Source organism: Tinamus guttatus, unplaced genomic scaffold, assembly GCF_059628265.1.
Source record: "Tinamus guttatus ecotype Peru unplaced genomic scaffold, ASM5962826v1 Tinamus_guttatus_pri_ptg000007l, whole genome shotgun sequence".
NCBI lineage: Eukaryota > Metazoa > Chordata > Aves > Tinamiformes > Tinamidae > Tinamus > Tinamus guttatus.
Window position 1 is genome coordinate 1,477,050 of NW_028288541.1, and position 69,018 is coordinate 1,546,067.

The 69,018-nt window shown below is 56.5% G+C and overlaps 1 protein-coding gene across 2 annotated transcripts; it reads left to right on the forward strand.

The window, feature by feature from the left end:
- The first annotated feature begins 1,715 nt into the window (after positions 1 to 1,715).
- PPARGC1B (PPARG coactivator 1 beta) lies at positions 1,716 to 56,438 on the forward strand. 2 transcript variants are annotated; one of them, XM_088521521.1, is made up of 12 exons: positions 1,716 to 1,834; positions 41,286 to 41,459; positions 43,715 to 43,927; positions 45,824 to 45,940; positions 47,330 to 48,485; positions 48,945 to 48,981; positions 49,451 to 49,515; positions 50,345 to 51,128; positions 52,095 to 52,170; positions 53,149 to 53,270; positions 53,734 to 53,885; positions 55,809 to 56,438. In XM_088521521.1, exons 1-12 carry the CDS (start codon positions 1,751 to 1,753, stop codon positions 55,910 to 55,912), a joined length of 3,084 nt encoding a protein of 1,027 aa, XP_088377647.1. In that variant the 5' UTR covers positions 1,716 to 1,750; the 3' UTR covers positions 55,913 to 56,438. The 2 variants fall into 2 exon arrangements, with proteins under 2 accessions (XP_088377647.1, XP_088377640.1); XM_088521514.1 differs by having other exon boundaries at positions 50,345 to 51,122.
- Positions 56,439 to 69,018: the final 12,580 nt, after the last annotated feature.

Consider the following 69,018-nt stretch of genomic DNA (forward strand, 5'->3'; position numbering starts at 1 on the left):
AGAAGGGAAAGAGAGATGGGGTTCACTTGCACTCACTCAGAAGAGAAGAGGTGTTTCTGAATTATAAGGCCATGTATGGCTTGATTAAAAAAAAAATGCAAGTAATCCACGTGAATGTTTATTTCCTACCAGAGTACAACTTACATACAGGAAATCACCAGATACTTGAAAAAGAATCTCTACATCTGTGCAACAAATTCCTCCTGAAGGACTGTCTTTATTGTGAGGTCTTCTGTGTTTCCCCCGATGGGGCACATGTCCCTCCTGTTTACAGCTGGCTTCCTCTCTTTCTGCAGCATTCACTGTGTATATCAGTTGCAAGGAACGACTGGGGGAAACACACTCCAGATCACTGGGCAATAGAGTCAACTGGGAATTGGAAGCTTGGCCTACAAGTAATTGCACGTGCCCCAGAGCAAGGCAATTTCCTTCCCTGGGCCCTTCCTGTCTTTGAAATGCAGACAAGGAGTCCTGCCACTTTGTGCCATGCTTGTTATGGGTAATAGATGCGAATGCTAGAAGTAGAATTTCTGGGCCCAGACCTCCCACTGAAGGAAAGCACTTTGTGTAACTGTTATACGACTTCATAGCAGCAATTACTAATGAAGTGCTATGGCAATGAGGAAGAGCTGGTGGCAGCCTCTCTCATGCTGCCTCTGCATCCTAGCAGCCAAGCTGCCCCTGCCCCCCTCAGCCGTATGATATAACATACACTGTCTGCTGACATCTTCTTTTGCTTGCCAGGCTCAACACTTTGTGAAAATCCAACAGAACAGTGCTGAGAGCACATCCTGAACCAAAGGGAGGTGAAGGGTGTGCAAAGAGGGGCTGCAAACAGCCAATCCTTCAAAATAAAACTGAGACAAGAAGGTAGATCAGCAGCAAGTGCTTACTGCTGGGGGGTTACAACAAGCAGTAGCTCCTGTTCAGCCCTGAGAGCACATGAGAAAGCTCCATCTCCATCTGGATCACTGCATATCACCTGGCTTCATCAGTCATGAATGCACCTAGGTATCCTAAAGGCTCACCTGAGCCAGGGGCTGGGATATGAAGTCTGGACCCATTAGTTGCAGGCGTTGCCACTTGCTTGATTGTGTATCAGCTCCTTCGGCCTGCATTGCCAAGCCCTGCGCTCTCCTGTGTAATTGCTTGAGGTAAGTAAATAGAACATTCATGAGATTTGGGTCCAGTCATTAATTATTTCTGAAAGGGCTTTTAGTGTGTGTTTCAAAACCTGAGACAGAAAATGAAGCATGTGACATCAGGATGCTTGCTGCAACAGGCAGAGCAGCACTCCCATGGAAAGGAAGGAAATCTGAAGACCTTTTGCTCCTCTTTACTTTTCACTTTCAGTCACCTGACCTTGTTCCTGTGTATATCCAAGGCTGCTCTTACAGCTATAAAGATCGGTTCAATGTACCCGACTCGGCCAATCCGGTGGCTGTCAGGATTTATATGTCAATAAGGCGCAATCCAGAGATTGCGGGCAGGCTCACGGCGCCCCGGCTTTGGGGCCGCTCTCGCCGCCGCTCGCGCCCGCCGCCGCGGGGGTGCGGAGCGCTGCCCCGGGGGCCGCCGCGCGGGAAGGCGCGAGCAGGCGCCACGGGCTCGGCTCGGCGGGCGGGGCGGCCCCGCCGCGCGCCCCTCCTCGGCGCGGTGCCGCGGGCGGGCGCTGCTGCCGGCTCCGCCCCGCCGGCCGCCCGGCTCCTCGCCGCGCCTGCTGCACGCTCGGTGCCGCCGGAGGTGGAAGATGGCGGAGCCGGCGCCGGACTGCAGCGCGCTGCTCGACGAGGATCTCTCCTCGTTCGTCTTCAACTACCTCGCTGACAGCCAGGTAGGGCGGCCGGCGGCGCGGCCGGCTGCGCCGCGCAGCCCGTGCCCGTGCGCGGCGACGCAGCCTGCAGCCCCCCGCGCGGGCGGGCGGGCGGCGGTCCGGGCCCTCCGCGGCGCGTAGCCGGGCCGGCGCCGCGCGGGGCACTGCGCCCGGGCCGCTGCAGCGGCAGCCCCGCCGGCCCCGCCGTGCCCGCACAGCCCCGCGCCGCTTTCAGCACCACTCGCACGTGGACTCCCGGTAACGCGGCGGGCACCGTCCCGGCCGGCCGGGCTCGTCCCGCTGCGCGGCTCGTCCCGCAGCGCTGCAGCGGCCCCGGCGCCGGGCACGGCGCGGCTGGGGGCAGCGGCGGCTCCGCGGGGGGCTGCGCGGTGGGGGCAGAGAGGAGCCGGGCTGCGGGATGAGTCATGGCGAGCGTCAGTTGCGCGCACACGGGCTGGCATCGGGGGGATGGAGCGGCGGGAGCGACAGGGGTCTGCATGCTGCGAATAAGCAACTCCAAAATCTGGATCGGCCCCTTTCTGCACGGAGCTGGATATTAAAATCAGATTAAGGTTCCTTGGCAGCTCCCGCACAATCACGAGAGCGAGCCGTGCTCGCTATAGGGCTTGCATGCTTTTCCATTTTGGGGGCTGGAAGAGAGGCACTATACAATAAGCCAGGCAGTGGCAAGAACCGTGACTGATCTGGGCTACAACCGTGCATTTTGCAGTCGGATTGATGAGCCTGGTGCAAGTGGGAAGAGTTTTCTGTAGTTATACATCATCCCTCCAGCCCTTCACTTTCATAACTGCAGATTACAAAAGAGCTTTGATTGTGAAGCTAACACGTTCCCCCCAGCCCTGACTCTCTCACCGGTTTAGCTTTGGGATTGCGAACAGCAGGAGCGTGTGTGTGGAGGGAGCACGGGGGACTAATCCTGCTGTTTGGGTTCAAAACAAGTAAGATCTCAAGACCTGGTAAATCAGATTTGCCCCTGGTGTGTGTGCCAGACAGAACCAGGCAGATCTTGCCACCAGCTAGATTGGTGTAGTCCCAGTGCCTCTCCTTGCACACACCGGCTCTGAGCGCTCCAGCTTGGCATGGGACACGGTCAGTTTGCCGGGGGCAGAGAAGGGGGAGGCGGCAACTTTGGTTGTTAACTAAGAGCTGCTGACAGGTTGATTACAGGAGAAGGATCAGGGAAGGTGAGAAGTGGTGAGAAGATTTTGTAAGCAGTTTGTGTTTTCTGATGTGGAAAGATTTATTATTATTGTTATTATTACTGGGGGGGATTGTTGGCTAGAGAATAGGAGGCTGCTTTTGTGGGATGTCATCCTGACAGAGTATTTCACGAAAGCTTCGCGTCCCACCAGCCTTATTACTCTCTGGGCAGGTGAAAGTTCCTGGCTCTGTGTCCCAGGGATAACATGTATGTTCCCTGGATGTTTGGCACGAAATGAAAAGCTTGTGGGATTGCAGCACACATCTGAAGAGTTGTTTCATATTGCTTCTTTCTGTTGGAATCTGATGCTTCAGTTTAGAATCCTTTTCCAAAAGGGAGCTGTTAGGAAGGAAAAAAAAAATCCTGAAAACCTTCATCCTTCCCTGGTGCAAAACCACCATGTTGTAAACATCCCCTGCAAAATTTGGGACTAGGAAATGGCCTATGATGAAATAAAACCTTTTTTGTGGCATCTCTTGAAGTAAGATTTGCAAGGTTTGTCCCCTCTCCTCCTCTCCCGTACATGCGGTAGATTAGAGGGAATGCTGCATGCACATGCACAGGGTTAGTGCTAGTCTGACGTCTGCTGGGTGTATAATGTTAAGAGCAGCACACGGATCTTTGCAGACTGCTGCAGGTTTCCTCAGAAGTGCTGTGCAGCCCATGTTTGTTTTATGGCACGGAGCTTGCGCTGGATAATTGCATTTCCTCTCTGCCTCCACGTGCACGGAAGGGTTAAGGGCTGGTGTAAGAAGAAAAGAAAAAGAGAGGAGGGAAGAAAAAAAAGATCCTCCAGCTATGATTTGCATGCCTTTGCTTAAGAAATGATTGAAGTTGTAAGTGTGCTGTGCTTGTACCTTAACCTCTGATGAAACTGCAGTGAAGGCTCCAGTCCTGGCTGCTGTCACATGCTTTCTTTATAACTATAAACGGGAGGCGGGTCCCAAGCCTGTGCTGACGTTTCTCCCCATTACTACCGTACTAGCCTCTGCTTACAACTGGGTTACTGACTTCTCAATGAAGCCTGAAAGCTGCTTCTGCAAAGTCCCCAGCGCTCCGACACAGGATCAGATTATCTTGAGAGGCTACAATGTCAGGAGGCCATGAGATCATGAATATTATCCATTTCCTTTGCGGAAATCTTGAAGAACTTGGTTCTTCTCCACTGTCTTTCCTCTTCTCTCCCTGTGCTCCTCCCCTCTCTTTCCTTTGCAGCAGATTTATGGAAAGGCACAGTTAGGGGCACGCGGGTGCCGGTGATCCCATCCCCTGTCAGAGTCCTCTGGAAGGCTCCCTGGGAGGTGCAGAGGGAAGGTTTAGTGTGGGCATTCGTGCAGGTCTCTTGACTATTTGGGACTGTGCTGAGGATGCCTGCTATCCTCTATTTACATATTGAGGACAGTCATGATTCACGTGGTATCTGCATTGCTACAGAAGAAAATCAGTATTTTTTCACTTGAAATGCGCCTTCCTCCTGCCACCTCCTTTTTATCAGAAGCAGGGGTTTACTTTACAGCAAGTCAAACCATGTGATTTCTGGGCCTGCTTATTCCATTTTGTGCCACTCTGCAGCTCAAAGGGGGGAGCTGACTGTACCTGGCTTGTGGCAGCCATAGAGGTGCTCGTGCAAGCATCGCGGCTGGGCATCCCTGGAAGCGTGAGGAGCAGCTTGACGCTTCTGGTTTCAATTTGTGTAAACCCCCCAAACAAAGTGCAGGGGGAGAAGGAAAACGAGGCCGCTTCTCAGGGAGATGCTTAAGATCACATGCACTGAAATACAATATCGCTTCTTTCACTTCTCAGCCTCCTGCTTGCAGCTGACCCACTGATGAGCGCAGAGAGCCACCGGAGCCCGTGGCTGAAACGTCGTGTGCTGGGTCAATTGTTACCCTTGGGAATTAGGTAGATGCCCAGACCTAATTCTGGCTCCTCCTCATTGAGCAAATGATATTTTACGTTGTTGCGTGCTCCTCTCCCAGGAACACTCCTGTGGTGGGGCCGGGCTCCTGAGGCAGCCTGAGGGCCGGTGCCAAGTGTGTCTTTGCCAGCCCAGCGTGTTGCTGAGGTTGCTGCACTCCGTGCCCAGGCCTGGGGGAACGCAGTCCCGCAGGAAGGCAACACTCGCCTCGAAGCGTGGCGGGCGGTGGTGGCTGCGCCGTGAGGCGGCGGGCGGGCGCTCTGCTGCGGTAGCTGTTACATGGGGTCCGTTTGGGCCGTGGCAGCGGGTGCGACAGATTGAGAGCGCGGGTGCCACAGAGGCCGCCTGCTGCCGCGGGAGATAGCGGCTGTGAGGAGCCCAGGGAGGGAGCATGTGGGGGAAGCAGGGCTGGCCCCAAGCGCAGGCTTCCCGGGGCCACGCTCTGGAGCAGTCTGTGTCCCTGCAGTTCCTGCTGTGGGAGGGCCCTGGTGGCTCTGCCGCCATGGGGCTCTTCTCGGCTGTGCCCACACATCCCTTCCCCACTTGGCGCCGCTGCGGAAAGGCATTTCTCCAACAGGTGAATAATTAAGGTCTTAACCTGCTGCCTCCAGCAAAGGGAGCTTTGTGAAGGGAGATGGATTTCTCTCCCACATTAACCTTTCCAATGTCAAAAGCCTCTTTGTGGCTGGAAACTCGGCTTGCTCCAGCACTTAACGTGCTCTCCTATGTCCCATGAAAAACGCCACAGGGCCTGAGGAAGCCTGTGTGGTTCCCAGCCGCTTGCTCCCCAGAGGAGAGGGTGCTAGCACACAAGAGCTGCCGGCTCCCTCCGCTTGGCTCATGGACATCAGTAGGCTCAGGAGCAGGGGCAGCTGCCGTCCCCTGCAAGGGGCTGTCCCTGGAGATGAAGCTCTGTCAGGGCTGCCGCATGTGGAGCTCCTGGCTGTCCTGCTGGGACAGCCAGGCCACATGAGCCCACTGTCAGGGCTGCCGCATGTGGAGCTCCTGGCTGTCCTGCTGGGACAGCCAGGCCACATGAGCCCACTGTCCCTGGCACCTCGGGACCCCGCAGAGCCAGGGGACCCTGGTGGGTAAACGCATTTTTCAGAGGAATCCTCTTCAGGCTCCGCTGCCGTGGCTTAGACTCGCTCCATGGCAACCCCGCGCAGCTTATATTTCTCGTGATTGTTTGGCAGCGTGAAGTGGCTGGGGGGGAGCTCTAAGCCCCATGCTGCTGCCGGGCCAGCCCTGGAGCTGGTGGCTGGTGGTGTGGGTGCCGGCCGGGCAGCACCTCGTCCTCGCGCTGCGTGTGAGCGCTCGCGCTGTGCTGCCTGCCCAGGGAGAGCCCTCCCTGCAAACCAGGGCTGGCAACCTGGGCAGCTCCCATCTTGTGGGCGTCAGGGGAATATGCTTTAAACTGCCTCTACTTGTAGCAAGCAGTCAAAGACTAAAGGTTAAAGTTAATGGTGCAGATGGTCAGGTGAGGCAAACTGACCTACTTTTGAGGACAGCAGTCCCGCTGTGCCAGAGGCACCAGGGAACGGGCTGCCCAGTGTGCTTTCCCCTCCTTATCACTGGGCGGTTTTACTCTTCAGCACTTTTTTCTTTCTTTTTTTTTTTTCCTCTGAGCTCTGGCCATGAGACTACACTCTTTATTTATTTATTTTACAATGGGAACTTCCAAGAAATGCCAAGGACTTTGCACAGATCTGGCTCTGCTCATAGTCTCACCAGCCACATCCCTGCTTTTGCTCCGTTTCCCTTCACCTCTGCAGGCAGAAGGCGCTGGGTTTGAACTGTTCAGTAATCTTACATTAAACCAGTTTGCTTTTGAATTAAGGGAAGGAAAAATAGAAGGTGGGAATCCTTCCATATGCCTATGGCTTGGGAGGACAGGGAGAAATCTATGGAGGAGCGGCTTCTCTCATCAGTGCCCTGAATGTTGGCCGGCATGCAGGCGGAGGGGCCTGGAGAAGGAGCCCTAGCCCTCGGGGTTTGCCGGATGGCCCCGTCTAGTAGCCAGGCCAACCTTTGATCCTGGGCGGCCCTGCAGGGCTTAGGGAAGCCGTTTTGCTTATCTCGCTTCCCCTGTGTCCCGAGACAAAGTGGCGGGTGCTGGATGGTGGCACCTCCCCAGCACAGGGCTGTGCCGGCGGGGGGAGGCCCGCGACGGTGGTTCTGCTGTGGCGGGAGAGGCCCCCGTGAGCTGTGAAGGCTGGGGTGCCCCTTCCCGCTTGGCTGGGGCAGAGCCGCGCGCTCTGCTCCACACGTGCTTTCCCGCTCAGGCGGTTCAGGCTGCACGCGGTGCCCCCAGCTCCCGCGGTGAGCGCAGCTGAGGCCACCGTATCTCTGCCCGCACGCGTTTTCTGAATTCTTCAGCCGTGCTGCTTCTATGCTGTGGATTTGCCGCCCGCGGCGCTGCTGAGCCATGCCGGGCAGGAAAGCCCCCTCTGCTGAGGTGGCCTCGTTGGCCGGACACCTCAGTTCCTGCTGCCATTTGCAGGGGGGCTGCCGCTGCTGCAGCTTCCCCGGCCATTGTGTGGCGGCCGGAGGAGCCGCAGGGGGTGGGAGCGCGCGTCATCCACTTGCAGCCCCCCAAATCTGCTCTCCTGCCTTGTCCCCGCGGAGCCCTTGTTTCCGAATTTTCGTGCACATCAAGAGCAAGGAAATCCTGTGGTGGGGGAAGCTGGAGGGCAGGGGCAGAGCGTCACTGAGCCCGTCTGCCTGCGGCGAGCGGTGCGGCTGAGGGGGAGGCTGTGCGCTGCAGGCGGACGGAAGCCCAGCTGCCTCGAGGCGCATTTCTTTTACTCGCTTGTAGGCCCTGCAAGGGCTCCTGGCTGCGCTCTGCAGAGGGGAGCTGTGTCGGGAACAAGCCAAATCGGGTGGCAGAAGTCAGGATGGCCTCAGACCCAGCACGCGTTTCGGGGCCATTTTTTGCTGTGTTATCAATCGAGGTGCCTCGCAGGAGTGAGTTGCGTTGTTCTTTTCCCACTAAAGCGCAAAGGGAACTGTAAAGTGTGGCAGGAAAGCGGGACACCGCTGCAGTCTGTGTGTGCACACGAGACGAGCTGCTCTGGGCTTAGTCCCCGGGCTGCTGGGCTGGGCTCACACAAACAGCAGTCAGCATCCATGCTGAGCGATGGTTGTGTACACATGTGGATAACACTAATGAGACGAGGGTTTAAAGCTCCTGCTTGCAACTCCCGTCAGCGGCCGGCACACAGGAAGGTTCCAGCTCGCCCTCCTCCCAAAGGCAGCCCTTCTCTGGGCGCCGTGGGCAGACCTGGGAAGCGGCGCTGGCAGCAACGCTGCTCCACGTGGCCGTCTGGTTTCCAGCGCGCTGCCCATGCGCGGGAAGGAGGCGCTGTCCCCAAGCCCGCGCGGGGGACGTTTCGCCGTACGGGGTGATTTAAGACTCTGCATTCAGGGCCCAGCTCTGCTCGCTCCCATTCAGCGCTTGCCTGGGGCAAACCAGGACACGGAAGAGCACGGCGGGGGTGGTGCAGTGATTTGTACCAGGCCAGCTGACGGTGCCCTTTCCTGCCACGCAGAGGTTGCTCACCTGGCACCAGCGCGCCTGGCCTGAACTTTGTTCCAGCTCAAGTCCCTTGCCCCTGATTTCCTGCAACTCGCTCAGCCTCAGTGCAAATGTTTGTGACTTTCATGGTCCTTTGATTTAAGCTAATAAAACTTTGTATTACTATCGGCTGCCTTTAAACTGCATCTCCTGAGCCACTTCCCCCGCCGCTCTCTCCTTAGGCCTGCAGCCCTGTCTCAAGCTGCACGTTTTTCAGAGACCTGCTCCAGCATCCTAATGGCAGGACGGTTTTTAAACCTTCTGTTGAAAAATGTAAACCACAGAGCTCTGCTGAGCTGGAGGTTTAAACCCACTAGCATCATGTCTCCTTGCGAGCGGGCTTATGTGCAGATAGCCATGGCCTAACTGTGCTAATAGTGAAAAGAGAAAAATCGCAAATGCATTTCTTGAAAAGGAAGCTTCTGCGTCCCTGAAGGTCCTACCAGCAGATGGGCACGTGCTGTTTTTGTGTGCTGTAACCCATTTCTCAGGTAGCAGAGCTCAGACCTATGAAAATTGTGTTGTTTTATCAGTTGAAAATGTTGGATGTTTTCAAAGCTTTCTTTTTGTTTGTTTGTTTTTGAGTCATGTCCTTTTAGGAAGGACTATGTATGTCTATTTATATGTGTTCTGAAAATGAAAGCACTTGGTACATGGCCCCAGAAACTCCAGCTATGAGTGTCAGCTGTAGAGAAGTTGCTTTTCTAATGGCTGACAACCAGCTCCAGCAGGCCCTGCTGCTCTGGCCCAGGTGGGCGCCTTGTGCCCAGGTGCTCTGGAGCAGGGACAGCTCTGTGCCCCATGGATTTAGGAGGAGAAGCTTTGGGCGTAGAGGAGACGCTCATGTGTACGTTGCTTCTCCTTGGTTGGCCCAGAGGTTTCCAGAAACTAGACGCAAGAGGAAGGAAGTTTGTAGCCGAGCTGTGAGGGGTGTTGTGGGGGAGCCACTCGGGCAGTGCAGACACAGAGGCCTCAATTCATTCACTGCTTCATCTTTAGCAGTGCCCTGAATGCCTCTGCAGCTCCGTGTATTCCTCCTCTTCTTGCTTTTGGCCTGTCTGGGTTTATAAATTTGCAAGTTTTGTGACTCTTCTTTGCCTGGTTGGTGTCTGTGTGGGGCCTGGGCAGCAGTTCCCGCTGGTTGTCCCTGCAGGGCGGCCTTCCTGCCCACGTGGCATTCATGCACGTGTGAACCGAGCTCCGAGGCGCGGGGCTGCCCGGGGATGGGGCGCTAGGGGCTTGGACTAGCTCATCTCCAGAGGTCCCTTCCAAGCTCAGCCATTCTGTGATCCACCTCAGCCGCGGTGCCCAGAGGGACTGGGAGTTCCCTCTGCCGGTTCCCCCTTGATTTGCACTCGCTGGGCCACGTGGGCCCCGGGCGCAGACGAAGGTCGAAGCGTGAAGGTCGGCTTGCCAAGGCGCCCTCGCTGCTGTGTGTGACGGCAGAGCGCAGACACCCACCCGGTCGGGAGGCAGAACAGAGTTCAAAGCGAATTGAAGCAGCTAGTCCAGGGACCATCCCCATTTCTGTTACTCCTTCATGACAGTCCAAGGACCTGAAAACACAGCTTTTAAGTGTCTCTCTATTTACATAACCCAAACTAACTCTTTTTGGAAAGAACCACTCTGTCTCATTTATATACCTAAATATAGCCGCTGTTCTTGAGAGAGGATTAGCATGGGAGTGCACTGGAGGATATGGGACCTTTGTGGAGGGGTGTTAATGGAGTTTAAACCTCTTTCAGTCAAGCCCTTTGGAGTTATTCCCTTGCTGTGACCAGGGTTTGCTTGCAGCTATCCTGGGGCAGCTGCTTCCTGCTGTGAACAGGGTGTGCAGGGAACAGGGACTGTGCTGGAAGGTGAACTGCAGATGTATATATATATATATGTATATGTATATTTTATGTCTCAATGTCTTTTGAGGAAAGGGCCCACCTATGGCCAGGCATGCTGTTTGTAAATGTGCTATTCCCCCTTGGAGTGGTATTCCAAAACACATCAAGCAGAGCTTAGCTGTAGGACAAGATCTCCTGGTCCTGTCCAGCGGGCTCTGGTGATGCTGTGACATCTTGTGAGGGTATTTCAGGCTGCTGGGGTAGAACTGCTGAGTGTGACATGGGATTAGGCAGGAGAGAAGAAAGGGCAAGGAAAAGCAAAGGTCCTTCTTTGCTTGGGTACATGGGAACATGCATCAAAGTCCACTGAACACATTTAATGAAAAATGTGTGATTTCTCTCATCTTGGCATTTTAAGGGGCACCTTTTTAAAAGTGCAGTTTCCCTCCGTCATGGATGTCCTACAGCATCTTGGACTGCAAGAGCAGACCATAGCTCTCCTTGAACCCTGGATTTACCACCAGAAGGTGGTGCTTGAAGTGCCGAGTTCTCCCACTTGCAGCTATGAGGCTCTTCGAACGCCTCTTGTAGCCAGGCCAGTTCCCTGCCCCACTAGCCCTGCTCCTGTCCCAGCTCCGCATGCCTGGGAGCATCCTGCATGCTTGACAAGGCCATACGTGGTGTCAGGATCTGGGCACTTAGCAAAACTTATGGACCAGCTGCTTTATATGAGCCATTGTTGCCATCTGGGTGAGTACAAGCAGAGACTTGGAGCTGGATTTGGCATGAGCAGTCTGATCGTCTTGCTAGCTTGCCTCGTGTCTCATGTTACCTGGGGATCCAGAAGGACTTGTGGATTGCACCAAAATATTGATGGAAATGTGATTTCTCGGAGAAGCACAGAGTTGCCCTCTCTGCTCTGACCCATGGTATGGGAGCCAGGGCTGCTCCATTGGCTCCTTCAGAAGAAGAGAGGAGCTGCCAATTGTGTCGCTGTGTGCCGGTCTCCAGGAACTCGGGACATGAGGCACGTGGTGTGCCGCTTAAGTCTCTGCAGCAGCTATTTATAAGCGTACAGAGAGGGGCACCTTCGCATGCCCCCTCCCCTCTGCCGCACTTTGAGGTGCTGACACTGAAGCCTTGGCCTCGTGGCCCGGTGCTGTCGCTCAGCCGAGCTGCTCCAAGCGCTAACTGATCCGTCTTGTGGTGCTGCCTCTGGTGGAGGCATGCAGGGGATGAGGCTGCTCTGCGTTTTCTGCAGGAAGGTGGAGGGTCCCTCCACTGCTCGCCTGTTTCCCTGCATGGAGGACCTCCTGCTGCCCCATCCTCTCCTTGGTGTGCCCCGGCCCAAGGCTTGTGCTGGGGCTGGAGCCGGAGCCGAGCAGCCTCACACTTCCAGGGCACGTTGTGCACGCTGGCTTTGCGCAGCACCCTTCTGTAACCTTGCAACCGCCCCTGCCGAGGTGTCCCCTGGGCTTTCCAGGTGTGGGCAGGGGCCTGGGCAGGTTTGGCTGTGTCCCATGGCACCTCACAGCTCCTCAGTAGGCTGAGGTGGCCTAGATCTGGGGAGAGGACCCTACCCCTTGGGTGATGCTCTCCTCAGGTCCGTATCATGAACCCCATGGAGGTTTGGCCATAGCACCATGGAGAAGGTAGAAGTTGCACATTGTGGGAGGTAGCAGCAAGGTGGGGATCCAGCCTGAGAGTTAGAGGCCCCCCTGGACCCCGATGCTGCGCAGGCAGATGGCTGAAGCCATCGCGCTCTGCTCCAGGGAATCCAGGTGTACATCAGGGACAGTCGCCCATCCCGAGGGCGGTGTTAGCTTCCCTCTAGATCATGTCCCAACCCAAGTGCGTGCACGGCAGTGCTCCGGTGGCAGCCCAAGCCGGGGCAGAGCAGGCAGCTGCCAGGGCTGCGCTGGGTGCCAGAGCCCACCTGCCCGCCCGTCTGTCTGCCCGGGCATGCACGCAGAGCCAGCTCCGGCTGCGGCGCCTGGGCCGGGCTCTCGGGTTCCGTCAGGCGTAAAATGTAATAAATAGGGCCATAAGCCTTTTACGAAGTCTATTTCCACTCTTGGATCTGGGATTTAATGCATGGCTGCTTAGAGAGGCTGAGGATTTCAGAGGTCAGCAAGGCTAATTGCACTGCTGTAATGAAAGGGCGCGCTGCAGGATCCCGCACGCGGGGCGGGAGGCGGCGGGGCCTGGCGCTGCCCCTGCCGCGGCACTGCCCCGGTACATGGGCACGCGTGTCCAGCAGTGCCTGCGAAACCCTCGCACGCAAACGCAGCGTGGATGAGGGATGGGCTTCCGGGAAGTGGTCTAAAAAGCTCCGGTGGCTTTTGGCGCTAGGGATCTGTGCCGTTTTTGGGGTGCATTTGGTTCCCCTTTGCATGCAGGTCCCTGGGAAACAGTTTGAGAGCATCTTGCTGGACCTTGCATAAATGGCAGTCTGGGGAAAGTCTCTGGGGGATCCTGTCCAGGGCTATGGGAGAGCAGGATCAGGGCTCTCTTGAACTGCAAGCATGTCACCCCTGTGCCTCTTCCCGCATGCCCCCTTGGTGCAAGGGCTTGACCGCGGTGTAGGGCAGAGCATCCCCAGATGAGGGAAGGGGGACTGCTGCCCAGCCAGCTCAGCTCTGTCTTTACCGGCCTGAAACGAGCCTGGGCTCTGGCTTCCTGCATTTTCCCCTTCTCAGGGCAGCCTGGAGCTGCTCCTCATCCCGAGCCAGGGATGCTGGGTGCTCGAGGACCGCAGGAGCAGCCGCCTGGGCCAGGATGTGAGGCAGCGGCAGTGCCGCGGTGAGTCCCAGCCCTGCATCGCGCCAGGCGGAGGACGCAGCTCCGCTCCGTTACTTTCCTCACCGATCCCGTCATCTCCATCTTGCGCTGGCGCGGTGATGTCGTCATGGCAACGGGTACAGCTGCAGTCGTGCCTGGTGCTCTGTGCCGGCTACTCCAGGAGTCTCACGGAGGCGGGGGAGCGCTCGCTGGTGTTGGGGTGACCAGACATGAGCACCTGTGAGAGGAGCAGGTGGGCGGTGAGGGGGGACAGCGGCGCTTGCTCCTGTGCCTGGCAGTGACTCACTCGGTGTTGGAGGCCATCAGGCCTCAGTTTCCTTGCCAGCTCTGAGGAGTGATGCTGCCCCCGCACACGCGCATGCACTCACTTCCTTGGAGTTGTAGCAGGCCCTAATCCATCAGCATTTGCCAATCCCAGAGAGAGCCTCTCAGAAAGAAGCTCAAAAAAGCACAGTATTGCTATTAATAGCGCCTTTTCACAAAGTTATCTTTAGCAGCACTGTTCCCACCTTCATTCATACCGGCTCTCACGCGGGTCTGATCCTGCTCTGTGGAGTAACCCCAGTGCCTTCATGTGAGCTTGCCTGGGTGCGGATCCCCTGCTCACCAGGCACACTTCGTGCTACAGCCTCTTGCCAGCGCTTCCTTTAAGTGTGGGAAAAGAGTCCTAAGTGTGAGGGGCCTTTGAGGATTCTTATCATTCACCCCATAAATTTAAGGCAGTATCTCGTAACACCTGTAAAAAGATGGCTTATCTTTTATATACTTGGAGTCTGTAGTCATAGAGGTTCTCAGGCTAATCATTTTTGGATTTAACAAGCTGCATCATTAGACTGTTTTTCCCTAATAACCAACCCTCCAAGCTGTCCTGAAGGCTGGGGATATTAGATTGAAGGACTGCTGGAACCTGCAGATTGCAAAAATTGCCTTTTCTATCCTCTTTGCTTAGAGTCAGGAGTGAACATCACATCATGTTGACCTGCATGGTGCTATTGGTGCTCGTTCCACACAGAGCAGGCTGAGTCCTCTAGCAGCAATGGGCTTCTCTGAAGTGCAGTCACAGGGGTAGTAGGGCTGCCACTCCATAGCACAGGACAAAGTGTTCCCAATATGATACCTCTCTTGGTCTCAAGTCATGGAGATGGTCCCTGGAGAACCTGCCAGCACCCAGGCTGCAGCCGGGTTTTGTAGGTCCCACCAAACTGCACTAGGTCAGCTGTGGAGGAAGCAGTGGGGATGGTGCACAGATAATTGAGGGCAAGGAGCATCATGCCTGGAGGTCAAGCAAACTGAGGATAGTGGACCAGAACTGTTCTGCTGCCCATACAGGCAAGTTGGGCCACAGCTTCCTGCAAAATGTCCTTATCCACTGAAGTAGCAGATGGAGATGATTGACGTGACCTTTCTAGCCAAACCTACTGGTGTGTGCGTCCCAGAACGGGCATGTGTGGGTGTCAGGCCCTGAGTTGGCCTGTCAAATCTTAATGATGCCTTTTGAGCTTGTTGCTTGTTTGCTTAGGAGCTTAGGCAGCTCACTCGTTTCAATAAATGGAAATTTAAATCCCTTTCTTTGGGGCCTATGCTGTGCTGAGGAGTACACAAATGGTTTGGTTTATTCCCAGCGCTGGCCTCACGAGAATGTCTGTCTTGTAGATGTCAGTCCCATCTTGGCCACCACTTCCATGGCTGATTCCTCAGCCAAGCTGGGTGCGCAGGGCTGAAAGCCCTTGGGATAACTGCTCTGGAGGAGCAGTTTTAGTGATCCCGAGGCCTCAGCAGTGTTTCATGTTTGCCACAGCAAAGGCTGAACCAGCCTCTCTCTTGAGGCCATGGTTTTCAGGGTGGCAATGATGCAAGGCAGAAAGGTGCCTGGGGCCCAGGGTGCTCCGGCTGCTCCATTTATATTTAGCCGACCCACTTCCAGAGGCTCTGCTGGAGCGAGGGGCTGCCGGAGAGGCAGTGTGGCGAGAAGAGGGCCAGGGAGGAGCTGACGCTTCTTGGCAGCCTCCTCCTCTGCCTCGCTGCCTCCCGGAGCCGGGGCTGATGGAGGCTTTGCCTCGCTGCTGAGGTGGGGAGTTGCAGATGCAGGCGCAGGCCCTGTCCACCTTGCTGCTGCCACTGCGGCCCATTTCCTGCCGTGCTGCTCCCCTGGAGCCGCAGGTGGACGGGCTCTGTGCCCACGCTAGCTTGCACGCGCGTGACGCGCGTGTCTGTGGGGAAATGTGGATCCAGGAGAGCGGGGACGGGGGTGTCGCTGCGCGCGCTGTGGTGGCTTGCGGCTGGCTTTGCGGCGCACCTGCATGGCCGGCCCTCGTGCCCGCTCTGAGGCGTAGGGCGCCGCAGCGCGCCGGCTCCCCAGTAGCCCACCCTGCCACAGCGCCTGGCTGTCCTGTCCCAGCCAGGAAGACTCTCCGGTGCTTCAACAGAGACACAAGCCTTGGGGCTGCCCTGGCGTATCTGCGCCAGGGGACCAGGCACCTCCGTCCTCCAGGAGGGCAGGTGCGCAGTCTCGCTTCCCTTGGCGCTGCCAGACTGAGCGTCTCCCTGCGCCTCGTCAAACAGCAACTTGGACCAGAGGCAGCGCGCGGGCCCGGCCGTGCCTGCGGCGGCTATCCCAGCACCCTGGAGCTCTTTGCTGCCACAGGGCAGGCTGGTGTTCCCACCACGGGGCTCCTCTCCACCCCTTCAGGCAAATCCGGCCCTTGCGGCTGCGGGGCTGGGGCTCGGCGCTGTGGCTGGTGTCGGGCCGCATGAGGCGGTGTGCTCGAAGGCAGGTGTGCGCATGCACACGCAAGACAGGAGCTGTAGCGTGAAGTCCCTCTCCTGCCTGCTGGGAGCCAGGCTTCCCGACACATGTGTGGGTGTGGAACTAAGCATGCCCTCAGGCCGGTCCTCCTGACACACGCGCCGCATCCCGCTCATCTTCCTACTCTGCCCCTTGGCAGGAGTGAAGGTTCTTCCCAGCCATGGTCCTTTCTGCAGCCTGGCCTGTTGAGCAGGCAGGATGGATGAAATGAGGAGGAAGAGGCACAAGTACCTTGGTTGTCTCTTGCATCATCCCTTGGAGGTCTTTGGCTTTCTGCCCTCGTTTGGCATCCTCTAGCAATGAGTCCCAGTCTCGGGAATGCCGTGCTGTTTGCTGAGGGTCACATCATCTCAAAGGCACAGCCTTGTAGTGCAGCATGGCGGCACCCACAGATCGGATTCCCAGAGAGGATAGATTACAAAGACGAGGACTGGCAGAGCAGCTGGAAACAGGAGGGTGGCCTGTAACTAAGAGGTGAGATGGATGCCCTGCTGTGGGGCTCACGTTTCCTTGGGCTGCTAATGACCCAGGAAGTAAGGGAGCAATAAGCCTCTGAAATTCATGCCCTTGACAACTCCAAGGACTAATCTCTTGTCTGCTCTGCTGCATGTTCTCACAGTGTTGTCTGATCACTGGGAATCCCTCCTGGCCCCCAACTCATCGCTTCTTCCTCCCAGCTGCCACCCTGCCTCTCCCATCAGTACCAGGAGCTCCCTGTCTTCTCTCCCATCCAGGGTTGGGTCCTGCTGGGGTAAGGTGGTTTTGGGACAATCTTTGAAAAACACTTCATTTCCAAAGCAGGCCTCTTGGTGACAAGCTTTTAGAAGTTGCCTGCTTTCCTACTGAATGAAGATATAGTGAAAATCTACTTTAAAGTAACTTGTGGAACTCCCTGCCACATGTTAGGTGGGTTCTGGGTTACTGAGCCAAGAGATGGATAGGACACCATGTTCATGAAGGAGAGACTCTTCTAAAATGTATATATTCATGGGTGTTGGCTGATGTCTTAGAAACGAGAAGTGGCTTGCCCTTGTGGAGAAAGCTCGCTAGGGTGTGTGAGAGTCCTCCTGTTCTGTGACTTTCTTGGTCTCTGTAGGGCAAGATGTGAAGTCTGGATGGACTCATACTGCTCAGCAGTGCAGGAGGAGGCCCCTGTGCTCGCTAGGCTCCTTGGCTTGCCCAGTCTTCACCCACTGTCCTGGGGCATAGGAAAGAGCCAGGACATGTCTGCTGGAACAGGGATGAGAAGGTGCCTGCCAGGCGGGATGCGGTTTGGTAGGAGAAGATTGGGTCCTTCCCCTGGGGGATTTTCTACCTTCCATCTTCCTTGTGGAGAACTTCAGAAACTATTTGGGTGTGAGCTAAAGACAGCTCTGCCCTATAAGCAGCACCAAGCCAGGACATGGTGTCAGGAGGCCCTGAGGCAAAGGCTTCTGAGCTGCTCTTGGCTGCTGGGCAGCAACATCTCCTGTGCAGCCCCAAGGGACTTCGCAGCCTCAGTCCCAGGCACAAGGACACATGCAGGAGCTGCTGGGGGAGTCCTTAGGTGCTGAGCCCCAGGGTGCTGAGCAGCTCCCTGCTGTGAAGGATTCACCGAGGTTGTGCATGACTGCATGCTCCCCCTAGCATCCTCCCATCACCTCGGATTTGGGGCTCTTGGGTGCTTCCCCAAATAAATTATCTCCTCAGATGTGGCTAGTCCCATCTGACGGGCTAGAGAGGACATTGTGTTCTGCAGACCTGGCTGACGCCACCTTGAATACCCTTTGGCTCTGTGTTTTTGGAGCTGTTGTTGGCACACCTGGAGAAAGGCAAGTCCCTAAGGTAGGTCAAAGTAAAATGTTTGCTGCGGAAAAGGAAATTAATTATAGGAGCTTTGCTTCACTCCGAGCAGTTGGAAAGGCTGATGTTTTTACTGTTGGCTGATAAAATAATTGTAATGACAAAACCTCAACAAAAGCAACACTCTTAAGTGCCTTCTTAATTAATAATTCTTAATAATTATTTGACGTCAATAGCCAATAAACATTTCAAAGAAAGGAAGCTGCAGTTAAATATCCAGTAACTTTGCTCCTGCAGTCACTGTGTTTGAATTCCTGGAGCTTTGATGAATCCAACAAAACATCTAGGAGAGGCCAAGACTGATTAAGCAGGAGAAAAGCACTTAATTAATGTTCAAGTCCATGGTGAGGAGAGATGGGGAGCTGAGAAACCTCACTCTGTGCTCCGTGGGCAGCTCAGGAGGGACAGAAATGTCCAAAGGTCCTTCTGGAGGGTTTGCAGGGCCTTGACTGGAGGGCACGGGCCACCGTCCCCTTCTCCAGGCCACATTTCACTTCTCCAGATGATGTCCTCACTGGAAGTGGCCCTGGCCGTAGGTGCTGGATGGCAGCTGCCCCCTCCAGCTCCTGCCCAGGGCCTGAGTGGGCACTTGGGAAGCTCTCCTGGGGAGCTGGTGCTTAATGTGGGTGTCAAGGACATGGAGGTCCCCTTTGTCCCACAGGGCTGGCCTTTGCTTTGGAGGGCTCTTCCTTCCGCAGGCCGCCTTGGGGAGGTACAAGGGACAGCAGTGGGGCAGCCGTGAGCACCTGGGGGTCCCTGTCCGCAGGTCGTGCGGGCAGAGAGGGGTGAGAGCTGGGTGGCCGGGCACCTCAGCATTCCCGCTGGCGCCACGGGAGCGGCTGTGGCCGAGCGGCTGTGGCCGCCGGAGCTGCCTCGTGCCTCCTCCTCCACTTACCGCTGCCCGGCGCAGGGGTCGTCTCTTGGCTCGGCGCCCGTTGGCGCTCGGCGCCCAAACTTGTGGCTGGTGGTAGCGCTTCCAGGGCCGCTGGGGTGGGTCGGGAGCAGGCAGGGAAACGTCCCTGCCCTGCCTGGGGCACCCCCTGCGGCAGCACAGCCTCTGCAGGGTTAACTTCCCCCTCCTCCTCCTCCTCCTCCTCCTCCCTGCTTCCCAGCCATCTCAAAGCAGCCCCAGCGGAGCGTGCAGCCCCGTTCCCACTCCTTTTACAGTATGGGCCGGCCGGCCGGCGAGGAAGCATTGCCGTCTCCTCCGTCCCGCTCCTTTCCTTCTTTGGTTGTCCTTGGCGTGCAGGGCCTGTCGCTCGCGCCGGCCGCGCTGTGGCCATGGCCCCGCTCAAGGGCTGTGTCCCCGGCCAGGCACGTGGCTCTGCTCTGTGCTGGTGGCGGGCGGGCAGCAGCAAGAGGAGGTGGTGGCCAGGGCACGATTCCTGCAGAGGTTTCTTGGGGACTCTCAGAGCCAAGATGGAGGCGAGCCGGCTCCCCGGCGCGGCAAGCACTTAGTGAGCCCGTTATAGCTGCAAATCCCTTGACAGGCATTAGCGAAATCCTCCTGCTGGGAAAGGTGGGAGAGGGCTGCTGTCTCGAGCCGAGGGACTGAGAAGGGGAAACTGAGGCACGGACTGGTGATGTGAACTATTTGGACCCGGATGGACCTGGCCCTCACGCATGTATGGGGATGAGGAGCGGGCGATGCCCTGGCTACCAGCGCTGCCCGGGCCGAGCGGCGCGTGCCCTGAGTGACCGGAGGCGGCAGCAGAAGGGGGACACCCGGGCACGAGGCAGCAGGTGGGAGCAGAGCAGGGCAGGGAGCGCAGACAGCCGAGCTGCAGAGCCCTCCCTGGGGAGAACAGAGACACAGCTCCTTCAAGCAGGGAAGAAGCAAAGCAAATGTCAGCGTCCGAAATAAACTGTGCTCGAGCCCGGCTTGGAGGTCAATTCTGCTGGAGCCCTTCCATGGAGCCAGCAATTGGGAATGGGGTCCGAGACACGGGCGTGCGCCCAGGGGCAGACGCCCGGCTGCTGCCCACCCAGGCCCTCGCTCCTTCCCGGCTTTCTCCCACCCTGTGAACATCTGGCTGGCCGGGCGTCCCGGGATGTTTACTCGCTGACCGTGGGAGCGCTGCTGGCGCATGCGCTGCTGCTGCCACTGCTCGGTCCAAGGGCTGCCGCGGCCCTGCAGCTGCCTCCCGGCCCCGCTCCTGCCCGGCCCGGCTCGCCAGCTCCGTCGTCTGCCTCTGAGCCCTTCTCAGGAAACCTGCCCTGGTCCCGGGACGACAGCAGGGAAAGGAGAGAGCCCAGTGCTGGGACAGTGCCGCAATGGAGAACTGGGGGAAACGCCAGGCCAGGCAGCTCCTGTGCAGCAGGACGCGGTGCTGCAGTCCATCGCGGTCTGTTTTACAGGAGCCGCTAGCTGCATCCCCACACTGGTTCGGGTACGTCCCTTGGTCGCAGCCAAGCTGGACTCGCCTCCTGCCAACTCTTATTTTAGCGTGTTGTTTCTCAGCTGCTGCTGGCTCCATGTCCTGGCGCACGGGACTTGGTGGCCTGCCACCCAAATACCAGTGGTCACGCAAGGGTTTATGCCCCTGCAAGCAGGAGGAGAGTAGGGGAAAGGCTGTGAGGGGTGGGGCTGGTCAGGAGCGTGGCCACGCTCCCCAGCGCATCACTCAGCCCACTGGGTTGCCAGTGTCTTTGCTGCTTCAAGCAGGCGTCAGCTCAGGGAGAAGGAGGCACCCAGGTCTGGGTGTCCCTTGGGTTGCTGCATAGCTCTTGGCTGGGCAGATCCCGAGCAAGGGCAGAGGGGCAGCCTGAGGAGGTGCAGGGAGGGCTCCTCATATATGAGGCCTCTGCGAGTTGCTCCTCCTCGTCCTCGTTCTCCTGCATCCCCCAGCGATGGCCGGCTGCCACCTGCAACGTGCGCCTGAGGAACGTCGCTTCTGAACTCCCACCTTAGCCCAGATGCAGAGAGGCAGGAAGAGGTTCATTGAATGTTTCCGTGCAGGCTGAAGAACAAACAGTGCTCTGGCTTGTGAGAAGATTGTAGGATGAGGGGGAAAAGGGCCAAAAATGTTTCCCCTCCCTCTGCCTCTGAAATGGGGACTCAAATGGAATTTCAGAACTGGGAAATATCCTGCTCCTCAATAACGTCTCTTGGTCCCAGAGGTGCTCTGAGTGTGGTGCAATTACTGTATTTGCTAAGTGCTTGGCCTTGCACAGTGGCTGAGGCGCGGGCAGTCTCTGCTGCTGCTCAGCATGGAGCAGGAAGCAGCCCTGCGTGTCTGCGGGCAGTGGTGACATGCAGAGCACCGGGCATCCCTGGCTGCCCTTGGCTGGAAAGCGCGGCGGGAGGGCTGGGCCTGTGATGGGAGAGGAGCAGGCGCCCTGCAGCTCTCTGCAGCCCCTGGCGCTGTTTCCAGGATGGGAAGGGGAGGCGTCACTTGCAGCTCCTGCGCTGCCCTGGGACACTCGGTGTCCCCCAGAGGCCTCTGTGGGCTCAGGATGCACAAGGGAGAGGAGCCTGTGGGGCTGCGGAGATGAGGAGGCAAAGGAGGGCAGCGAGAGACACGTGCTGGGTGGGTTGTGCCACTGGAGGGGTGTGCGACGGGAGGCTTGTGTCCCGGGAGGGTGTGTGGCAGGAGGGTTGTGCCGCTGCAGGGGTGTGCGGCGGGAGGGTTGTGTCCCGGGAGGGTGTGTGGCAGGAGGGTTGTGCCACTGGAGGGGTGTGCGGTGGGAGGGTTGTGTCCCGGGAGGGTGTGTGGCAGGAGGGTTGTGCCGCTGCAGGGGTGTGCGGCGGGAGGGTTGTGTCCCGGGAGGGTGTGTGGCAGGAGGGTTGTGCCGCTGCAGGGGTGTGCGGTGGGAGGGTTGTGTCCCGGGAGGGTGTGTGGCAGGAGGGTTGTGCCACTGCAGGGGTGTGCGGTGGGAGGGTTGTGTCCCGGGAGGGTGTGTGGCAGGAGGGTTGTGCCGCTGCAGGGGTGTGCGGCGGGAGGGTTGCGCAATGGGAGGGTTGTGCTCCGGGAGGGTGTGTGGTGGGAGGGTTGTGCTATAAGAGGGTGTGCGGTGGGAGGGTTGTGCCCTGGGAGGGTTGTGCCTCAGGACGGGTGTGTGGCGGGCGGCTCCTGCCCCGGCAGTGGCGCGAGCCGGGCCCAGGGGCAGCTCAGGTGCCAGCGTTGCCTCTGCGGCTGCTCTGCAACAAAGCGGTTGGGCCAGAGAGCGCACAGCCGCCGGCCCCGCTCCTGCGTCCCATGGCCGCCCGGGTGGGAGGCAGCCCTTGAGCCTGCGGCTGCTGGGGAGCTGCCGTGCGGCCCCTCGCTGTTTGCACCATGCTAGATGGAGCCCAGCGCTGGTCCCCAGCTGGCCAAGGCCCTGCCAGCGGCTTCTGCAGACCTCCTGGTGGGCTGTCAGGAGCTGCACGAACTGCTCTCGGGTGTCCTGGGAGCGGAGACGTCGTGGGGGACGGTGGCGCTGGCCCGTAGCGCGGCCCAGCCCCGACCTCCCATGGCGCAGGTGTCCCAGCGTGAACCGGCCGTCTGGGAGCACTGGCATTCGGAGGCAGGATGCCTGGAGTTCCCGTCCTCCTTGGCTCCGTCTCAATGGCGCGCGGCGCCAAGCGCGGTGCAGACGTTTGCTCCCAGCGGCGCCTCTTTGAGTGCAGCTCCATGGCCGTGCGGCAGCACAGGGCTGGGTCTGCCTTGTTGGAGATCCCCGGGATAGGGCTCCCTGGCAGGGGATGGGGTCAGGACGGCCTCTCATGGTGTTTCAGTGGGAGCTTGGGCTGACGTCTAGTCCTCGTCCCCTCAAAGGGCTCCTGCATGGGGCTGAGGGCCAAGAATGGTGTGTAATTTCGCTTGGTTCAAAAAAAGGCCCTGTCCTGTCATAGGGAGGCAACGTGAGGGCAATATTGGGGGATGATGCTCTGCCACCTTGCATGAGAGCATGGGCAACATCCAGCATTTTAAGACATCCGGGCCTGGGCCTGTCCTTCCTCCTGCTCGTTCCTCAGGACAGCTTGCTCTGAGGTTCTCTGTCCTCTCCTGCCTTCCTTGTTGGCTCTGCCTTGAGAGTGGACCCCTTCTGATAGGACAACCATCTCTATCCAGAAAGTCATGGCAAGGGCTCAAGGAGGATGCGGTCTCCAGCAAACTGTGCGGCATGTTTCCTTCCCCTCGGGGACTGTGGAACAGAGCGACAAATCCTTGTGTGACCTCAGGGTTTGGCGCAAATGATCCCTCTCCCGTAGTCCCAGAGAGGCAGCAAGTGCAGCCAGGTTGATCCCTGGCATCCTTGGCTGTTCTGGCTGATGGTCCATACCTGCATTTCATCAGCAGGAAAGCTACATGAAGCTCCATCTCTCCAGGGCTGGCTCAGCATCCTTGCTTAGGTTTTACGGATGCTATGGTTTGTCTCATGAAGAGCAAAGGGAATCCCTTTGCACCGAGGGAGCATTTGCTCACTACAGGCATCCCTAGAAATCCGCTGGGATACACGAGTGGGGGATTTGGAGCCTTCAGCGCAGCAGTGCCTTTCCTGTTTCTTGGGATGCATTCAAAAAGAGTAATTTCGTAGTAAATTTTGTTTTGCATCTCATTTAAACCAACGCAAGCAGAAGAATGAGACTGAGCTATCCTACACTAATCAAATGCTGAGCACGAGGAGGAGGCTGGCTGGCTGCACCAAGGCGTTTTGGCTCAGTGAGTTTTTTAAAAAAAGCTGAGGTTGGTCTCAGCTTTCCCTATGGAATCTGACTGCAATCCAGGCCGGTCCTCTCGGCAGTGACGAGGCAGAGCTGAATTTTGCCCTGGGTGTGCTGTGCGGTGGCAGGTCCCGTGCACCCCGCAGGGGGATGCGGCTCCTGCCTGCTGTGCTGCTGTCCTTTGCTGAGGTCAGCAGGGTGCTGCAGGGCTCTGCCGGCGTCGCTGCCTTTTTTTCTCAGGTGCTCTGGAGTAGCCGTGTGGTTCTTTCTGCAGCCGCTGCACCTGCTGGAAGCTGCTTTTTGCAGGGCTGGTAAAAAGCGTAGACAAATGACCAGCCTCTATAGTGGGTTGCATCCCTCCCAGCTAGGGCTGGCTTTTCTATCCCGCTGTCAGTGTGACCTGGGACATGATGCCCTTCTGGTTACTGAGACATCTTCAAAGAAAGGAAGAGCTCTGTCTGGTGTCTCTCATGAGCATGTTGATTTGTGGTTGAAGGGGTAGTTGGTCAAAGGCTTCCAAAAATGGGCTTGTGGAGACAGTAGACGGCTCCTTCATGAACCCTCACTGAGGAGCCCAGTTATCCTCCAAAGCCTTTTCCCATCCCGGTGAACTGTCCTTCAGGTTTGACCAGGACCAGACTGCTCTCTGCGTGCAAACATCAGAGCTCAGCTTACAGAGCCCTCAGCTTTCCCCTTGTCCAGCCAGGATGCTAGTGAAGCACCCAGCCCAAGGGTTATATTGCAGCCACCAGACTGCCCCTCTTGCTGCTCCCTGCACGCTGTCCCCGCGGCTAGTGGGGAGCTGAGCAGCGGGGCCGCGCTCTGCTCGTGTGCTCATGCAGCTGCTGCTGCTGGTGAGGTCTGACCGGGGCCGTGGGCAGGGCAAGGGCTAGTGCCGGCACCCTGGCTCCTTCCGCACCAAATCCAGCAGCCGGCACGGGAACGAACGAGGAGTCTATATTTAGATGCTGCGTCTGGAGAAGTGTCAGTGTTGCCAGTGTATTTTACTGTTCAGTGCAGGCAGATTTCCCTGCTCCTCCAGCGTGATGCCACCTTTGTGGAAAAGCTTGTCAAGGACGTCGGGCACCAGGCGGAGAATCCCCCCCGCAGCAGCCGCACAGAGCCCAGCGGCTCCCGAGGAGCGGGGCCGGCGCCGGAGGAGCTGTGGAGCGAAGCCGTGCCAGGGCGCCTCGGCAGAGCGCTGGCTCACGGCCCACGCAGTTTGCCAAAAGCCTCGGGTAGTTGCACAGAAGTTTGCCCTAAAGAAACATGTTCCAGGGACGGAGCCATCTTCCGTGTCGTCCCAGCCTGGTGTCAGCTCCTCTGCTGGCAAAGGCAGCGATGCAGCCGGGCTGGGACCGCTCTCCCCACACTCTCCCATGAGCTTCACTGGCTGATTCCTATCTCTTTTCCAGGGAGCAGCGCAGAGGTTGCGTCTGCAGGGCAGAGCCGTCCTCCCGCTCCAGCTTCCTGCTGGGGTCCCCTGGGCTGCTCTCAGCAGCGGGAGGAGCGGGGCAGCCGCGGGTGCCCGACGCCGCTGGCTCCGTGTGGCGTTTCCATGCTGTTGCAGGCTGACCCGCGCGGCGCTCCGGCTGCGGCAGAGCTGCCTGGCCGTGCCGCGCTCGCCACCGTGCAGCCCCGCTGCGGGTGCAGCAGCCTGCGGGGCTTTAGGCAAAATCCCCCTTTTGGCGCCAGGGCTGCCAAGGCCCCTGCTGACTCAAACGGGGGCATGGGAACTTCCCTGCAATCCGTGTTGAAATCTAAGGAGAGGCAGAAGTGTTGTGCAAAGGAGGAAGCTGGCTGCTCGCAGAGAAGCTGCACGTGGCTCGGGCTGCAGCTTTACTGCCATCCCAGCCAAAGGGAGAGTGGTGCCGGCATGGGTGGGATGAGATTTGCATGATGATGCACAGTGCTCAGATCCTGGGTTTTTCCCCTGTTCTGCAATGCGTCGGAGGCTGTTTGGAACATATGTTCTCCCATGCTGGATCCTCTCACCTCCTAGAAACTTGGGAAGAATTTCTACAAGGAAAACCAAATGCTGAGGCGTAGCCTGCAGAGCTAAACGTGGCTGAAGAAGCCGGTGGCCTGTCTGGCCTGTGGCTGACAAGCTGAGCAGCTCCTACAGACCCCTCCCTTGGAGCTCAGAGCACCTCACTATTTTTTTTACCCTCCCTGCTCTGTCCATACCCTCACATGCTCTTGCACTCCTCCAATTTTGATCACACCAGGTCGCAAGAAGGTCCCTGCAACCTGCCAAGGATGCAGACAGAGTGGAAAATCCCAGTGTGGTTGCAGTGAGGAGGTTTCCTCAGGCACATGGCAGAGCGCCCCTTTCCCACCCCTGCTGCACCACGGGGTTTGCACGGCCCTGGCGCTGCGCCCGGCCGAGCACAACGAGGGATGAGTCTGTGCGCGCCGCTCACGGGCGAACTGAACTTCCCTCCGTGCGCACTCTGCATTGGCAACACAGGTGCACTGGACGGCACCTCAAGGGCTGTGAGACCCGCTGACGGGGCTGGTTGCAGCTGCCTCTTGGTGCGGGATAAGAGCACGACACAGTGCGAGCCGCGGGGCCCGTGCACCCAGGACACCCACGAGACCCTTGATTGTGGGATACCAAGCACTGCTGGGTGGCACGGGGAGCTGCGGACTGTTCAGCACGGGGGACAGAGGCACCCAAGGGCGCTGGGCAGCCAGGATGTGCAAGGAGCTGGAGGCCGTTTCCGGAGGAGGAATAAGGCACCTGACCGTGCGGCAACAGTCCAAGCAGCCGAAACGGCTCCCGCGGCCGTTTGCGCCTGGGGACGTGTGGCCCTGCCTGGTCACCGATGGCAGCAGAACAGATTTCGGGAGGCTGTAGCAGGGCTGCTCAGCGGGGCTCGGACATGCTCTGAGGTGGCTGCAGGAGGGTGGAAGGCAACAGGCTGCCCTGGGCTCCACTGTGCTCCCAGGCTCTGCTGCGCTCCCGGTGCTGCTCCCGGGCCGGGCCGGCACCGTGCCAGGCTCCGGAGCCGCCACGTTCCTCGCCAAGGTGACATTGGAGGCAAAGCCGCCTCTGTCCAAGGACACCTGGCTCCATTCCCGCCTGGCAGGCCCCTGACACGGAGAGCGGAGGCAGCTGAGGGAGACTGATGGCCACCTCCGAGCAGGGAGATGGATGGGATAAAAGCAAGGCGAAGGCGCAGCGCTGCGGGGTCCCGAGGAACCAGAGCTGCACACGTGATGGGAGCCGTTGCCAAGCGCAGAGCCACTCAGAGCTTGTGGAGGTGGCACATGGAGCAGTGACCTTAACCCCCTCCTGCGCCCTGTGCGGGAAGCGCGGCTGCCACTGCGCATCGCCTGCCGTGCTCGGCCCCGCGGTCGCAGTGCCCCTCGGCTCCAATTCCTGCTGCCTCGCGGCCGCGGGGCCTGCAGCAGAGCGAAGCGGCTTCCCAGGGCACAAGGCTGCCGGGGCCAGGCTGCAGGACTGGTTTGCAAGAGCAGCCTGGCCCGGGTTAGCTAGACACGGTGTCAGAGATGACTGCGCGGGGTGGGAACTGGGGGCACTTGGACTGTACCATCTCCAGAGGTCCCTTCCTGCCTCAGCCATCAGCAGACACGGCTTGGGCAGGGGCACCGCTGTGGGGAGCTGACACCGTGTAGAGGGGACACTGACAGCTCTGACAGCAGCGCAGGGACGCCCCATCGAGTCCCATTGGGCACCCTGCTCCCAATGTCGACCGCGCTGCCTGGCGCGGAGGGGACAGCGGGTCCCCATGGAGTGGCCGTGCAGGAGCCGGAGCGGCTGCAGCCCTGGCGTCTCCCCAGCGGTGCCTCTTCGGCTGGGTTTCGGGAGGAGAAAGGTGTGGTTCCTCGCGGGGGATAATTCTTCACAGCGCGAGGCTTGATGTGCGTGTGATCGCCCTGGTTTGCATGTTCTCCTAAATGAGCGTTTTGTCCTCAGAGGGATTTCTCTATCTGGAGATCTCGGAGCGCTTGTTTTCTGGGGTGAGTCACTTCTGGAGGGGAGAAGAGGGCGCGCCTGGGACCTCGGCCCGTTCGGACGGGATGCGCAGGGGCCCTGCTCCCGGAGCCCCGCTCCCCTGGGCAGCCCAGCAGCCGCCCCCGCAGAGTGGGGGTCAACAGGATCCCCGCGTGTTCCCAGGACAGCGGCGTCCGCAGGGCGCTGCCAGCGCGGCAGCCTGGCCTCCTTGGTGCAACGCTGGGAAATCCCCACGCAGAACAGGTTGTACTGGTGAAAATGCAGCTCCCGGGGCTGCAGCGGGCGCACGCCGGGCTGGAGATGCTGGCCAGGGATGAGGCCTCCAGCCCCAACCCCGCCACGCTGTGTACGCAGCCTGGGGCCAGGAGGCCCAAGTCCTGTTGCAACCTGCTCTCCTCTCACCTTCCCATGCCTTAGGTCCCCACTGGACACCTAGGATGGTACCACAGATCCGTACTGCTGATGAGTTCACACCATGGAATTCTCAGCTTGGATTAACCCAGCCTGGAGAGCTCACAGCCATTTGGTATCTCCTTTCCCTACGGCTTTTTGACGCGTCCTGAGCCGGAGCTTCAGGGAGGGGAGATGCTGCAGCCTGGCAGCAGGGCCGGGGCAGGGATCTTGCAGAGCAGCCGGGCTCCAGCTCCACCTTCCCACTGCTGCCCGAGGCTGTGGGTGGCCATGGCCTCTCTGCTGGCCATGCTGCCGCTCGCGAGGGCTCCCACGTGGGAAGGCTGGGATATGGCATGTGCAGGCCGAGGGCACGAAGCTGTGCAGGGAGGGCTGGCGCTGGTAGGGTCCTCACGGTGGCCGCCGGCAGGCTGCAGGCCTGGGCATGAATGAACAGGCCTAGCGAGAGGGTGCTGAGAGATCCGGGTGCTTTTGCCCTTTCTCCTCAGCATTATCCCCGGAGCCCAGGGGAGCCCAGGGGAGTTAATCCCTGGAGCCCAGACCTCACGCCTGTGCTTGAACCTTCCCCGCCACCCGTCTCCCGGCAGGCAGGGTGTGGAGGGGTGCAGGGCACGTGCAGCGTGGCCAGGGGCTGGCCCTCCCACGTGTCCCTGCATGGACAGGCAGGCAGGAGAGGGGCTTTCTGCCCTCCCCTGTGTGCCCCTTCCCTGGCAAAGTGGGCTGCGAAGGCTCCCACAATGGAGGTGAGCGGTCCAGATAGCCCTCACTCCATGCAGGAGAAATCGTGAGATTAGGGAAGGCGCCAATTGCTCAGGGAAGCCGCTTTGTGGAGCGGCAGCCCTAGACCTAACAAAGTGATAGTGCGGGGCTTTGCTGTGCAGCAGCCAGCAGATTAGGTCCCCTTCCCCCCATCAGATATGTATGTAAAGGGCCAGGATTCGGCCTGCCTTTAACCTCAGCTCCCGTTTCACAGCCGCCGTTCTGCTGACACAGAGCGCCTCACGAGGAAAATCTGCCAAAACTTGCTGAAAATTACAGCCTTCCTGCAGCTGCGGCTGCCCCACGAGGGATGAGTGCCGAGCCCTCGCCCCTGCGCGCAGCGTGGCCTCCCGCACCGTCCTGCATTCCGTGCCCCACGCCGGGGAGGAAGAGTATTGCAGTAACGACAGCTCACACCGCACTGGCCTTCCCTCTCCCGTCAGGCTAAAGATGGAGCCCTGCGATGCGCTCCAGGGCCGCGGCTCCCCCCTCACGCTCTCGAGAGCACCGGCTCCACACGGTGCCCGGGCGGCTGTGCGTCACACACCCTAGCGAGCTTCACACTGCAGCTTCTGGCAGAGCCAGGAAGCATTTTCCAAGCAGGACGACCCCGGCCGTGCTGCGCCTGGGGCTGCACGCAGTGCCCTGCGAGGAGCGTGGGCAAGGGCTGCTGGCGCTTGTGGTGCAGGCAGCTCGGATTAGTGCAAGAGTCCAGTGCGACGGTTAAATGGTGACTTCTACCACCATTCCCTATGGGAAACGTCTCTGGTTTCCTCCCAGTGCTATTACTGGTTCAACCTCCCTGGTATTCACAGCGCTGGGATCTGGAGAGCCAGTTGCTCGCTCCCTCCTGGCAGGGTTTTGCCCTTCCTGGCTCAGGCCAGCAGTGGGGGGCCAGCGAGCCCGGAGGTTGATGAAGAGCTGTTGATATCAGGGCTCATGGTGCCCATGGAGCTGAACAGGTCCTAGCTGGCGAGCGCAGGGCAAGCGAAGGACGTTTGCAATATCCTCAGGGCAAAAAAGGCCCAGGCAGGTTGTGCTGTCCCCCTGCCCTCTCAGCAGACAGCAGTGCGGGATGTGGGTCCTCCCTATGCCCCAGGCTGGGTGTCCTGCTACAGGAGGGAGCCCTCAGGATGGTGAACAGACCTATGAAAGAGCTGCTGGCCACGGGGCAGGGCTGCTCCTCCTCAGCCCCTTGCACCCTCCTCGGCCCCCGCAGAGGCCATCCCGGCAGCGTCTCCCTGCCCACAGCCGTCATGTGGCTCTGGGCTCCAAGAACAAGAGATGAGGAAGGACTGAAAATAATTGCCTGGTCATTTCTGCCTTTCAAAAGAAGGGGATTGCTATGGTGGGGAATTTGTGTGACAAGCAGAGGTGGCTAATAGTCAGCTCCCCTAGTGAGTCAGACGCTGGCTCCCATCCCTGCGGGGCGACTCGAGCGAGGCGGTGGGCAGAGGCGCTGGCCATCGCCTCAAGCTCCGCTGCCAGCCTGGCTGCAGCCCCGCGCTCCGCTTCCTGCGGGGCACGGCTGCTGGGGGAGATGCTCATGTGTTTCTGCTGTCCACCTAACACCAGCTGGGAGGCTTGGGGAAGGATCTTGATCCAACGGGATCCACCATGTGCTGGATGGCAGTTTGTGGTCTCCAGGCGGCCAGGCCTGTGCCCTGAGCACTGTTGAGCCCTGCCGCCCCAGGGAGGGAGTCCCGCTCCCCAGTGACGGGGTTTGTAGCATTGTGGAGGCGTCCTCAAGCCTCCCTGGGCCCATGGAGCACACCTGCAGTTTGCAGAGCCAGCCTTGCAAAGCAGATTCCTGGAAGATTTAATTGGCTTTTTCCATCTCCAGCTGAGCAATCTCCACTAGTGAAGGTCCCCACACCTCCCTGGCCCTGTAGGCATCATCTGTGGAGAGCTATGGGCCAAAACACCTCTTGAAGCTGCTCTGCTGTGAGACCTCTTGCTCCAGTCCTTCTCCAGCTGGCATAGCCCAGGCAATCTGTGCAGATCTGTGCAATCTCTGCAGAAGTACTGCTAGGAGAAGGTGAGTTTTGGACTGGAGCATAGGAGCTGCCTCTGGGCTGTTTCTGTTTCCAGGGCTCTTGGACTCCATGGTTTGGGCTGGTAAGACCCCTGAGCTGATCTGGGCAGATTCCTCCTCCCATGTCTCGTCCTTGCACAAGCTTTTCGAGGCGAGCTCAAACCTCCATGCTGCGCTGCTACCCCTGGCTTGGCTGCCCAAACCCGTCTGCTCTGAGGGGAGGTTTCCATCCCCCCGAACTTTCTTACTTGCTGTAGCGCACGCGAAGGCTGTTTGCCCGTGCTGCTCTCTGCGGCGTGGCAGAGAGCGAGGAGTTTATTAGGAGGTGGCAGCAGTGTCTGGCAGCCTGATGCCCGCCTGGCCGCCCTGGGATGGCTGCTGCCCTCGGTGTGGCGGCTCTGCCGGTCCCGCTGGCATCGCGGCCGGGCGGGCAGGCAAGGAGCGCAGTGCAGGAGGTTGTCCGTCTGCCCGCGGCCCCGGGATGCGCCTGCAGAGACACCACAAGGGGTTGGTTTCACACCAGGGCGAGCTGGGCTGAAGCCACCTCGCTCCTCTAGCGAGGAGGGACGTTGCAGCCGGGCAGCGCGCGGCCTCGACAGGGCGCCCGTCCATGTGCTGCATGCCCAGCGCTAGCGCTGCTGTTCTGCAGCGCCCTGCGCTCCGGCTCTGCCCAGCCGGCTGGTGCGATGCGGGCAGCCGGCGCGCTCGGCAGCACAGCAGCCAGCGCTGCTTCCATTAGTGACCGTCGAGAGACGAGGTCTGTCTTTGGGAACGTCGTGTTCCCGGCTGCGCCTGCCCGGCCTGCCCTCACCCCACACAGCGAGCTGTGGCACACGGCGAAGCAGCAGTGCGCTGCAGCCTGTGCCCTGCACAGGGGACGAGGCTCTTCGGGGCCGCCGGTGCCCGGGGAGGTGCTGTGCAGATACGGCCAGAGTTTTGCTGCCGTCGCCCTTCGCCTGGCGCGCAGGGAGTGTGATGGGTCTCGCGGCCGGTAGCTGGGTGGTTCCAGAGTTCATGGAGCAATGAGGTGGACTCTGAGATTTGGAGTCCGAAATAAACGGCTGCTGAGTCTAGCACAAAAAGGCAACTCTATAACCTGTGATACGATACACCTTTGCTACCGACTTCTTCCTCACTAGTCACACCTTTGTTTAAAACCTTTGTTTATTCAGGGCCTTATAAACAGTATCGCAGGCTCCTTTCTTCTGGCTCCGCGCTATGACTCAGGGATGGGTTACTGCAATTTCTTCCATCTTTGCTGCGTATCAAAGCTATCCTGGCAAGTTCAAGTTTATTGTTTGCAGTTAATGTTTAATATTCCCTATTCCTTGCATCTCGCGGTTGATCTTAATTATACCCTTCTAAGGTAAGAAAAAGCCAGTGGGGGAGAGCACCTCTGTGGGGGGAGCTGCGTCTCAGGCCCTGGGCGCGGGTGCCGGCCCCTGCGCCCTCCTGGCAGGCGGCAGCTCGAGGCCGGCGCGTGGAGCAGGGTGACATCCCGCCGTGCCCCCCGCGTCCCTCCTGCTCCGCTGCACTTCCAGCTGTGCCGGGAGGGCAGCCGCTCCGCAGGCTGCGATGGGGCACCCTGCGCCTGGCATGGGCGCCACGCCGTCTGGGCAGATAGTGCTCGTTCCTGAGCAAGAAAGGATGAAGCTCGTGTTTATTTTGTCCAGGCTTTAAATGACGGTGGTGTGGGGGTTTTCTCCTCTTGCTGCCTGGGCTGAATCATTAAAACCAGTGAGTACAAATTAAGAAAAAGCAAAAAGCAGAAGTGCAGAGGAACAGAGCCCGGGTCCGAGGGGGCAGGTCCTGCGGGTCCCTGTGGTGGCCGGGGCGCCTCAGCGCAGCGAGGGGTGCCCTGCGGCTCCTGCCCGGCACCGCGGCCGCAGCTGGGAGCCCTGTGCTGCAGTGAGGCCCGTAGCCCTCCCCGCTCCTCCTGCTGCCCCCCAGCACTGCTGCGGCTCGCAGGGTCCCCTGTCCCTTGCAGCCTGCTGCCCGGAGCCGCTCGCCCTCAGCTTTGTGCCTGGGGCTATAAATACTCGCCCATCGCCTGAGGGGCCGCCTGACAAAAGGCACAACCTGACACCGCGTCTCCTGCCTTCTGAGTGACATTTTGTCAAATGCCAGTGGGGAGAGGGGCTGCTTATCTGCTGGCACGCACCGTGGTGACCTTCACGGCGCTGGCCAGGTGCCTCCATGCCGTATTTACGCTTATTTATAGCAGTCCACTCCATGCGCACCTCTGTCCTGCACTGATCCTCCGGTCCACGAGCTGCTGTCCCCTCCGTGGTCCCTCGCCCAGGCCCGCTTGAGCCCTGGGGTAACTGGGCTCTCTCCTTGGAAGGCAGCTCCCTTTGCCCTCCTCTTCCTCGCACGTGGCCGAAGGCCGAGGTGCTACATGTCACCGCTGTCCCATCCCCACAGCAGGCACGTGCTGGCCAGGGGTCGCGTGTCAGCGCGTGAGGGAGGGCTGGTGGCCGTGCCTGTAGTGCCACCAGTGCCCTGCTCACTGTCCGGCCAGGAGGTCGCCCACGTAAAGTCTGTCTCCCTGCATGGCCCTAATCTGTGTTTCAGGCAGTCGGTAATTACGGATTTCCCTGATAAGCCCAGGCAGCTCTCTCCAAACCCCTGCGCGCGGATTTGATTTCCTTTTTGGAAGCGGGCTGGGGTGCGGACGGCGATGGGCAGCTCCTCCTGCCCCTTGGCGGCCGCGCGGCCCTGAGGGACAGGCTGCAGGGAGGCAGCACGCGGCTCCCCCTGCCTCTTCTCACCTTGCGCTTCTTTGGGTCCCAGCCTAAACGCTGCGGGCTCATTTGGGGCTCTGTGTCTTCAGTGCATGTGTGAATGTATAGTTGTCCCTTAGCGCTTTGAGTAGGCATCTCGCTGTGGGGCAGGAGGAGGCTCTGCACGCAGATGAGTCACCGCTTCTGCTCCTCTGCAAGTAGGTGGCCTGCCTGTTCCCGGCTCCTTTGGCTTTCAGAAGAACTACTGCTTTCCTTCCTTTTTTTTTTTTTTTATTATTATTTGTTTGGAAAGAGAGCGGCAAAGTGACATGTGAGTGACAAGGCAATTGCAAAGCATCCTGGGGACACTTATGCAAATGACAATGTAAATCTGGCCTTCCAGGCTGAAATGGGATTAAGTTATTGAGAAGCTGCTGTGCTCACTCCGCAGCGTTTTAGCGCCGGCAGACTTCAGAAGCTTAAACTTTTGCAGCCTCACTACGCATGAGCAGCGGCGTATGTGATTGCCCAGGGTGCTCTGAGCCTTGCTGCAAAATACTTGGCCACAACTTCAAGGAGCTGGAACCAGCAGTTTTCTAGATAAGGGAAATTTCCAGCCGTGCTGTTCTAGGGGCAGCAAAACCCCTCTAAGTGCCCTGCGCTGTGACGTGGGACTATGTGCCAGCGGTGCCGCGTGGGAAGGGTGCGACAGAGGAGAAAACACCGGACCGCCAGGGCCTGCAGGTCTCTCCTGCCCGATCCCTGCCCCTCCAAGGGCTGCACTAAGCCAGCTAAACGCCTCGGGCATCGGACTTGGCTCTCTTGGGTGGCCTCAGCTGCAGCTTCGCACTGCCCGTGGCTGCCAGCCCTGTCAGGAAGGACAGGTTGCCTCTGCGAGACGCGTTAGAGATCATTGCCTGGTATCTCCTCATCAGCGGTGTCTGTGCCTTCTCAGATACCCAAATACCCCCCCCACCCCCTTCCCCCAGGGATGGCAGGATCTGGTCTGCTTGCAATATGCCTGCTAAAAGCCCAGGTAAGCAAGTGGCAAGGAGGACTGAGATGCTGCACTGCACGGAGCAGTGCGCTTTGGCACTGTTGAAATGCTTCCTTCCACTGATTCATTGCTCACGTGGTCGTGAAGCTACAGTTTTGCAAAGACGCTGTCTGGAGATACCATGTCTCTTTACAGAGAAACCATCATCACTCTGTTTCTTTCCAAGGTGAAAACATGCATCGTCTTGATGAGGCACGGGGTTAAAGCTTGGCTTCTGTGGCTTGCCACAGATGAGACAAAAACAAAGCCTAAGTGTTTGCCCTGAAGGCTGCTGTACTCCAGGTGGTAAATTCCCATTTTTAGCCCTGTAGGCAAGAAGACAGCAAAAAGGCTGCCTTCATGTGGCACGGGCTGCTCCCCAGAGCAAGCTGGTTGCAGCAAGTGGAGCTCTGGGCAGGTTGGCTCTAGTGTTGCTGTCCGTGGAGCATCATCGCCCAGGCCCCAACCCACCTCTCTAACCACTGCTGCGACTGAAGGAGCAGTTTAGTGCGAGGAGCCCAAGTTCACATTGAAAAAGGGGAAGACATTTCCTGTCTTGTTAATCCAATATTTGAATTAGAGTTGGGCTTGGAGAGAAACCTCATTTCGCTGCAGAGATAAGACCTCACATGCGCCTGCACCCAAGTTAAAGCTGCTCCAAAGCAGAGGGAAGATCTGAAAATTAACTTTCCAGAGGAATATCCCACCTGCTGTCTCCATGACCTCCAGGGCCGGCATTAAATCACAGCTTGGTTGAACACAGTCTCCTTGGATGTACCTCTGGTCAGCAGTTGCTCATGCTCAGCTGCAGAACTTGGCCTCTAAGAATCCCCAGGCTGGAGCTGCTTGGGCTGCCTTCCCCGTCCACGGCAGAACAGCCCACGGCAGGGGTGCCAAGAGCAGGTCCTGCCCATCCACCGCCTTCCCAGTCCGGCAGGGAGAGGAAGGCGACCTCCATGCCAGCGCCCCCGGCCTCATTTGTGCCAGGGCTGCTGCCAGCAGGAGGGAAAAGGGCTGTGGGAAGCAGCTACAGGAGAAGGGCATTCACAAAGCGATGGGGAGTTGAGCACCACGTCGTCTTGCAGGTGCCCTCCTCAGAGCCCCTCTGAAGTCGAGGGAGCTGATGGCATCAGCAGTACCTGGGCTGCTCCCTGGAAAACACAGCCTCAGTAATACAGGGAACATCTGCCGAAAAGCTACCAGAAGCACTCATCTTTATTTGCTTTTATGGGTTTCCAGGAGAAGGCCTAGAGTCTTCATTGCCTGTAATTTCTAAGAAAAACTTGCCCTAATACTTGTCTGGAAAACGTTAGGTTCAGTCAGTGCTTCCCAGGATAGCACTATCAGCTAGATGACCTCTGGAAGTCCTTCAGTGGCTGCTTTGGAGCTTTGCCCCTTGTGCTTCCTCTCTGTTGCTGGTTTGGCAGCGGGGATCGTGTGTGCGTTACCGGCTCAGGGCAGGGTGAGTGTAAGGGGGAGGCTCCGGAGCTCGTGTTTTCCAAACTGTCCCCAGGAATTCACAAAATCAGTGCTCTGAAATGCTTGCAGCCCCTGGTAGGGACACAAAGCAAGCACAGACCTCTCAGCATGAGAGTCTTGCTGGCCTCCCAGAGCAATCCCTGCTTTCACGATTTAAGTTATAAACTCCTCACAGCAGGGAAGTGCTGTGCATGCTTAGTAGTGAATTAATAAAAAATCTGATGCTCTGTCCTCTCAGTAAGCAAAGTCTACAGAATTGAAGCTCCTTGCAAATACAAGTGCAGCTGCCTCTTTGTCCTATAATTGTGACTGCTTTTCTGCTAAAGCTGAGGTCAGTCAGTTCATGGTTTAAAGCAAGATGAGCAGCTCGTCTTTGAACGCGTGTTGGACAAGGCTGATACGGGAATCACAGAGTAGTGGGATTGGCAGGGATCTCTGTGGATCATTTCCAAGCTCAAGCAGAGGAAGCTGGAGCTGGTTGCCCAGGACCATGTCCAGCTGGGTTTTGAATCTCTTCAGGGATGTAACCGCCACAGTCTGCTCCAAGGTTTGACCATTTCTCTTATGTTCAGCGGAAATTTCCTGTGTTTCAGTTTGTGCTTGTTGCCTGTTGTCCTGTCACTGGACATTACTGAGCAGAGTGTCAGGCCGTGCTCTTTACACCCTGCCATCCAAGCATTTGTGCTCATTGGTAATATCCCCTGAGCCTTCTCTGTGCCAGGCTAAAGAGGCCCAGTCCTCGCAGCCTCTCCTCATAGGAGATCCCTTAATCATCTCCATGGCCGTTCACTGGACATACTCTTATATGTCCGTGTCTCTCTTGTTCTGGGGAGCTCAAACCTGGACCCAGAACTCCACATGAGCCCCACTGGTGCTGAGCAGAGGGGCAGATTCACCTCCTTCAATCTGCTGGCAATATTCTTCCTAATGCAGCCCAGGATACCGTCAGCCTTCTTTGCCATTAGGGCACATTGAGCAGCATGTTCAACCTGGCGTCCACCAGGAACCCAGTCCTTCTCTGAGAAGCTGCCTTCGAGTTGGTTACAGGCTCCCAGCCATTCACAGAATCATGGAATCATTATGGGTGGAAAAGACCTTCAAGTTCATTGAGTCCCGTGGTGAACCCATGACCACCATGCCTGCTAAACCCTGTCCTGGTCCATGGGTTATTTCTCCCCGGGTGCAGGATTTTGCATTTCCTTTTGCTGAGCTTCATGAGGTTCTTGACATTTGTGGAGATACCATGTGCTCTGTGCCCAGCCAGAGTACAAGCCTTTAAGAACTGTGCCCCAAGGTGCCCTCCACCTTTCAGTTTTTGCTTTCACATCGAGTTTTCCGTGTGATGCTGCTTATGGGTCACACCTGTTCCAGGAGGTGTTGGGGCCTTCAGTCCTGGTTCTCCCAAAGGGATGTGGGTGTGTGGCAGTGGTGCAGCGTCCTCGTCACTCGAGCTTCCGCCTGCTCTGGCAGAGACGATCAGACAAGCTGTAGATTTCCCTGCAACTTTGTGCGTGTAGCCGTGCTGCCGTGCGCACGGGCCAGGTGTCGGCACTGGCGGATGGCTCCGAATTTTCAAGCGTGTCTCCATGGGTGTTTGCTGGCTGCACACCAAGAACCCATGGCTGATTTTCCTACAAACTCCCGAGTAAAATTAGAACAAAAGTTCACTCCTCTCCCAAGGCAGCAGGAAATGGAAAGGGTGGGAAACGAGAGAGCTAGAGCAGATGAGAGCTAGTGCCCAAGGGCAGCCAGGTCAGCGCTCTGCATCTCCCCTGCCACCCTGGCCTCTCCCCCAGCCTGCCCCAGTCTCCCTGCCCATGGCAGGGGGCCAAGAGGCAGCGCTTTTCCCACTGCTGAGTGCGCTGGATGCCACGCTAAAGGTGCTCCAGCCCATCGATCCCCCTGGAGACCGAAGCCCTCCCTCAGCAGGGCTGCTGCGGCACTGGCAGGATCAGCTTTCCGTGCCCTATTCTGCTCCTGACCTGGAATGACTCTGCAGCACAGGGAGCTCGCCGGAGCCCGCTCTGTGCTGGGCGGGTGTGTGGGCTCTTGTGCTGAACAGGCTCTTCCCCATTTCTGTTGGAGGAGGGGGCTCCATAAAAGCAGACGTGAATGTTCAGGTGCTTCTGGTCCGCACTGGGTGGGAACCTGGGATTCTCCTGGGCTGGAAGCACAGCCACCGTTCCCTCGGGATGGGCAAGCAGCACGGCAGTGCCAGGGCACCGACCCACGGCCCCTGGGTGCCAAGGGAGGGCAGCTCAGCGCCTGAGGTGGCCTTAGGTTGCAGGAGTTTATTTTTACCAGCTCTGTTGCCAATGGGGACGTGTCACATCTGTGGAGTTGATCAAAAGACGTCCCAAGCACTGGTGTCAGCTGCTCCTTGTGATCTCAGCACCAGGATCTTTTCCCTTGTGGCATATCAAAAGGAGCAGGAGAATTTGACTGCTTTGCTATTTTTAATTGAATGCACACACACACACACGCACACATATATATATGCACGTATGTATGGCTTTTCTAAAAATAAAAGCCTCTGCCTCTGTTCCCATGGGAAGACTTGGGGAGAAGGGGGAGCAAAGTTGTTGCGAGACTCTTTCTGGGGCAGGCGCGAGCATGGCGAAGCAGAGCAGGGCACGCCACAACAGGTAACAGGAACATCCGAAAGGCTAAAAGGCATCTAATGCCAGAGTAGCCGCGGGATCACTCCCCGAGCGGAGCGGGAGCAGGAAAGCTCCAATATGTATCCGCAGGCCTGGGAGCGTGGAGGACAGCCCTCAGGGGCTGCTGCTTCAGCAGTGCCTTCGCCTCTTGCACTCTGGCCACCTGAGAGCAGGGGAGGCGTCCCGTAGAGTAGAGCTGTAGACTCTACTCTAGCTGTAGCAGTCCTGGCCTGGGCGCATGCATGGAGTGTGCAGACCTGGAGCCTTCCCAGGGTTTGCCCGAGACACGAACTGTGCCCTTGTCTTGGGCAGCGTGCTGCATGCTCGCTACTGCCCTAGCACCTTTCGGACGAGCTCCTGTCCGCCCCGTCCTGTGCCTTCCCTTGTGGGAGGCACATGGGACCCTTTGCAGAGCCGGGCAAAGCAAGAGAGGTCCTTCGGCACGAGGGGCCTTCACCTGGTAAGCCTGGGGCAGCCTGGCCGAGGGGAGGGCGCTGGGGAGGGTGACGTGCCCGTGTGCCTGGAGATCGGGTGTCTTGGTGGGTTCCTGCTGGCGTTTCGTCCGCGCTGGCTGTGGCAGCAGGTGTCTGGGCTGACCGTGAGGAGCCCTGTGAGCTGCCCCGTGGCATCAGCCGTGCTCCGAAGCTGGGCACCCCACTCATGCAGACCTCAGAGCACTCGTCCCTCCTGCTGTGCTCCCGGCGGGAGGGAGGGAAGGCAGCGGGTCAGTGCGGAGGATAGACAGCACGCGCACGCGCACACGGTGCCTCCGGAGCGGCACACGTGCCCTGGACCCCTCAGGGAGCACATTTCCCTCAGCCTGGGGAGCAAAACCATCAACCCCACAATAGCCCAGCTAGAACAGAATGAAAAAGGAGAGAAAGAGAAAAACAGTGTCTTGTCTTTTCCATTTTTGCAGCTTGTTTTAAATTGCTTTCACCTCCTGTGGAATTGCGGAGGAGACCCTTGTAGGGCACTTCAGAAGTGGAGCCCATGGTGTTTTTCCTCTCTTTGCAGCCCCACTTACATGCTCACATGTTTGTCTGCTCGAAATCCGTTTGCTGTGTAAATAAACTTGCTTCCCTCATCACCAGAGAACTCCCACCAGGCAGCCAATCCCAGCAGCATGTGCAGCAGACCTTTCCCCTCTGAGGTTGAACCCTGGGCTTGCAGGCTGGGGGCACAACCAGCGGAGGGCCGGGGGCCGGAGGGTGCAGCGAGCTGGTGGTGGAGCAGGCTTCGTGCTGCCTGGGAGCGGGGTCTGTGCCTTGCCTCCCATCCCTCCAGCATAGGGATTTGTCCATGGAAAGCTGCTGTCTCGCTGGCATGGAGACCCCAGCAGCCATCCAGCTTGCAGCAGTGCTGCAGCACGAGCCGGTGTCAGCAACGGCACGTGCACCAGCCCGGAGCAGATGCCTCCGGTGTGCGCACGTGCTTCTGTAATCTGGGGCATGGAAACAGGGTGGGAAGGCTTCAAATTAGCGCTCGCCCAGGGCCACTTCTCACTTTAAATGTGATTTCCTTCCTTTGCGTTCCCCCGTGCTGAGGTCTGCCCCTGCTGTCAGCAAGTGGCAGCACTGGCAGAGCAGTGGCAGGCGGGCATCCGCTTTCCCCGCTCGGGTACTTAATGCAATCATTTGTTCTGCTCCTCAGAGAGCCATGAAGCTTTATGGCAAGGCAGCAGTTGGGAATGAGGTAGAAACAGGACAGGTCTCAGCTGCTTTCTGTGATTAAATGGATATTTTTAGCTTGGTTCCTAGAGCGTAGATCGCCCTGTGTGCACCCAGACATTGATTCTTTTCTATGACATTCTTCTTCTTTTGTGCGCACATGGGAGGCGGACGTGGGAGGAGATACTGGGGTCAGGGTCTGCGCTGTCTTCACGGTGCCTTTGGGCTGCCAGGAGACACACCTTCCCATGAAGAATTTTCCCTTCCTCTCTGAGCGTTGGGCGTTCACTGGGGGATGCCCTGTTGCAAGGATGGGGTCGAGGAGCTCAGAAAGGGGATGGGGGGCTCCCATGGGAAGCTCAGAAGCTATTCCAGGGGGCTCAGACAGGGGATGGGGAGCACTGCCGGCTCCGGGCAGCTGGGTAAGCCCTGAGTATCCCTCACACCTCACCAAAGGCTGGAATAGCTTACGTTCCATTTAAGAGTGCAAACAGCTTTGAGCTCATGCTTACCAGAGGAGACAAGGCAATTCTGCTGGTAAACTGCTATTTCAACACCTGCCACAGAGCTTCGCGCAGGAGGGACTCACGAAGCTTTGCTGCCTGTTGAAGGGCAGCTTTTAGAAACAATCCCAGCCGATGTCGGGCTGTACAAACGCACAGTGGCAAAACTGTGGCAAAATGCACAGCGAAGAGGTGCCTGTCTACTCTCTTGACTGCTGTGTAATTGCTCCTCCGTGTGCCATTTATCAAAAATTACTTTAAAGAGCTGTTTCTGGGGTCCAAGTAATGGACTGGAGCGGTTGAGATGGCTACAGCTCCGGCTCCTTCCATGGAGCTCAACTCTTGGGTCACAGCTGGGGCCGTGGTCTCCACAGCTGGTTGCTCTAGAGGGAGGCTGAATCCTGTTGCCATCAGCCACTGTCAGCAAGGGGGGTGTTGTCACTGTGGGAGGACAGCCTTTGTGTCCCCAGGTGATCTGCAAGACCCTGCATTGGCTGGGCCTCCCTGAGGGCAGCAAGCAGAGGAGAGAGTGGCTGGGCTGACCCTCTTTCTCTTCTCTCCCCAGCACGAGGTGTCCGGTGAGGAGCACCTTTACTCCGATTTCCCTGAGATTGACTTGTCCCAGTTGGATGCCAGCGACTTTGACTCTGCCAGCTGCTTCAGCGAGCTGCAGTGGTGCGCGGAGCACTCCGAGACCGAGTCCAGCCAGTACAGCACAGATGACTCCGAGCTCTTCCAGGTACCGCAGCCACTGGGGCCCCGTCCCTGTCCCTGTGAGGCAGCACGTGCAGCCGTGGGCCTGGCTGGCGGGCTGGAGGCTGCGCTGGTGCCCTGCTGCGCCCTGTACGCCCTGGCCAGGGCCCGCTGGAGCAGTGGGAAGTCTCAGCGTGACGCTGGGTTTTGGATCAGGTGCAGAGCCCCTGCGGGCGCTTCTCCAGGCACATGGGCAGCTCGAGCCCTCCCGAGCGCCAGCCTCAGGTGGCAGCCCTGCACAGGGGACACGAGGACATAGGTCAGGGGGATGCAGGGGGAAGAAGGAAGCAGGGAAGGTTGCAACTATTAATATCCCTTCCCCCGCTGATTAGCACTCCATTAATTTGCTCGGTGTCTAAATGGAGCAAGCAGAGTAAGGGTAATGAGGGGGTGTCGGAGCAGAGGAGGGCTGCTGAGCCCGCCCTCCTGTGATGTATTATTAAAGCGGAATCGCAGGCAGCGCGGAGCGTGTCCTGCTCCTTTCCCCGGCTGGCAGTTGTGCTGGGAGGCGGCGGGGGAGTCGTGGGGCCATGGCAAGCAGGGCAGCCCTGCTCCAGAAGGAGACACTGCCCTTTCCTGCTGGCGAGAGCTGCGCTCGCCCGGCTCTGCGGGACAGGGCAGTGCTGGCACGGTGCAGGCCCCGGGCACGAGCGAGGGGCTCGCCGAGGCTCCGTGGGACCAGGCCGTGCACCCCAGCCCCCCAGGCTCTGTCCTGGCCTCCCGTGTCCTCAGCCGGCCCCGTCCTGCGCAGGCCCCTCCAGAGGGGTGCAGGAGAGCAGCTGGCTGGTGCCCGCTAGCAGCCAGCGCTGGGGCTTGGCACTGCTTGCATTTTGAGAGGGAGGATAATTTATTTTTAAAGCAGGAAAAAAAAGCCCTAATATTTGCTAACCTGGCCATAATAACAACCCTCTGGCTTTTATGCTGTGCTGATGCTGTGCTTGAAAATAGTCCAGTCCAGCTGACGGACCTTCATCACGAGACGCATATTTTCCGCTGAACTTCCTGGGGAAAAGATAAACAGAGAAGAAATGCAAAAGACAGGCCCATTAGGAGCAGCAGAGTATGATGAAATGTATCCCACTGAACTTCTATGCACAGCAGTCTCGTGCCAATAGCAGGAGGAAAAGACACGGAGCCAAAAATGGAGTATCCTGCTGCCTTTCCCTGGAGCTTGCTGTAGTGTCTTCAAGCAGGGCTAGGGCATGGAACAAAAGATACTTAATTTTCAAACAAAATAAGAGAAATATGGGAGGCCATTTACAGTCAACAGTCCTTGCAGGGAACCTGAATTTATACTCCCATGCTAATTCTGTATCTGATGGCATCCTGCTTCTTGTTGGATATGGTTTATATTAAGACTATTATGGAGGAGGACCAAGAAGAACTAGCTCCTGGCTCACTTCAGCCATTCCTGTGCTCCCGCACGCTGTTTTGTGCAGTTGTGGCAGTTGTACATTGCAGCTCAGGGCGCTGCGAGGCAGGGGCTGCTTTTCTAGCCCCATCACACATTGGCCGCACGTCATCGGGCTGCAACGTGACAGCATGGCCTTAGCCCCAGACACTCACAAATCTCCTGTCAGCATCCCCAGATCATTCCATGTGCTTAAAACATTAATCAGAAGAGCTATCCTATAAGGCATCTAATTCTGCTGGCCTTGCTCTCGGTCTTTAGGGTCTGGTCGCCCTGGACTCCGCAGGCCAGGCAGGGGCTAGGAGTAGCTGTCTGTAAAACATGAGGGCTGAGAGTCCCACGCAAGCTGGAGGTCCCCACACTGGAGACTTTTGGGGGAACGCAGTCCATCTGCTCTCTGCGGGCTGTGGTACCCAGCCGGTGCCGCAGCGCGTGCCTGGCTCCCCGCTGCCCTGGGGCGCTGCCGGCCTGTGCTGAGGCAGGTGCTCTGAGTTGTTGTTATTCCCACCAGGGCTGCCATGGGACTGAGTGGGACAGATGGAGGGATGTTCCAGCCCTTTTGCAGTTGAGTTTTTCTCCCTCTAGCCCTGCCTTACTGCTTCATTTGGGAGTATCTCTCCGAGTTACCCCTGGGACCATGGGAAGGCATGGCTGCTGGTGACACGACCAAGCACTTCCTTGCCAGCCCCACGGCGCTGGGTGCCACCAGCCCGAGCCACCACTGCCGCACAGCGTCTGCCCCTCATCCCAAAGTCCATCCCCAGAGAAGTCTGCTGGCTCCCTCTGCTCAGCCTAATTCCCTCTCTCTTGTTTCTGCCTCCTCCTTTCAGATAATAGACAGCGAGAATGAAGCACTGCTGGCAGCCCTCACCGAGACACTGGATGATATCCAGGGAGATGCCATGGGCCTGGCTGCCTTCCGCACTATGGAAGAGGGGGACACGCTCAGCCCAGCCTACACCTCGCCCGCCCCCTCCCCCAAACCCGCCACCCCGCTCACGGCAGGGCCACCCCAGGCCCCCGAGTTTGATGAGCTGTCTCTAGTAAGAACCCACTTCCTACTGTTTAAGGTGGATTTGGATGAGCCCCTGATAAGCCGGCTGCATGGGTATGATAGGAAGCAAAGGTCTGAATTTTTTCATTCTAGGCTTAAAACTCTCTTTAACCGTCAATACCAAAGCATATACTTGTATTGTATACGTATACATGTTCTGCATCATTGCTGTCACCTCCATCACCATCCTCATGGGAACAGGCTGATTGCTGTTGTGTATATACAAATATCTGTACATTAAGGGGGTGGGTGCCGGGCTCTGGTGCCAAATGGTTGGTGGCCGCTTGGCCCGGCGGTGGGATTGGTTTTGGGGGTTCTCTCCACTGCATTCCAGCCCCATTCCCATGAGCAGCAGGGCAGAGCCGGCCCTGGCTTGGCAGCCCCGGGGTGGGGGTCGCTGCTGCCTTGAAGCCCATAGTGCCACGTGCCCCCCTCCAGCTGCAGGGGTGGAGGGGACTCGCTCCGAGCCCTGCTTTTGGGACCCTGCAGTGACAGGGCTCCGGCCCCGCTCCTGTCCCGACTCAGCCAAGCAGCAGCATTTGCTGCAAATCGCCATCCAGGCGGCCCCTGGGGACACGGGCAGCTGTGGTGGGCGGCAGCCTGGTGGCACCCGTGCCTCACAGTCCCCCCCTAGAGACCCCCTGGTCTTGCCCCAAAAGCCCTGGTTTGTAGCGGGGAGGAGTGACATCCAGTGGTGAGAACGTGCATTTCCACCTCCCACGGCCCGCGCGGGTGGGTGTATATATCACACGCAATATGTATGTGTATATATAGGATGTATACGTTACAGGGGGGGAGGGAGAACAGTGATGGTTGCTTATCCCAACGGGAGCTGCATGTGGAAAGCAGCAGGCAGCCTGTTGAAGTGTCCTGGCTTTCCCTGCCCAGGAGCCTCCTATTCTTGTGGCTCCTTCAAAAGCCCAGCGCCTGACGAGGGGGTCTCCAAGTCTGCAGGGCAGCTCGGGAGACCAAGCCCTAGATCCGCCTCCTCCGAGCAGCCCCATGGAGCCTATGCTGTCGTCTTGCTATCGATCTGTTGTCGCCTTCAGTTGTTAGCACAACATGGGTGGAATAAGAAATGCTGTTGTTGCTGGGTGTGCTTTTTTAACAAAAGAAGTTCTGAGCAGAAGAAAGTTATGCGAGCCTTGCCGTCAGAAATAACTGTGCTATGCGTAGCCTAAGGAAAATTCCCACTCCGACCCTCTCGAAGGGATCACAGTGGAATTCTTGAAAGAATCATGTTGGGGAAGATCCTCAATACATTCTTGGCATTTCCCACAGGGGCTTGCATCTGCAGGATGCTTTGCAAGCTAATTAATGAATCAGGGCCCTCTTTGCATGTTACAGCTAAATGAGCCTTCCAAAGAGACCCAAGTGAGCTGTCCAAATCAGTCACTCATGCAAATGTAAAGTCTCTGTCACCTAAGGACAGAATTGATGGAGTGAGAAGTTTGGAAGCCAAGACACAGCTTGTCTCATCGGAGTGGGGATGGTCCTGGGAAGCAAGTTCCCTTGCCTGTGCCTCATTTTCCCACCCCCTGGCCTGCCTGGGGTTGCTAATTGGAGATGCGGGTGAATTCAGCAGCAGCTGCTCTGAATTCCCTGAGCACCGAGCACTGCTTGTACCTGCCCGTTCCTGCAGGATCTGCAGCCCACGGGTACCCAGGGAGTGTGACACATTCCTCCCTGCCTCTGATTTTTCCTTTTGCTTTCTGAACCTGATGCAAAGTAAGAGAGATGGCCAGTGGTGGTGTGAGCTGTGGGCCTGTGACCCCTCTGGCTGCGGGGGCCGTGAGCCGAGCCACCATCCTGCCGTTTGGGGGCTGCTCATGAGCCTTGTTCTCACTGCAAGTCCGACTTGTTTTCTTACTGCTTCTCTTTGCAGCTGAAGAAGTTGCTTCTCTCTCCATCGCATGTGCCTCCGAGCTGTGAGGCTCAGAGAGATGGGAGCGCCCGGCGCCCGGGGACCCCTAAGTCCAGACCCACACGGCCCTGCGCAAAGGTACTTGCTTATGTTGGCGAGCCAGGGCCTGCCCTACAGGAAACACTCGAGATCCTCCCGATGCCCAGAAACCGTCCTCCTGAAGGACGGTACCAGAGATGGTGTCAGGGGAGCATGAACAGCCTCTGAGTGGTGGCCATGGGCTGTGGGGAGCATCTGTCAGGAAAAGAGACAAAGCCAAGTCCCATGCTGATTACAGGGAAAAAAACGTGTTTGGGGAGCAGGAGAGGGAAGAGCCTCCGTGTGGGTCCACCACAGGCAGTCAGCCCAGCACTTTTGCTGTATTCATTTCTGCTTTGGGCTTAGCTGGGTTGTTAGTTCTTTCTCTTTTCTTCCAGCTCAGGTTCTGCAAAACTGCAGGCTTTGTTCTCCTTCAAGAAATGTTTCGATTTCATTGTGACCGAGTGGGGTCAGGACTCTCCCAGTCTCACTGAGCACTGCCTGATGAAACTCCTTCGCATTCCCTCACAGCCCCTCATTCCCTCCTCTCCAAAGGACTTGCAATCAAACATGTATCGATCAGCTAGGCTTAGCCTGAGGAGATAGCATGCAGCACCACAGAGCCCAGCCCGGTCACTTAAGCTAATCTCCTGAAATCCAGCAGAAGTCGCCATCAAAGATTTTTCTACTTGGATAATGGTAATTGTGCAGTGCATTAGGCCCAGCAAATTAGATTGCCTGGGAACAGCAGAAAAACTCTCCTACCAAAAAGGCTCATCATTTCGTACGGGCTGCTAATGGGGAAGGACTTGGTGTGGTCTCTGCTGCCAGGCTTGTGTCTCCAAAGGAGACCCTTGGACACAGAGCAGGTAGCTCTGCCTCGGAGGCTGGGAGATCCCAGGACTTGAGAGCAGGCTAGGATGCACCGTGATGCCAGGGAGAGGGAACCTGCCCCATGGACAGTTTGGGCAGGACAAGCCATCATGAAGACAGGTTGTCAAGAAGAGTTAGCTAGCAAAGGGCAGGGATGCCTGACCCATGAGTCCATGCAGCTCAGATCAGTTATTTATCATGTAGGGTTGCTTTGCCATGTTTTTAGAGAAGGCCAGTGCAACCCCAGTGCATACAGCCCCCTGGGCTCCTGGCGAGTCATGACCCAACCCCAAATGCCCATCCTGGATGAAGGGCTCAGAGAAGCAGCCTGTTCTGCAGGGACTGTAGGCCTAGGAGTGAGAAGGAGGCTCTCTTCCAGCCCTGAGGCCAGCACGTGCTCTCGCTGCTCTCAGCGCTCCAGGTGCTGTTGGCGTGAGCACGCAGGCTGGGGAGCAGGTGGGGGTTAGAGAGCGCTGGGCAGGTTGTCACCCCGGCGGCTCTTTCCTCTGTGCCTAGCGATTGCCTGCGTGCCAGGCGGCTCAGCAGGGCTGAGTTTCTCCTCTCTCCTCTCTGAAGGCAGAGGGTCCCCGGGACAGGAAGGCAAACCTCCAGCAGGCGCAGAGCCGGAGCTGCACGGAGCTGCACAGGCACCTCACGTCCGCAGCAACCTGCGCGCAGGCCAAAGCCGCCCAGGCCCCCGAGGAGTGTCAGAGCAGCCGCCACCACCCGCCCCTGGATGACTGCGCCCACCACGAGGATGACAGCGACTCCAGCGAGGACTCGCTGAGCTCTGGTGACACCGTGACCACCCCGCCCTCCTCCTCCGAGGACAGCACTGGCAGCCAGTTCTCCTGCGAGCGGGAGATGCACTCGATGGTGGAGCTCATCCGCTACATGCACACCTACTGCCTGCCGCCACGCAAACTGCCCGCGCGCGACCCTGCCGACACCAGGAGCCAGCCCTGTGGCAGCCCCTTCAAGAGGGCCAAGCCGGACGGCGCTTCGCCCACGCGCCCTGCATGCAGCGCCCAGAGCCGGCCGGGCTGTGCCTGGCAGGCAGCCAGCGGCTGCAAGAAGCCCAGGGCTTCTTTCTCCATCCTGAAGGAGCTCCTGGCTCGGGACCTTCTGTGTGACGTGAGCAAGCCATACCGTCTGAGCAAGCCGGTGTACGCCTCCCTCACCAGGCCTCCTGGCGCCTGGTCGCCAGGGACGGCAGCCCAGGATGGGGAGGACGCCAGCGGGGCCTGCACATCCAGAGCCAAAATGCCGCCGGAGAAGGCAGAGCTGTGGCCAAGCCCCAGGGCGGAGGCGGAAGCGCTGCAGGATCCTGACAGCCTCGAGGACGAGGCGGGGAAGCGGGCGGGCAGCGTGGGCCCACCGGGCGCAGGCAGGGTGGCCCGCAGGCAGGAGAGCGCCGTGTACGCCGTGCGCCGCTCCAAGAGACTCAACCCCGAGCTGGGCCACTGGCTCTCATTCCTTGACGAGCCGCCCCCAGAGCCGCCTGTCCCCGGTGAGCCCGCCGAGAGCCGAGGCCCCTGGGAGGCCGCCAGGGAGCCGGCCCCGGAGAGCTTCTCGGCCGAAGAGCCGGCGGCGGAGGTGGAGGTGGGGGGCGCGGAGGACGGGGACGGCGGGAGCGCCACACAGGCTGCCGAGCCACGGCCGCTGCCCCCGGGCGACAGCGAAGGGGGCGGCGGGGCCAAGAGCCGCCACTGCGCCCTGCTGGAGCGAGCAGGTGAGGGGCCGGGGCCACCGCCGCCCTGCCCGCCCGCGCGCTGCTCCCCGCATGCCCCTGCCTCGGTTTCCCCACCCCTGTAGCGAGACAGCCTCCCTTGGGTAGCCTTGCGTGCAGCAAGTGCAAAGCCCAAGACCAGCATGAGGTTTCGCCTTCATCTGGAGACTCTGTAGGAGACATGTAACTAACCCAGCAAGGCACTGGGCCACCCCGTCCTGCAGGGCTCCCTCTCCCTGCCACATGCCCCACGGCAGAGCCCCACAGCAGGGCTCAGCTTTGCTGCTGCCCTCAAACGCAGCTCTTGGAGCCTTCTGCCATGAGCGCCTTGGCAGTGCGCGCTGCCCCCTCCTGCCGGCACTGCCTGCGCTGCAGCAGCATCCCCCTGCCCCGGCTCCCCGAGCCCCGGCCTCGCAGCGAGCACGGCTCATCAGTAATGCTGCTTCTCTCCTTGTCTTTCAGAAACACCCCGGTGTCTCACCCTGTCCTTGGCGCAAACGTAAGTGTCAGCAGAGCCTGTGTTGGCCCCACGCACCTCACTGGGGCCGCAGAGCCACCCCAGCATGCCTGGCTGTGCGAGCTCCAGGGCAGCTCACACGGAGCAAACCGGGAGAGCTGCAGACGGGTCGCAGGGCAGAGGCTGCTGCTGGACTGTGGCTTCGCTTGTTGCCCCAGTGCAAGGAGCTGTGGTGGCATCAGGGCCTGGGGTTGGGGCAGGCTCTTTCCCTGGGCCCTGTAGGACGTGGTGCAGAGAGGAGGCTGTGGCTTGTCCCGCCGTGGTGACAGCCAGGGCACGCCGCTCACCTGGGTCCCTGTGCCCAGTTGCAGCTATACCCTGCTGAGACTGCTTGTCAGCTTCTGGCCACATCACAAAGCTCTTCTGCAGGCCCAAGGAGTGCAAGTCTCCTCTTTTTTGGATTGTGGTTCATCTGAACACCTTCTCTCTCCCCATTTTCTTCTTCCCTCAGGGACCCAACCTTTGGGAAGAGAAACTTTGAGCCAGTGCTGACTGTGGAGCTATGTGGGACAGCAGGTAGGACAGTGCTTCCTTCCTACATCACCAGCATTTATCCTGAGGGGAGGTAACAGCCTCCCCTGAGGGGAGGTAAATTCAGCCTGGAGTCACCCAGCTTTGGCTGTGCCCAGCTTAGAGGAGCACCGTTTTGGTCCTTCCCGGGCAAGGAGTCCTCCCCATGCAGTGAAGCCAGGGGATTTACCGTGTGCTGCCTCTGTGCTGGGAGCTCCAAGAGCAGCTTGCAAGCCTCTCCTTTAGAAAGGCAGGTGCCGGTGAACATGTTTGGGACAGGGCACATCTCTACACAGGCTGGGAGTGCAGGGAGGATCCGCTGATCGTGTTGGTACCAGACATCCTTGTTTTCCCCCAAAGTGCTGTTTGAGCAATGAGGCCACAGAGGTGGAGGTTGAGGGGTACCACATAGGCTCGCATTAAGGGAGGTTTCCAGAGCAGCCTCCTTCCCAGACACGTCTGGTCTAACTTGGGTGTTGAGATCAGTCAAGATGTTAACACTCCACGCAAATTGTGTAGCAGAAGGAAGCAAGGGCTTGGCCCAAGGTGTCCCTTGGCACAGCTCAGGGTGTCCACGAAACACCTGAAGGTGGGGAAGGAGGGGACTGAGGAGGGAAAAGCCTTCCCTATGGTTGCTGCTGGCCTCCAACTCATTGTTTGCAATGGGCCTTTTGAGTTGGAGGCGAGAAATAAATAGCAGGCATTGAAGTGAGGCAGTGGATTGGTTCCCTCTGGAGACTCCCTGGGCCCACTTCTCCTAGCACAGTGTAGTGCTGCACTGACACAAACCCTCCTCAGAGGGCTGACTCCTGTGGTTTGTTCTGGGGGGGTTAAGGTCTCACACCGCCCACCACGCCACCATACAAACCAGCTGAGGAGGACCTGTACAAGCCAGACATCCCTCAGGAGGGAGGGAAGGAGAATACCACCACCACCAGCCCTGGGATCACAGCAGATGTGGCAGCTCCCCGGAAACCCCCGAAGAAGCACCCCGAGAGGACAGAGCTCTTTGCCCACCTGAGCCGAGCTGCCGCGTGCCCGGCTCTCCCTGAGCAGCAGGGAGTGCTGAAACGGCCCTTCTCACGCTCCTTTGGAGACCATGACTACTGCCAGGTCATGAAGCCTGAGGCTGCTCTCCAGAGGAAGGTGCTCAAGTCCTGGGAGCCCCCGAGCCACGTGGAGACTGACCACAAGAGGAGGGTCCCAGACGCACATTACCAGGGCCTGGACCTCAGCGGCAAGGAGACGAGCAGCGAGATCTTGTGGAAAGGTGGCTTCAAGCAGCTGAGAGACCAGGAGATCAGAGCCAGTTTAACCAAGCACTTCGGCTTTCTGGACAGTGCTCTTGATGATGAGGACATGGCCTTCTGCAAGACCCCTGAGTATGACACTGTCTTTGATGACAGCTGCAGCGAGAGTGGCTCTCTAGTGGAAGAGGAGGAGGAGGAAGAGGAGGAAGAGGAAGAACACTGCGATAGTCCACTGGACACAAAGCTTTGCCTGCGGAGAAACCCCCTGTCCAGGAGCAGTTTGCACTACTGTTCTCGGAGTAGATCCAGCTCGGGGTCTTCGTGCTGCCGGTCCCGATCTCCAGCAAGCAGGCGCACCTTCAGGTACAGGTGGGCAGTGACAGGGCTTGGTGCCTTTTGGCAGCGGGGCTCTAGAAGGCAGACAGGGACAACAGGCTAAGGAGAGAGATGCAGGACAGAGCACGTGACTGCGCTCTCTGTCCTGCCTCTGACATAAACTCTGCATGAACCGTCTCTCATAAAATCCCTGAGGGGAGTAAATAAGGACTGAGCATTCGTTATCCTTTTTGATGCAAAAACTACATAGCACTAAATGGAACTAAGAGGAGGCAGGTTCAAACCAACTACAGCCAAGTACTTCATCACACAACCTGCATGCATCTGTGGAGGATGTTGAAAATTGGCCCAGGGTCAGGGGGAGGCTGAATCAGCAGAAACAGGAAGCCTGTCAAGAGAAGAGAAGTATATTGTGAGTGGCTAAATATACAGAAACCAGAGCAAGAGTTACAGGCAGCAGTATTTGGGGCAGTTCTTTCCCTGCAGTTTCTTAGTTTCTTTCTGCATTTGGTCACTGCTTGAGACAATGCTGGGTCCTCAGCATGACCCTGCATGGTCCTCGCTAATCGAGGAGATCAGTGCTTTCCCGAAGGAGTATTGGAGGCCCCTGTTTTTGGCACTAGCCCTGAGGCAGCTTCACTCAGGTTTTCCTGTCCACCCGCACTGATGTGAGCCATGGCCAAGCTCTAGCCAAAGGTACTACCTGACTGCACAGGACGGAGCAGTTCCTGGGGTAAGGGCTGGTTATGGAGTCCCTCCCGCATCTGTAAATAAGGATTTCCTGGTATCTTCAGTGTCAGAGCAGGTGCAAGAGAAAGTGGCCCAATCGGAAAAGCGTGATGCTTTCTGGATCACCCCCTGCAGCCCTCTGTAGCTGCCCGTGTTTCCCAAGCTCCTGCCTGCCCCTGCAGAATTGACTTTGCCTCAGTTTCCTTCGGATGTTTGAAGCTTTCCGTGCAGGATCCTCTCTTGGGGCTGAACTCCTCTCTTGCTTCGCAGATGTGAAAACAGTGAGCAGTGTCAAGGTGGCAATGCAAACCGGGGCCAGATGGAGAAGAGGAGAGAAAAGGCCATTGTAAGTGACCTGCGGGCACCGTGCTGAACGGGGCGGAAGCGGCCCCGCTTCCAGGGGCAGCAGACAGCTTCCTCCTGTTGACACCTATGTCAGCACCAGGAAAAAGCAATTCACAAGCCCAGTTCATCTCCTGCTCCAGAAAAGAGATGGTGGAGCACATATTAGCCCTGGCTTCAGCTTCCCTTGGTGCAAGGCCAGTGCTAAACCAGGCCATGGCAGGGGGGAACCTAAAGTGAAACAGAAGCAATTGGAAATTGGCAATACACAGAGTCCTTGGCACAGGACTGTCCCGAGCATCCTATGTCAGTGCTTCCATGCCCTTGGAATTGGCAATTAGGGTGGTGAAGGATGGGAATCCCTGAAATTGCTAAGCTATTATTGATGAAAGCCCTGCTGCAGGGAGAGAGCCGCAGAGGCACGTGGCAACTCCGTGCATGTGTATGCATGAGTGGGGTTTGTGTGTGCAGGCAGGGAATGTATAGTTGCTCTGTTCTGCTGTACACACACACGCACACATTCACACACCCCCTTCTGGCATTTTTTTCTGGCACAACTGAATTCTTCCCCCAGAAATGCTCAAGAATATTTCCTGACAACTTAATGTAGGAAAACGAGGCTTCAGGAGAAATCTGATTGGGAAGAAAGGCTATGTGGTTGCTTCAGGCTGGCTGCAGCTCTGTTCGAAGAGACATGTTATATGGCTGAGCCCTGCGGTAGAGATTCCCTGTGAGCAATACCTGGACTAGCCATGAATTGGTGCACAGGTAGCACTGTGCGTCTCAGGAATTACCAACCAGGCTAGTGCAGGGCTGAGCCTGTGTGTAGCAGCCTCTTGAAGCCCCATTTCCAGAGCGGGTGCAGCAATGCTGCATCGTGAGGGCACGCAGGCTCCTTGGAGACTTGCATTTCACTCATCCACCAGCAGAAGCAGAGGCTGGGCTTGGAATGATCCCTAACCACTTGCCTTGTGTTTGCCAGGGGGAAGGCAGGGTGGTCTATATCAGAAACCTCTCCAGCAACATGAGCTCCAGTGAACTGAAGAAGCGCTTTGAAGTGTTTGGGGAAATCGTGGAGTGCCAGGTCCTGTCCAGGACTAACAGGTAGGCACTGGGAAGCCTGCAGAGCATGGCACAGCTGCGTGCCTGCCCTTCTCCCCCAGGGCTGCAACAGCAAAAGGCCCTCTCTCCCAGTAGCAATATCAGCAGCTGCTTCCAGCCTTTGCGTGCTCACCTGTGCCCCCAGCTGCAGTGTGTGAAGCCGGCAGGCTGCTAACTTTGTGCAGGTGGGGCAAAATGCTCTCGACAGGTCCAAATCCAGAGCACTCAGTGACCCAACCTGTGCTGCACCCAGCTCTCAGCCATTGCGCGAGGAGGCTCGATGTGTCCCTCTTTCTAGAACTGTTTTTTTTTTTTTACCACAAATAGTACATGTCCCCACAACAAGGCTGGCCCTGCTCAGGGAGAATGTGGAGGGCAGGAGCTGACTGGTGCAAGAGGGCACAATGCCAAGAGATGAGGGACTGTGGGGTCTGTCGCATCTTGAATTCTTTCTCTGGTTGCTCAGGGGGGATAAATATGGCTTCATCACCTACCGGTATTCAGAGCATGCCGCCTTATCTCTGAGGAATGGCCCCTCGCTAAGGAAGAGGAATGAGCCCTCATTCCAGCTCAGCTCTGGTGGCCTCGGGCACTTCTGGACCAGATACGCTGACTTGGGTAAGAAAACACGAGCTGCTTTGTCAACAGTGTCTTATTTCATCGGTACAGAGTTGTGATGACAGGCTGTACTTTTGAACCCTTGTCATGCAGGATCCCCAACCTCATAACAGACTGTACTTAAAGCCCACCTACTCTCATATGAGTCATGTAGCTGTTCTTTGCAAAGCCTTAGAGGCTGAGCTAAGGTGTAGAGAAGAAAAGCAACTTGCCTGGGGACCCCGAGTGTGTTGGCTGTAAATAACATCCCACCCCAGAAGTACCGAGGCTCAGCTGAGGCACAGCCTGTGCTTCCTCAGCTGTGTTTTTTCTGGGGTTTGAACACTTTCCAGCAGAGACCTCCCTTCCCAGTTGTTGGGGAAAGCAGTTCTTAGTGCAAGAGTTGATGTGTTTTATTGCCCCATAGAACAGATTCACCACCTCGGAAAGGTCCTTTTCACCCAGAAGGACTACACAGATGTGCTGTTTGGACCTAGGCAAGCACATACTCTGTTTTCACCAGATCCCCTGCCTCATTCAGCCCCGAAGTCAGCCAGGGTCTCATTTTATCTGCTCGCTCAGCAGGTGATAGGGACTTACGTAAAGCACAGGAGCAAAATCCTCTACTAATGCTGAAAGAGCAATGTGATCTAGACCTTGTTTAGTCCTTGTTACTGTGATCTTCAGGTGCTCCACAAACACCATGCATTTATTTTTATACCCCCTGCAGGAGGTGAAGTGTTTGTTATCCCACTTCATGGATGAGTAACTGAGGCCCAGAAGATAATTCTATAAGACTTGAGTTATCTTGATGTCCATTCTGATGCCAGCACTGCCTGGTCCTTCAGCACTTTTTATTTCACCTGTTCAGAGCAGATTTTGCTCTGGTTTTGGATGTGAATGTATTTATTCATCCAAATAAATCTCAGGGTCTCCTATTTTGGGCACTGAGAGATAAAAAACAGGTAGTGCTCTGTGATGAAAGTGTTGGCAATGGTTGTGCAGTGTTACTGGTAGGGAGGCCAGGGATGGCATGTACCTAACTGCCTTCCTGCTGTAGGAGAATCCCCTCCAGCCCCAGCTCTTCTCTTCCTCATGGGCTGAGGGCTGCAGGGGCCACAGTTCTTCCTGCACAGCCTGACACGTTCTCAAAACCCCATTTGTCTTGTGTATGGGGCAAGATGGAAAAAGCAAAATGCAATTAACGCCATTAATGTCTCTATCAAAAATATACACACACCCTGTGTGTGTATAAAATATACAGCCACCATAAATTAGGCAATGTTATTTCTGGCATTTCCTAAGTTTCCTGGGCTTTGTGATGGCACTACCTGTTTATTGGTAGTATCATTAGCCTCTGATATGAGAGATGGGGGAGCTCCGCAGGCAGACTCTAAGGCTTGTCACAGACAGGGCTAGATGATATGAAAATTGCCATTTTCTGGAGGCTCAGAACTCATCTGGATCTGCCCTGTTTTTGTGATCCTGGGAGCAGGTGTCTGGCTGATATGTGGCTGGGCAGTGGTAGAGCCTGTCTGCCAAACAACTCTTTGCTCCTTTCAAGTAGGAGAGAAACAGCACATTTTTCTGCTTGAGCTCATTCTTGAACATGTGGCTGCACCCAAACTTCCCAAGACAAAGTCAGAGGCAGGCATCCTACTTGGGAAATTCTGGTTTAGATGGCTAACACCACAGTTATAACCCCCTGCAAGCTGAAAGCCTCCTGCCCTGGGGAGCATGGGGAAGCTGTAGCCCAAGAGTTTGCTTAGAGGTGGCAAATATGTCCCCCTGTGTGCCTCAGTTTCTCTACCTGCAGCAGGAATATGTTAGTACAAGCCCAGGACACAGGAAGCAGCTACTTTTCTCCTCAAAGATGCCCAGCCTGGCAGGGCCGGGGTGCCCGGCCCCCCTGACCTTGCCCTGTTGTGTCCCTGTCATTCCCAGATTGCAGCGCAGAAGAGTCTGCCCCAGCTCCAGTGAAAAGCAAGTATGAGACCATGGATTTTGACAGCTTGCTGCAGGAGGCCCAGCTAAGCCTGCATCGATAACAGCCTTAACCTTGGAGGAATACCTCAATACCTCAGTCAAGGCACTTCCAAAATGTTTACGTTTTCAAAGAAATTATTCAGTCTATGAAAAGCGAGAGAGAGAGCGCGAGAGAGAGCACGCACGCAAGAGAGAGACTGCTGTCCCTTTCAATCGATGTTTACATTGAACAAAGCTGCTTCTGTCTGTGAGTCCCCATGGTGTCGATGTCTCACTGCCACACATTAGTCTCCCTGCTTCTGACTGGTTGTTTTAGGGTGAGCCTAGGAGCCCTCCGTCCCCCTCCCCGGCCCCTGTCCCGTCTTCCCCCGTCCCGTGCTCCCGCCATGGAGTTGCAGCTGTGTTCACCATAACATTTTTGTCCGTAGTGTGTGATGATGAAATTGTTAATTGTGAATAGAATCAGGATTATAAACTAATTTTTAATAGAAGAAGAAAAAAGTATATACTTAAAAAAAGAAATGTATTTATGGCTCAGATGTACTGTAATTCAGATTTATTGTACCGCTTCCTTGATTTTTAACTATGCACTGTAATGAGGCACTTGCCACTGAGCAAATGGGGGGGTCAGAGCAGAGTGGCAGAGGCAGCGCCCGCGCGCGCCGTGGCGCTTGGTGGCCGGGATGGCCCCTGCCCTTTGCCGCGAGCTCTTCTCCTTGGCGGGTGGCCGGAGCGCCGAGCTTCCCTAGGGAAGCCCCCGCGCTGGGCGCGAGGCGGGAGCAGGCGCGAGCGAGCGGGGCGCGCTGGGAGGCCGCAGTCGGCCGAGGCGAGCGCTGCTCGGTGCCCGCAAGCCCCAGCGCCCTTGGACGGCAGAGAGAAGCCTGCAGGGAGTCACCCCGGCGGCCTGAGCCCGCCGCACGCGCGGTGCTGCCTGGGTGTCTGGAGGGATGCGCTCATCTTGCTGGGGGCAGAGGGCTGTGAGATGTTTCTGGCTTCTCCGCAGCCCCTGCAGCGGCTGGGAGCCGCTGGGCAGGGCGTTTGCTTGCGGCTCGCTTCCCTGCCATGCAGAGGAACCGGGGCACCGAGATCCTTCTCTTCATCTCCGCCTGGCAGCAAGCCCCAAATCCACCTGCGCAGCAAGGGGGGACACGGCAGCTAAGCTGAACATCTCTGGCCCTTCCTACGCGCTGCCCTCTCTCTAAAAGCCATACACTTTCCCAGCACCAGGTTGGCCACCCGACTCTTTCCCCGTCCCCATGCTGGCCGCTCTCTGCTGTCCTCTCTGTCCCCTCGGCCAGGGCTCATGTCTAGCAGTGTGAAGGAAGCGTCGCAGCTTCGCAGTGTGTTTGTGGCTCCGGCTGGCCTGCCCACTGGCTAGTGCTGACCTGCTCTGCCTCTCGCCGGGGGCCGGCAAGGCCGCCCGGCAGCGCTGGATTTAAGGCATGCTGAAGCAGCATCCCCATGAAGTCTGCTTGCAAACTTGCCCTTCGTCTCTGGGAGAGCTGGGCGGGGAGCGACCCCACCGCTGGTTGGAGGAAACCCAACCAGGAGCAGACCAGAGACACCATTTCCCAGAGGGAAGTGGAAATCTTACTGACTCCTCAAGCCATCTCCATAGTTTCCATTTGCTTTTCAGACACAGAGACCACTAGGGATTCAGCCATCCTATGTAGATAGAATATTATAGCCTTAACTCTGCCAATAGCTAGATTAGAGTCTTCTGGGGTCTCCCCTAACATGACTTAGGGTTTTTATTTTCATTTCCTTGGTGGAGATGTTATTTCATCTTACAGGGAGTATGACCAAAGTCTGCACAATTGCATGAGGTTCAGCTCCAAGAACCTAAAGCCTGCCCGTGTGGTCCGTTGCTCTATGGACTTGCTTGCACCACTTGCAGCATAAGCTAATCTTCAGTGGGAGAAAGAAGACCAGAAGCAAAGATACCAGCACAATTACCTGGTGATTTCTCCCTTCTTTTGTGGAACCCATGGTTCTGAAAATGACCAGCTACGTGGTGTAGCGTCCCACGGGCTCCTTGGCGATTTGAACCCTGTTCCCAGTTCTGTTCTCAGTGATAATCACTGTCGGGGAACAGCCCTTGTGCCATTTCGGTCTCAGCCCAGAGTAGCAGCAAGGTTCAACACCTCTCCTGTACAGCGGCCACAGGCTCTCCCCTGCTTCTCATCCCACTTGGCATACACGAGGAACTCTGGCCGAGACTGAGCATCTGCTATTGGCAATTGCCTCATTGTAGCTTTGCCTTTTTCTGTCCTAGTATTTCCTCACAACAATGATGTTTACATGTGATTGCTATAGAGCTTATGTAGAATGTATATAGCGACACATTTAGGGTGGGTAGTACTGTTCTGTGCTGTGCTGATGTTTTTCAGAAAACGATCAATCAAAAAAAAAAGAAAAAAAAGAAAGAAAAAACATTAAAAGAACAGCTAAGTGGAATTCTTCCATCTCCTTGCTCAGCCCAAGGCTGGACCTCAGCCCACAGAATGGGGCTGGGTCCAGATGGAGAATGCATCAAGCGAGATGAACGCACAAGGGTTGGACGCAGCAGCCAGGGGAGGTTTTGCAGAGCGCAGAGGAGCCTCCTCCCGTGTGAATCACTCAGTTGCTTCATGAGCACTGGTTTCCATGTAGCCAGATCTAAAATTTCACACAGTTTTCCCAAGGCTGGACTTCCCGTGTCAGCTAGCAGCCAGTGACCTTTGAAGAGCTTCTGCGCATGGAGTAAGGGTCTCTTGAGGAGAAAGGAAGATCTTGCAATGCACAGAGCCCATCAGTACTGCAGGCCTGGGATAGGAAGAGATGCAATAAGTGGTCTTTGTGTTGCCTGAAGCCTATAAATTGGAGGGGAGGGAGTAGTTCTCTCTTTCTCTCTTTCTCTCTTTCTCTCTTTCTCTCTTTCTCTCTTTCTCTCTTTCTCTCTCTCTCTCTCTCTCTCTCTCTCTCTTTCTCTCTCTCTTTCTCTCTCTCTTTCTCTCTCTCTTTCTCTCTTTCTCTCTCTCTTTCTCTCTTTCTCTCTTTCTCTCTCTTTCTCTTTCTCTCTCTTTCTCTCTCTCTCTTGTCGTTCTCCCTTTCTCTCTCCCTTTTTCTCTCTTTCTCTTTTTTCTCCTCTCTTTCTTTTGAATTGGGTGGTTTACCTTCCCTCCTGCCTTGGGAAGTTTCTCCTGACCTTTTGCACTGCTGCAGGAAACGCACTCGTGCGGCAGGAGCTGCCCCCTCTGCTGCTGCTTGTGGCTCCGGCCGCCTCGGCTTGTCCTTGCTGAATGTAAAGGCAGAGGGTCGCGGTTTGCAGTCCCTGCTGCTCAGCTCCACGGGCTGCCTGCCACCGTTAAGACTGGGTGTATGGGGAGGATGCCCAACTTAGAAGCTCAGGCGTGAATATTTAATGGGTTTGGAATCACTCCTGCAAGGTTTGTGATGAAAAATAAGTTTCCATTTTTTTTTTTCATAGAAAGGTATCTTTAACTTGCAGTGCTCTATTCTGCACTGGGGTAAGGAAGGAGGGCTTTGGCACAAGGTGCAGACGGGAGTTTCCTCCGTTACGGACTGTGATCTCATTCTGGGCCCTGCAGAGAACGCAGGGCCAGGCACGTAGCTCTGCAAAGAGCCGCCCCGAGCGCTGCGCAGGGAGCGCAGCCCGCGGCGCAGCCGGAGGCCGCAGCGCTTTGCGGGACTGCAGAATTTGCAGGAATCCTCGTCTGCGGGGGCTCTGCCGCCACAGGAGCAGCTTTGAGCGCTGCGGGGCCTGGCCCTGGCACGGAGCGGAGCCCTGCGGCCCTGTGGGGCTGCGCGTGTGCTGAGGCCGCTGCAGCTCGTTGCACCTGGGCCCTGTGGGGCTGCGCGTGTGCTGAGGCCGCTGCAGCTCGTTGCACCTGGGCTGTGCCCGCGCACGGCCGCCCCGCGCGGGGCTCCCCGGGCCTGAGCGCCGCCCGCGCCTGCAGGGCTGGCAAAAAGGGGGCTTCCCTGAGACAGGATGGGAGCAAAGGGTGTATTATGGTAGGCAATAAGCAAGGAGGAGATTTATTTTTTTAAGAATACCTGACGACAGAATGTGCCCTGATAGTTTCCTTGAAGTACTGTGGGGAAATGCTAAATGTGAAGAATTTAGTGGCAAAATGCCCATTCACTTTTTTGCACAGATTTGCCCCAGGAAATCTGTTAGTTTCAAGGTGGGATATGCTGTCTTGGCTTGGAATCCAGTGATTCCTGGGACTTTTTTGGAAAGGAGAAAATATTTCTGAATGTCTGTGCTGAATGCAGAGGACAATCCAGTGTTTTAAGAGTGGTGTTGCCCCAAAGAAAAGGCCTATCCCAATTCCTCCCCAGCGCAGCTTTCTCAGCTGTGTGTCTTCCATAGGGAAGCAGCAGCTCGGTCACTAGGTGAGTCGCAGTGGTGCATGCAGAGGAGCACTACAGAGTTACAGACCAGCGCTTTCTTTATCTTTTCATTTTTGTTCTCTTTTCTTTTTTCTTTCTGTCTTTTTGGAAGTACGCTGAGCACTGAAACACACCGTTGTTCGTAGCTGAGCCGTGAAACCCTTTCTGTTCTAAGCATCTTCGTCCCTCCCTGACAATCTCAAGCAATATAGAACCAAATGAAGCCTTCTGGTTTGCATTCCTCTTCCTTCATCAGTCCTGGAATCAGGGAATGGCTTCGGAAGTCTGGCTGTGACATGCCAGGTGGCACTGAAAGGGGCATTATTTACCCGAGAGCCAAACTGAGTTAATACTAAGGTAGGGAGGGAGTGTGTGTATGCATGTGAGAAAGAGAGAACATTTAAACTGATGCATTTCTTGAGAAAGGTGTAAGAATTTCACCTAAAAAGGGGCACATCTGCTTTGTTATTTATAATAAAAGCTAAATTCTTTTTTTTTTTTTTTTTTTTTGAATAAAAGGACACTGCTCTTAGGGGCCAATTCTGCCTCCCTTCCTCATGCTGAGTAAGTACTACTTAACTCTGTGATTTTTTATTTGCAGAGTAAGTAAAACTAGCAGAATGGAACGCTCTGTGATTAAGAATCAAGATTTTAGTTGATTTTTTTTTTAATTAGTAGGTTTTTTTTATATTTCACTTGTTTTTTTCCCCAGTTACGTTCCATTGTGTCCTTATTTATGTAATATACTTTAACCTTAAAAGACGGCATGGATTCTTATGCCTTTCCTTTATTATTATTGTTATTATTTTTAAAAAGAGGTTTATTTCTAGTGTGATTTAACTGTCTACCTTCTAAAACAAGAGAACGTTTTCTTGTATTTTTACATTGTCAGATTCTATAGTTTCATAGATAATTTAACCAAATCGCTCAATGTATTATCTATATCTATCCAGTGGGTATAAAAGTTCTATTTTAAATTGTGTAAATACTTCAGAACTGGCTTCTTTTTTCAGACTCCCCCTGCTGTGGAGTTACTTGTTTACATCACAAAGACTGTAGAATCTCTACGCTCATGTACTGTAAATAGTGAAGTGATCTGCCTATAAATAAACTATAACATATATACTATAAAGTGGAAAAAAAAAAGCAACAAGTCTGTGCTGATCCTGCTTCAGTTGCCTCGTGCTGGCTGCGTGCGGGGAGGAGGCGGTTGGTGATTCACTAAGTGCCTCCCGCTGCCGGGGCGGCCCCCGTGTCTGCAGGAGGGTCGGGCACCGCGGAGCCTCCCCGGCTCGTCCCCTGCGGAGCCTCCATCCCTCCCGGGCCTCCGTGTGCGCGGCTGGAGCGCGGGACAGCCCTCTGTTCTGCTTCTCAGAGTGCCGCTTGCTTGGGGTGCATAGGAATAGTCACTGCTTTAAGCTGAGTGTGCAGGAAAAGCCTCCGTCTGATACTCTTTGGGGAGCCCACGTGGAATGAGCAGCTGGCCCTCCGAGAAGAAACCCCCCGAACAGCGCTCGACCACCCCATGGGGCAACTGCTTTTCCTACATACGCAGCACTGCAGCAGGAGCAGCTCCTGGAGACATCAGCAGGAATCGCTGCAGGCCCAGACGCTGGCAAGCCAAGGAACATCCGCCTGCACCGGGAAGCACCGCAGCTCTCCCTGCAGGAAACACACACGACATAGGAGCAGTATCCAGCTTCATGTTGGCACTCGGGATTCACCCTGATTGGGGTCCCGTGGCAGAAGGCACCGGAGGGAGGAGGGCAGGCAGCCGAAGCTCCTGGGATGTGGATGTTGAAGCAGCCACAGGCTGCTGCAGAGCCAAGGCTGGATCGCAAGGGGAAAATGCAACGACGCAGACAAGTCTCCAGGCGAGGCTGTAAAACCATTTGGCTTAAGAGCAGCAGTCTGAAGCTGTGAACACAGACCCAACCCAATGCCAGGAGAAGGGTCTCCACAGACCCATCTTGCTGGGGCAAGAGACGGATGAGATGAGCCAAGATCCATCGCCCAGCATCGTGTCCCCATGGTCGTGTGAGCAGAGAGTTCAGCCTCTTGGCAGAGATGATGCTTCCAGCACCTACAGTCAGCAAGTGCTGCCCAGCCAAGTGCCAGCACAGCCGGGAAGCTGAAGCAAACACCCGTCCCCAGCTGTGCCCGGATGAGGCCCGAGGCCAGGGGCATTCACTGAATTTATCCAGAATTTTACGCCGCCAGGCAGGAGTGCTCAGCGCTCCTAGCTGAGGAGGTCTGTGACACGCTGAGCTGTCCCTGCCGTTCTGTTCTGCCGCTCTGTGGGATTTGCCCAGCCCTCCGAGAAGAGCAGTGCAGGTAGCCGAGCCGGAGGGCACGTGGCTGCCCAGCGGCGCGAGGCTGGCGCTCTGCTCTGTGCTCTGCCGGGTCACGTTCCCCCGCACAGCGCAGCCAGCCAGGACCTTGGCTTGGGGGTCTCCCCCACCCCGGACAACCTTTCCGCATCTCTTGTCCCAGGGCTGCAGGTCAAAACTCTCCTCCGAACCCAAAGCTCTTGCCGTTTTCCCTGGGGTTGAGGCAGCACTAACGGAGCATGGATGGGAAGCCAGTTTCCCAGTCTGGAGGCCAATGAAGGGCTTCAGGGCCACCAAGAAATGTTCTTCCCAGATGTGACAGGGTGGGGTTATGTTGCCAGTGCCACAACAGATTAAAACATGCAACTGTGAGGAGGAAATCCGGGAATGCAGCCGGATGCGCCGTGTTGGAGGGCAGGAGGCGGCGGGCGCGAGGGCTGGCGGAGGCCGCGGCAGCTCGACGCAGGTTGGGGGCCGGGGCCGCAGCGGTGGTCGCAGCGGCAGCTGAGGATGGGCCTTTCTGGTGTGACCCAAATCATTTCGTTCCCAGGCAGCTTCCCGGAAAGCAAAGGCCTGCTGCCATTTCTCGACTGCTATCCGTCCATCTGGTAAGCTGATCTAAGGCCTGAAAAGGAGCCGTTTATGGACACTTCACTAAATCAGTCTGGCAGATCAATTAATCCCAACAATTACTTCCATCAATTTCAGGGGGAAATAAAAAGGGAAGACAGTGCTTCATGCTGGCATAAATTTCCCTCTGGCAATTTCTCACTAAGGAAGTTCAAAACAGTTCTTTCTGCTGTAGAAAAGACAGCAGGCAGCAGGAGCAAGGGCTGGGCTTGCTAACCCAAGAAGTCCCTGCTGGGACTGTGTTCCCATCACGTCTGCCAGAGATTCTTCTTTAGGGAATAAAGATGCCTTAGCCTGGGTTGCACAGGAGCATCCTCTGCTTCCCTAGGCAAATGGCTCTGTCTGAAAACACCTTGGCCAGTACAGATGTGGATGTCTCACTCCCAAATCAGATTTTCCTGGAAAAAAATTGCAGTGTTTTCACTCTTGTGTGGTTGCTGTCTCAGCCAGCTCCTGTCCTTCTCTGACAGGCTCTCTCATCTCTCTTCCCCAGGTTGTTCTGCTCAGGAAGCAGCCTCTGAGGGCTGGGATCATGCACGTACCAGAAGTTACTCCTGTCTGAAAATTATTTTCAGACCTAACTTCAAGATGCTACTAAATCCCACTGCTTCTGAATGTGATTTATTTCACCGTTTGCCTCTGAAAAGCTGGTGGCCTGGCCTGGCCTGGCCTTTTAGTTTCAGTTTGTAACACTGTCTCCTGTGTAGACACCCAATATCTAATCCTTCCTTCAGCTTTGTCAGGCCAGCTGCTGTCTCTGCGCTGCCGAATGCACAAGGGCTCCTCTGGCAGGAAAGCGCAGCCCTGTGCTCTAATCAGACATCAGGAATTCCTTGTTTCTCAGGCATTGATTTTAGCTCCTGTGTGACACAAGTTCCCGGCACGGAGGGCTCTGGAGGCCTCGGCTGTTCGGTACATGCACGGAGCAGAGAGGCCTCACTTAGAACAACGCCTGCATTTGCCTGCTCTCAGCAGACATCGATCCGTGCTCGCCGTCTGGGTCTGGCAGGTGTCTTTGCAGGAGCAAGCAGCTAAAAGGTTGGTCTCTTTGCTTTTGCCAGCTCTGTGGACCTCTCTGTCTGCGCGGCTGTGCTGATCTCTGTGCCCAGCAACTGCTTGGCATGCTAGATGCGATTCCTCACAGCTTCTGCTTGCTGTTTGCTGCGCTGCTTTAAATTACAGTGGGGAATTTTCTCTAGCTGCAGCTAGTTTTGCATCCTGCAACCTGTGTTGCCTCCTTTTCTCTCCCTCGGCCCTTGGCTGGATACATTTTAATTTTTCATTCATTTACATTTTAATTTTTCATTCACAGTCTCTGAGTTTTCGAACTCAGATGTGGATCCCCTGTGCTCCTCAGCAACCTCCTGCAGGTAAGGAGGTAAATTCCTCTTGCCACCTGCTTTCCTAGCGCCAACCCCACTCCTCAAAGACCTACCACATCACTCAGTCTAAGGATTTCTGCCTCCTTATGTTTGCATGGTCTTCCTGCCTGCATTACATAGTGAGCTACAGTCACGATTGGCCCCAGGGAAGTTGACCCAGCTGCTGCGCCAGGTCAGTTATGAACAAAGGGGCCAGCTAGTATCTGCACAGGCCTTGGTCCATGTGCCATTCGGCACCCCTACCTAGACACACCAGGTCTGCTCGGCCCGTTAACCCAGGGAAGCCCAAAATGGAGCTGTCAGTGCTGCTGCCTGCAAGCCCAGAGCTCAAGGCTGCGGTGCCTCACGGAGCCAGCACGGCAGCAGCAGCGGCGCTCGCCCTGGTGCTTCAGCAGCCGCTGGTTCCATCTGCAGCGTGACGGGGCTCTCCACCCCTTCCCTTTTCTAAGCATCTCTGCTTCTTTTTCAGCTTGGCATCTGCAAGGAGCTGAGTTGTGCCAGGAGTGTGCGAGGAGGGTGTTGGTTCCTGGGACGTGCACGCTGCCAGCAGAGCCCCGGGCGCCTGTCGCACCTGCCAACTGCTGCCGCAGGCCCCGGCGGGCAGACGGACAATCAGCACCAGAGCAGGAGGGTGGCATCACCTGCTGTTTCTGCCTGACGCATCCATGTCCTGCTGCCTCAATCCTCCGAGCATGCCCGAAGAAGCACGTTCCCACTGGGGCTGCCTCTCAGCGGTCCTAGCTGCTCCCAGACAAAAGGAAACTTCCTTTTTCCTTTCTCAGGGACCAAGAAGTCCTGTCTGGTTTGTGCTAGGACAACCCAGTTGTGCTATTTTGCTGACAAGCCCGAAGCGTCGCTACTCTGGGGGCTTGGAGGAGACACCCCCAAAAGCTGGAAGGAAAATGCTGCCGTTGGCTGCGTGCTCTGCCGCAGAGGGACGGGCAGCCCCTGGGAGAGCTTCGGGCTAGGGTGCAACACCCGGCTCGTGCTGGTGGCGCTGCCATCTGGATCTCTTCAGCTCTCCTGCACTTGCTCTTTGCCTTCACGAGCAAGCGGCTGCCGAGCAGAAGTTGGTGACTGGAATAACTGCAGGTGGCCGGGGCGGGCAGGGGGACTCTGTGATGCACAGGGCAGGGCTGTCCTCGGGCTCAGCTCCGCTCACTGATGCCCTCTGCACTGCAAACGTATCTGAAGCTTTTAGAGACCTCGAAAGGAGCAGCTCTGAAACAACGTGAGCAAAAGATTAGTAACAAAGTGAGGAGGCTTCATTGCAACTTTTGCCATGGGGAGAGGAAGAAATGGAGGTGTTAACTGAGATTTCAACTGGAAATATTTCTCTGGGTTGCGGATTTTGTGGCGGAGAAAAAGAATCATTTTTCAGCCCATAGCTCCAGGTTTTGTTTTTCCAGCATCAGTTCTGATCTTAAGTAGGTGTTCTCATTTTCAAAAGTCCCAGAGACAAAAAATATTGCTCACTTAGTTTTCCCCGTCACAATACTAGCATTAGTAATAGCTACAGCCCTGAACTCTGGCCTTATCTCTTTGCTCTGTTTTTTTTGAGAACATTTTTTAGACTCATGAAAATGAGCTGAGAAACTGTGAAGAATCACTCTGAAGAATCACTCCATGGCCAGCTGGCCCACAAAAAGGAGCAGATCTTCTGGGGCATCAGATTCGCAGGGGATGAGCCATTTCCCAGGACTTTCAAAATAAAGCAGCTATTGGAGCAGAGAAGAGTCCTGAGATTTACACCACTTATAGGAACAGCAGATGCTTTGGCAACAGTGAAGTTTCTCCTGTTCCTGGAGGTAATTGGTGCCTTTCATTGATTAGAATGACATAAAGCCATGGGCTGCCTCTGTATCACAACAGCACTTTAAACATTTATTTTAAAACAACTGCAGACAAATAAGTTCTCCCTCAAAAATATTCTTTTTATGCTTTCAAATGTTTATATATGAATTTTACAAGAGAGTGAAGTTTTCCTCTTAGAAGACATGTGTGACTGCACGGCTGGAAAGGGAGGGACAGGTCCTGCCATAGTGAGACACTCCAGGTCCACCTAGAATTAAACAGAGTACCTGGAATGAGGACTTTAACACCAAGCTGTGCCAGGAGCCACGCGGGGGGCGCTGACCAGAGGCTGCTGGATGCCCAGGCAGGACCCACTCTGGGTGCCTTAGAGGCCCCTTTCATCTCGACTGCTCAACGCGGTAGCCGCGGGCTCCGCAGCAGCGCGGCGCTGCTGACACAACAGCCTCAGCGCGTCCGGCCGCGTCTCGGCCAGGGTGCAGCAAGGACAGCCCAGGGCAGCTCGCGCGGCCTCGGCCCGTCACCCGCTCCCTGCCAGATCCCCTGCCGGTGTTCCCGCTCCCGCAGGGATGCGAAGGCACAGCCAACCCTGCACAGATGTGCTGAGCGCTCCCCTCTGCCTGGCTGCTGTTCAGCACGCTGCGGAGCGGGGAGAAGATCACCTCCTCCTCAGTCAGCACTTTAATAATAGCAATGATTTCAAAGGGAAACTGTTCACCCTGCATTAGCAGACATGTCTGGGACCTCAACCTGCCAAAAAGAGAGGGCACGATGCCCCCCATGCTCCTGGTTCTGCCCCGAGCCACTGAAGGTTTAATGTCCTTGTAGCATCCGCTAGCAAAAGGCAAGACATGGAATTAGATCTACACCTTGAGCCTGACACCCTGCTGTGCTAGGAATCTGCATTTCCCTGGGTCTGCAAAATTTCACTGTCTTGATCTGCAGCAGGTGTAGAAAGGATTTGGCTCGCTGCTGGTAAGTGGGCAAATTCTTATATGAAAGCCCTTGTTTTCAGGATCATCTCCATTCCTGATCACATCTCCATTGTGAAGAGCAAAACCCTTCTCTGAAACATCATTATTCAGTGCACCAAGATAATAAGAAAGCACTAGGGAGCTGGTAAGGGGGAACACTGAAAACAAGCTTGCGCTCTGGTACAGGGGAATAGTTTTTCTATCCTCAGCATATACATCAAGTTTGACAGGACCCAGAGGTCAATACCACCTAGGAGGAGATTTGTATGATGAATTCCTGTAAAATAAACATTGCTGCCACAGAGCAACAGATCCTCTGGGCATTTAACCAAGTACAGAATCCTTGCATGGACACGGGCTCAGGAGTCTTGCTTGGTAAAAGTAGTATCTGTTTAACGAGTCCTCAGGAATCCTCAGGAGCAGACAGGAGCAGCACGATAACATCAGCCTTTGCAAACACCACAGATAGCAAGACCTGTCACAGGGGCTTCACAGGGAACATTTTTTGCTAGGACACAATCACTGACTCCGTGTTTTGTGCCAAGAGCTTCTCAGAATGAAGTTAGTGAGAGCCTTGGATTTTGCAGTCCAGCTTATGGACTAACTGGAAAAACAATGTTAGGGAAAGAGAAAGGGAAAGCAAACAACGGAAAGAGGGATATCTCTAGATATCTAAATCAAGTCACATGAAAACAGCTAAGAACAAAGGCTAACATCATTTTCAGTTTCACAGTAGTTAGCTGAAAAGTCACTTTTTCTCCTAACCCGTGAAATTATTCTCTTTTTTTGGAGAAAAAGGAGAAGGCAGATACCTAGATATCATTGGCCATTACAGATTTTTAATACAGAAACTAAATTTAGCTCTCCCTTCACTTTTGTTGTTCCATGCACTGACATTTTGCAGATCTTCCTCTGTAATATATTTTTACTCATCTCCTCAGCATGGAAATATCCACCTCAAAAATTCTGAAAGAGCAAGGAGCTTAATGTAGGTATCCAAATCCTAGTTCACTCTGTTTGTACAAAATTAGTACTTGCCTTCCTCCACCAGAAGAACTGGTATGACTAAAAGCCCTGGCCTGGACATAGGAAATGTTCCCTTCTAGCCTGAAGACTGTTGTGATGACAAACCTATTTTAATGCCATCAGTGTCCTGTTAGAGGTAACGTAGCTGCTTTCAAACAGTGATGGAAGTTTAGTGCAAGTGGTAAGCACATAAACTGTTTTTCCTCCTCCCTCTTTAAAGGAACAAAAGGTAACCTATCAACAACAAAATTCAAGAGAGAATAAGCATATCTAGTGGCAAGCATAGTACAAAAACTACTACCTTTTCATCTACCATCTAATGCTGGTGCTGGTGAAAGCCATGAACCAAAGTCTCTACAAAGGTCAAGAGATCATATCCCGATTCCTGCTGGCAGTGTTTAGTAGTCAACTGTCAGATGTTGGGGAAGGCCAGTTATGTCCTTTAGCCTTGGTCCTTTGGCATCTTGGTATGTTGTATGGAAAGGCACTAAGTTACTGATTATTTCAGTCAGCCCTGAAAAAGCCAGGTGCTTTTCTAAGTGAAATTTAGGATATGGAATGCAAGATCCTGCCCCTGGCAGCTTTGAAAACTTTTTTTTTTTAATTTATTTTTGAAAGA

Coding starts and splice junctions, on each gene's coding strand:
- PPARGC1B (XM_088521521.1), top strand. CDS start 1,751: ATGGCGGAGCCGGCGCCGGACTGCAGCGCGCTGCTCGACGAGGATCTC. Junction 1,835..41,285: donor ACTACCTCGCTGACAGCCAG/GTAGGGCGGCCG, acceptor TTCTCTCCCCAG/CACGAGGTGTCCGGTGAGGA. Junction 41,460..43,714: donor ATGACTCCGAGCTCTTCCAG/GTACCGCAGCCA, acceptor TCCTCCTTTCAG/ATAATAGACAGCGAGAATGA.